A 72,089-nucleotide genomic window follows, 5' to 3' on the forward strand; every position below is an offset into this window, starting at 1 on the left:
TGCTACTTGCTATAAAGAAGACACATTAAGCTGCAGACAGGCACAACTAAAAGGCACTTACACATTAGCTTTCAGTCACAGCCTTCACCACAAAACAAAACACACACAGACATTCATCCCCACAAGTGAGCATACCGCATTCACACATGGCCGCTATCTTGGGCAGCTTGAACTGGGATGCACCTATCACATAGAATGGAAGCAGCAGTCTTTAGAGGGGCAGGAAATATGAAGAGAGAGCAGTGTGCAGGTAGCAGGAAAGAAGAACAGTGTGCAGGTAGCAGGAAAGAAGAACAGTGTGCAGGTAGCAGGAAAGAAGAGCACTGTCAGCAGAGTGTGTAAGGACTACACTCCCAACAGACACAGCACTGGGAAGCTGTGGGGCAGGGAGAGGATGGGGGAAACAGGGAGCGAAAGAGGAGAAGAGTCGGAAAGATGGGTGGGTGGCACAGGCCAGCACACAAAGAGGGTGGGAATCGAAAATAGGGAGGAGGTGATAGGAAGTGAAGACAACTGGGTGGAGAATGTGGGTGCAGTATGCTAAATATAGGCTGAGGCCAGGATAATTTTGGTACTGGAGAATGTTTTGTAAATATCGGTAGGGATTCAGGAGGTGAAGGGGTTGGGATGGTGGAGAGTCTGTGAAGGAAGTGGTTGGTATCTTTGAAGTGGGAGGCTAGGCTATGATCTATTGGCTGATCAGTTAGGGCTCAAATTCTTTCATTGGGGGCACAATAACCAGCCACAGTGGGGCTTCCAGGATTGTTGGGTTTGTGGATTTTGGGGAATATATAAAAGATGGGTGTGTAGGGTGTCATAGGAGTGAAAAAGGAAATGGACACAGGGGGAGAGGTTCTGGGAAGGGCCTAGGCCTTTAAGCAGGGATTGGAGGTTATGTTGAACTTCTATCTTGGGATCACTCTGGGAGAGTTTTTAGGTGGAGGAATCCGATAACTGGCAAAGCCCTTAAACCAGGTACTCACTGTGATTCACAACAACAATGGTGGAACCATTGTCTGAAGCTAGGATGCTTTCAGGATTTGTTTAGAGATTGTTATGGCTATCCTTTCTTCTACTAAAAGGTTGGTGCTCTGAGGAAGAGCCCTGGGGAAGTATGATGAGGCTAAGTTGGAGGGAAGGAATTCCTGGAACGTGAAGGAGGGATACTGCACAGCTTTTTATTCTGATGTGATTAACAACCAGCAGTCCATCAAGATAAATGGTCACCACAGACTGTGGCCAAGACCAAAGTAGACCAGCCTGTGACAAACATGCAGCTGCAAATAACATTTTTCATTTCAATGGCTGCTTCACTACCCGAGCCACCCTGATCCTCCACTCCATCACGATCTTTTCTGACCTGCGCAGATGGGAGTTATTCTTACAATACATTCTCCACTATCAAAATTATTGTGGCTTCAACCTACAGTAACATAGTGTCTCTCTCCACCTAACAGCTTCCACCCCCTGTCCTATCACATCCTCCCTACTCTCATCTCACACCCCCGCCTTTTACTGCCCTCAGCCAATGCACCCACTCATCTTTCACTTCTCCTCACCTTTATCACTCCCTATTTTCCCCTCCCTGCCTCACAGCCTCCTGTGTCTGTACCTGTTGCAGTCTAGTCCCCACACACTCTGCCAGACAGTGTTCTTGTCTCACTCCACCTGTGCACTGCAGTACATTCCCCATCTCCTACAGACTGCTGCTTCCATTCTACACGACGCTGAATTCCAGTATGAACAACTGATAATGGCAGTTGTGTGTGCCAGGTGTGCTTGCTCGAATGAATGAATGAATGAATGGTGTGTTCTCACCTATGCTGCATTTCGGTGGCTACGTCAACAGAAGATGCTAATTACTTACTTCAGTCTTGTTTCATCTGTGTGTCCTTTTCCGTACTTACATTATCATTCTTACTATTTTGTCCTATCAGTAAAATTGTTCTTGTGTATATTATCATCACAGGGTGTATACGGGGACAAGGAAAAAAATTCCCGGATTATTCCCGGATATCCCGTTTAAAAAATATGCTTTTTCCCGGGCGAAAATACACTTTTTCTGTGCTAAGTGACAGATTTTCCGTAGATTTTCCCTCGGGACTGTAAAACTTATCAATTCTTTGAATGGTTAACGTTTTATACAATCGCGTAGAACTTCCCGAAAAAAAAAGAAAAAAAAGACTGGCAGAGAAGTTTTGGAGAGACTTTTAATAAAAAATTTAAAAAAATATAAGGAGAGAAGTGTTGGAAAGACCTTTGATTTGCAGCAACATATACGTTGCATATTTTCTTATTACAAAAGTATAAATTCGAATTGCACCAAACACAGCGCGTTAGTTTGCGGAGCGTTGAAACCGAGGTTGCGATGTCATTTTGTAAGCGAGTCATATCTCAAGCCACGAGATCTCGTCAGCCGATGACAGCAGCTATGCAGAGCATAGGACACGTGTTATAGTCAGCCAATAGCAAGATCACTGGTTAAATAGCGCGAACACGCAAGAGGAAAAGTTAACGGTTTACATTAATGTACACAGTACCGTATATCTACAATAAAAGCTAAGCTTTCACATATAATATTATGTCTCTAAGATTAACACGCTACAACAGAAGCTTAGGTTTCACATGTAATATTGATCTTTTTTGCGTGTGTTATACTTTAAGATACATCACACAAATGTGCCAGTAAATTTAATATTATGACATAAATGTCTCGGCTCGAAATTCTTGTAAGTGGCTGGTCCTCAAACTGTTCAGTTTCGAACGCTCTGTGATTTAGATATCCAACCCACTTTCTCACACGTAACATAATTCATCTTGCGTAAAAAGAAATTTACTTTGAAAGTAAAGCTTTTCTAACCACCGTTCGCAATACTATCCGAAGACTGTTAGAAATAGGTTCGATTTACCAGTTTCCAGAGAGCGCCAGAAAACAGGCATTATTGTGCGTGTGCAACTGCAGTGGTGTAGGAAGCCCTTATGTTCGTGTGTATAAAGCACTAAAAGAGCATAAAAGAAACAGGCCATCAGAGGGTACTCCAAAGAGCATCGGAATTTCGTAAACCATACTAAAATGCATAATTCTGCTTGAAGTGCGAATTGGCTTTTTCCAGATTCACAATGAAGTATGTCCCATCTGATACTAAGCTTTCCAGTGTGGCTTTTGGGATGTAAATTTTCTTGCAGTACCAGTACTCTACGATCTCATTTTTGGTTCTTTACTATGGCATAATGCCATGTATGGCAGAAGATGATAATGTGCATTTGAAATTCAGCGAAAAGTTGGAACTAGCCAATACTGTAGAATGAAACACTCCGTTTCAAATAAAATGATTGCCTCAGCGGAAAGATTAATAAAGCCAAATTTCTTTAGCAAACTTGCAAAAATAACTTCACTGTTCTGCAAGGCAATTAATGCTTGACTGCTACTAACTTGGAAACAAAATAAAATCAGAAAACTGAAATTAATAATATATTTTTGCCCTCCATAATTATGTGAATGTATTTTAATTCACTTGATAGCTCCCCCGCCACAGAAATCCGTTTTGTTTTCATTTGACTTGGGAGCTGTACACGAAGAGAAGCAGCGAAATCACTTAACGTAAACACGCGTCACGTGGAGGTTAACCCCCTGCCCACTACAACTCAGACAACTCTGTGCAAGCGTGAAACTGGCAGCTATGGCGCACGAAAAAAATTTTTCTCGTTTGCATCTGGCTGCTTGCTACTGTTACCGACACAGTTAACAGTCAAACTTCAAGTAGCGGGAGAAGGTACTGCTTATACGCGAGTCAAATGCGCATGCCCAACAGACCGCTGGCAATTGGTCAAACGAACCTAATGTGAACAGTTGTGACGTCATGCTCATAGCAAGCAGTTTATTGTTACGAAGAATTACAGTCTGCGCCCTACGGCCTTTGACATATTTTTGCTATTTGCAAACGCTTGTGCGTGCACGGTTTTTTGTTGTTGTAAATTGCACATTTCCTTTGTCACTAAAGTTTTATTTTTTTCCCCTCTCGTTTATATTTTATTGCTGCAGTATCATTCTCCAGTAGCAGGATACAATAACATTCTTTGCTAGAGAATCAATTCTGCAGCCAAATTAAAAAATTTAACTGAAAGCTAAAACAATGAAAAATTCCCGGAATTCCGAAAAATTCCCGGGTTTTTCCCGGTTTTCTCCCGGATGAAAAAATTCCCGGGTTTTTCCCGGGTCGTATACACCCTGCATCATCATCTAAAATCTTCATAAGAGATTCTCAGAATCACATTGTGTCACATAACCATTTCCTTTTTAATAAATTTAAACTGTGCCTTTATTTATGTTTTCAGTTCATTACATTTATCGTTGTAATAGCTCGCACACCTTATAAGGCCCCTCTAGATTTTACTACTGCATTTTTTCATTTTGTTTCATTGTGTAAAATTATATAATTGATGAATATGTGTAAGCTTACAGCAGCAACAATATATTTTAAATGTGTGTGATGATGCTAAACTGATCTTGTGTCTATTTTTTTGTCATTATGTCTACAATATATTATGCCATGTTTTGAAACAGGTATGCCTCATCGTGTTTTAAGTGCATGTACTTATTATACTTTTCATTATTGCCTAGTTTATTAATTTAAGATGCTTACTGTCTACTATGTGTTTTGGTTTTTCTATGTTCTCTGCAGATCCGAATGTGGTTATTGCTGACCAAAACTGATACTCTAAGAACCAAAAGGTTTTGTGATCATAGGCAGATACCACTTTCTGGACCACTTTTTTTTAAATTCATGAGTATGTCTGTGTTTGTGATAGCAATGTCTAAAGCATGACTAAATTCAGCAACAATACATGAAGTCCAGTTGCTGCTACATAGTATTGGTAACATTTATCCCCATATACAAATCAATATTCTTTCTAGAATCATGTTCTAGAAGAATTTTGTGGAACATAAAAGTAGTGATGCAGAGAACTGACACAATGTATCCTGCAGGACTGTCCATCAGTCCGTAAGATTATGAGGGGGTGGAGATCTCTTCTGAACAACACAGTGCAAGGCATCCCAGATATGCTAAATAACGCTCATGTCCGTGGAGTTTGATACCAAGAAGAAGTATTTTAAACCCTGAAAAGTGTTCCCGGAGCCACTTTGTAGCAATTTTGGAATTGACCAAGTCCATCGTAATGCACAGTGGACATGAATGGATGCAGGTGATCAGACACGATGCTTAAGTACGTGTTACCTGTTTGAATTGCATCTAGATGTATCAGAGATCCCATATCGCTTCAACCACTTTTGCCACACACCATTATAGAGTCTCCACCAGCTTCAACAGTTCCCTGCTGATATGCAGGGTCCTTGGATTCTGGGGTTGCCTCCATACTCATGCACGTCCGTCCACTCGATACAATTTGAATGAGTCTCGTCCAACCATGCAACAAGTTTCCAGTCATCTACAGTCCAATGTCGATGTTGACGGGCCATGCAAAGCGTAAAGCTTTGTGTCTTGCAGTCATCAAGGGTGCACAAATGGGCCTTTAGCTCCAAAAGCTGATGTCAATGATGTTTCGTTGAATGGTTCCCAGGCCGACACTTGTTAATGGCCCAGCATTGAAATCTGCAGCAATTTGCTGAAGGGTTGCACTTCTGTCACTTGAATGAGTCTCTTCAGTCATCATTAGTCCCATTCTTGTAGAACCTTTTTCCAGCTGCAGGAATGTCAGAGATTTAATGTTTTACTGGATTCCTGACATTCACAGTACACTTGTGGAATGGTCGTACGGGGAATGTCCCCACTTCATCGCTATCTCAGAGATTCTGTGTCCCATCGCTTGTACGTCGACTATAACACCACGTTCAGACTCCCTCGAATCTTGATAATCTGCCATTGTAGAAGCAGTAACCAATCTAACAACTGCGCCAGACACTTGTTGTCTTATATAGGCATTGCCGGCCATGGATTGTATTCTATCTGTTTACATACGTCTGTCTTTGAACACACATTCCTATACCAGTTTCTTTGGTGCTTCAGTGTACACATAATACAATAAAAAGACATTTTCACACAACATTTGCAAAAAAGAAAGTGAAATAGATATTACATTTGGGCTTGCATTGTAATCTTGAATCACACATACAAATTTTAACAGTATTTACAAGGGACAAAATCTCTCATCTCAAGAATACTTCATGGTTTTATAAGAAAAGGTTGCTGTACAAAGTTCAAATTTTCTGCTCTTCTAATTTCATATCTGCTCTAGTGTAATAAGAGGAAGTAAGGGCACTCAAATAAAAAAGACACAGATGAAAAAAAAGTGAACTGTTTATCAGTGGCAGCTCTTGAGCATACATTCTGGGTGTTCACAAATCTGTAGATTCAGATAAATTTGGGAGTTGAAATTTACATTATCTGAGGTATAACAGTTATGCTTATCAACAAATTTATACAGCTACAGACACTGCCAATAATAATAATAATAATAATAATAATAATATGCATAACTTATCTGACAAACGAAAGAATTGTTTTGTGGAATTTTCTTGTTTTGTACATAATGAAATGCAGTTTAGGGAAGTAACAAAATAATATGTAAGATTTTGCAACTCTCTGTTTCACATTTTTGCATATGCAACAGTTTTTGTGCTTTTCCATTTTTTCGGACAAATGTACAAGATCCCAATCAGATGTATTAGTTCAAGAATTTACTTTCAGTCTGAAAATGAGATATTCTTACGCTGCACCCATAAAACAACTTGTGCTAACTGTACACGTCCCTTATTAAATGTTCACTTGTAGTCATGCTTATTTGATTTTGTCTCTCACTCAATTAAAGGATCTGTTCTAAGAGGCCTAGTTCCTTTGTGGCTAACTTTTCCTGATAATTTTCTTTTATGTTCCCTGAGTGAGATTTTCACTCTGCAGTGGAGTGTGTGCTGATATGAAACTTCCTGGCAGATTAAAGCTGTTTGCCGGACCACGACTCTAACTCGGGACCATTGCCTCTTGCAAGCGAGTGCTCTACCTACTCAGCTACCCAAGCATGACTCACGACACCTCCTCACAGCTTTACTTTTCTGTTAGCATTTAAAAGACATTTAACACAGTTCATGTTTACACTGGACACACAAGCCGATTCCTGCACAGTAAACTACCAACTCCAAACACAAACAGCCATTTATGGAAATGATTAAACTGAAGTAGTAATGTCTACCAACATTATCACTTGACAAATGATGCACTGAGATCAAAAGGGCCTAAAATACATCACCATTGATACCACGATTAGATGAATATCAGAGAGACCACTGATACACCTGTTTGTGAATTTTCATACGTGCAATATGGACCTACAGCACAGATAAACCTGACTCACCATAAGATCAACAGATTTCAGAAGCATGAACAAATGCCACAATATCACAATTGACAGTGATGTGCTTCAGGACCATATGATTTCTCAGCGCCTCAAATGGAAATCTGTATGTATTTGGCCTGTAAGACAATTACATCACCCAATTTATGCATGTACAAAAGCTCCTTAAAAAATGCACAGCTGAAGGTGTGCTCACTACTCTGATGCCAAGTTTCAATAGCTTGGTAGAGTGAAGTGCCGTATCTTTCAGGTTACAACATCTATGTTACATTAAACAGCATTCAAAGAAAATTAACCAATAAATCCACAAGGTGTCAAAAGTTGTGATGTTCGTGTGCTCTTGCGGTCTTACACAGCAGCCGCCACCGCTGTTTGTTATTTCAAAAGCAGTCATCATAACTGTTAATATTTTTATCCCATTGTGTGACATGATGGTCAGTGCCTGCATGAAGATATGTTTGCTGTTGCCTACAGAACCATGATTTACCCAGGCATTCACCTCTTCATCCAAAGCAACTCGATGGCCATGAATGTCTTTCTTCAGGACACCAAAAATTTAGAAATCACCTGGGCAGAGACTGGGTTTGTATAGAAGATGTGTGAGGCCTTCACAGCGAAACTTTTGCAGTGTAATTAAAACAACCTTGATAGCATGTGCTTTGCCCTATTACTGGCCAGTGATTTGCTTTGGATGAACTGCATGCCAGAGTAAATCACAGTTTTGTACGCAACTGCAATATTTTCCTATGCAGACACTGATTTTCTCTCTTCACAGTGGAATGAATGTATTAATAATAAACAATTGGCTCAGTTTTTTACACATCAGTCTCATTTACTACTGACTGTCTAATATATATTGTCCGATGAATAGTTCATCTCCGACAGAATGTGTATCTTCCAAATATCCTTTCATTGCCATAAGTCATCCCCTCTATTCTGATTATTGCTATTTGCACAGCTTTGAACAGTTATTTTTGTATCTGAAAGAAATTCGATTTATAGGATCTGTAAATGCCGACTCTTTACTGGAGCATTCAAAATCTACCTCAGCCTTAACAGTCCAAGCCATTCCCAAAATTAGTCTTCACTCAGATCTGGTATTACTAGACACACTTGCAAAAATTTTGTTCCCAGTACGAAATGGTTGCAGTTATTGGATTTTCAGAAGTTTACTGTATCTACCAGTGGCTCCCCTGATAGTCATTCTCACTACTGCATTTCAACAGAAACTACTTCATTTATTACTTAAATTTCCAGGTATTTCAGGAAATGGACTACCAGTGTCTACCAAGCAGTTTACCTCCTCAACCATCAAAAGTATCCAGACACCTTGCTGAAAATGACTTACAAGTTCATGATGCCTTCCATCGGTAATGCTGGAATTCAGGGTGGGTTTGGCCCACCCTTAGCCTTGATAACAACTTCCACTCTTGCAGGCTTATGTTCAGTCAGGTGCTGTTTGGTTTCTTGGGGAATGGCAGCCCATTCTTCATGGAGTGCTGCACTGAGAAGAGGTATCCATGTTGGTCGGTGAGGCCTGGCATGAAATCGGCATTCCAAAACATACCAAAGGTGTTCTATAGGATTGCGGTCAGAACTCGGTGCAGGCCAGTCCATTACAGGGATGTTATTGTCACATAACCACTCCGCCACAGACCGTGCATTGTGAACAGGTGCTCGATTGTGTTGAACGATGCAATCACTATCGCTGAATTGCTCTTCAACAGTGGAAGAAAGAAGGTGCTTAAAACATCAACGTAGGCCTGTTCTGTGATAGTACCATGCGAAACAACATGGGGTGTAAGCCCCCTACATGAAAAACACGACCACACCATAACACCACCACCTCCGAATTTTACTGCTGGCACTACACACTCTGGCAGATGACATCCTCCAAGCATTCGCCATACACACACCCTGCCATCGAATCACCATTTTGTGTACCATGATTCATCACTTAACACAACTCTTTTCCACTGTTCAATCGTCCAGTGTTTATGATCGTTACACCAAGTGAGGCGTCGTTTGACATTTACCGGTGTAATGTATGGCATATGATCAGCTGTTCCAACATGATATCCAAGTTTTCTCACCTCCTGCCTAACTACAGTAGTACTTGCAGTGGATCCTGATGCAGTTTGGAATTCCTGTGTGATGGTCTGGACAGATGTCTGCTTATTACACTTTACGACCCTCTTCAACTGTTGGTGGTCTCTGTCAGTCAGCAGACGAGGTCCGCCTGTACGTTTTTGTACTGTACGTGTCCCTTCACGCTTCCACTCCACTATCACATCGGAAACAGTGGACCTAGGGATGTTTAAGAATGTAGAAATCTCACGTACAGACATATGACACAAGTGACACCCAATCACCTGACCATGTTCAAAGTCCGTGAGTTCCTCAGAGTGCCCCATTCTGCTCTCTCATGATGTCTAATGTCTACTGAGTTTGCAGCACAAGTGGCAGCACAATGCACCGAGTATGAAAACCATATGTTTCTGGGTGTGTCTGGATATTTTTGATCACACAGTGTACTCCAGGATTAAAATCGTTCTGAACAAATACAGAATAAAAACAGTAATGAACCACTTCTATTACTGGAAATGCCAAGAGGTATGAGAAAAAGTCATTGTAAAAGAGACATTGTACAAAGGTGAACAGCAATGGGCCTTAGTCATGGAAAACTCATGAGAAAGAGGTGTGAAAGTGTGCAGAATTGGGCAAGTTGCTGAATATGTCCAAAAATCACACTTAGGATGTATACGCAGTCAAGAAAAAAAAAAATCCCAGATTTTTCCCAGATCTCCCGGTAAAAACGCACTTTTCCCCACGTGAAAATACACTTCTTCCAAGGTGAAAATGAACTTTTTCCATGATAACCGACAGTGTACTTTCCCTCGGAGCTGTAAAAATAAAAATCCTTTGAATGGTAAAGGTTCTATAAACCAGCATATCCCGCCACTTTAGAAAACAAAACACGGCAAGGGGGGAAAAAAATGAAAAGAAAGAAACGCATTTTGGAAAGATAATTTAAGTGTAGCAATATGTGCACTCCCCCCCCCATGAACCATGGACCTTGCCGTTGGTGGGGAGGCTTGTGTGCCTCAGTGATACAGATAGCCGTACCATAGGTACAACTACAACGGAGGGGTATCTGTTGAGAGGCCAGACAAACGTGTGGTTCCTGAAGAGGGGCAGCAGCCTTTTCAGTAGTTGCAAGGGCAACAGTCTGGATGATTGACTGATCTGGCCTTGTAACAATAACCAAAATGGCCTTGCTGTGCTGGTACTGCGAACGGCTGAAAGCAAGGGGAAACTACGGCCGTAATTTTTCCCGAGGGCATGCAGCTTTACTGTATGATTAAATGATGATGGCGTTCTCTTGGGTAAAATATTCCGGAGGTAAAATAGTCCCCCATTCGGATCTCCGGGCGGGGGCTACTCAAGAGGATGTCGTTATCAGAAGAAAGAAAACTGGCGTTCTACGGATCGGAGCGTGGAGTGTCAGATCCCTTAATCGGGCAGGTAGGTTAGAAAATTTAAAAAGGGAAATGGATAGGTTAAACTTAGATATAGTGGGAATTAGTGAAGTTCGGTGGCAGAGGAACAAGACTTCTGGTCAGGTGACTACAGGGTTATAAACACAAAGTCAAATAGGGGTAATGCAGGAGTAGGTTTAATAATGAATAGGAAAATAGGAATGCGGGTAAGCTACTACAAACAGCATAGTGAATGTATTATTGTGGCCAAGATAGATACGTAGCCCACACCTACTACAGTAGTACAAGTTTATATGCCAACTAGCTCTGCAGATGACGAAGAAATTGAAGAAATGTATGATGAAATAAAAGAAATTATTCAGATAGTGAAGGGAGACGAAAATTTAATAGTCATGGGTGACTGGAATTCGAGTGTAGGAAAAGGGAGAGAAGGAAACGTAGTAGGTGAATATGGATTGGGGCTAAGAAAAGGAAGAGGAAGCCGCCTGGTAGAATTTTGCACAGAGCACAACTTAATCATAGCTAACACTTGGTTTAAGAATCATGATAGAAGGTTGTATACATGGAAGAACCCTGGAGATACTAAAAGGTATCAGATAGATTATATAATGGTAAGACAGAGATTTAGGAACCAGGTTTTAAATTGTAAGACATTTCCAGGGGCAGATGTGGACTCTGACCACAATCTATTGGTTATGACCTGTAGATTAAAACTGAAGAAACTGCAAAAAGGTGGGAATTTAAGGAGATGGGACCAGGATAAACTGAAAGAACCAGAGGTTATACAGAGTTTCAGGGAGAGCATAAGGGAACAATTGACAGGAATGGGGAAAAGAAATACAGTATAAGAAGAATGGGTAGCTTTGAGGGATGAAGTAGTGAAGGTAGCAGAGGATCAAGTAGGTAAAAAGAAGAGGGCTAGTAGAAATCCTTGGGTAACAGAAGAAATATTGAATTTAATTGATGAAAGGAGAAAATATAAAAATGCAGTAAGTGAAGCAGGCAAAAAGGAATACAAACGTCTCAAAAATGAGATCGACAGGAAGTGCAAAATGGCTAAGCAGGCATGGCTAGAGGACAAATGTAAGGATGTGGAGGCTTATCTCACTAGGGGTAAGATAGACACTGCCTACAGGAAAATTAAACAGACCTTTGGAGAAAAGAGAACCACTTGTATGAATCTCAAGAGCTCAGTTGGAAAACCAGTTCTAAGCAAAGAAGGAAAAGCAGAAAAGTGGAAGGACTAAATAGAGGGTCTATACAAGGGCGATGTTCTTGAGGACAATATGATGGAAATGGAAGAGGATGTAGATGAAGATGAAATGGGAGATACAATACTGCGTGAAGAGTTTGACAGAGCACTGAAAGACCTGAGTCGAAACAAGGCCCCCGGAGTAGACAACATTCCATTGGAACTACTGACGGCCTTGGGAGAGCCAGTCCTGACAAAACTCTACCATCTGGTGAGCAAGATGTATGAAACAGGCGAAATACCCTCAGACTTCAAGAAGAATATAATAATTCCAATCCCAAAGAAAGCAGGTGTGTACAGATGTGAAAATTACCGAACAATCAGTTTAATAAGCCATAGCTGCAAAATACTAACAGGAATTCTTTACAGACGAATGGAAAAACTAGTAGAAGCCGACCTCGGGGAAGATCAGTTTGGATTCCGTAGAAATACTGGAACACGTGAGGCAATACTGACCTTACGATTTATCTTAGAAGAAAGATTAAGGAAAGGCAAACCTACGTTCCTAGCATTTGTAGACTTAGAGAAAGCTTTTGACAATGTTGACTTGAAAACTCTCTTTCAAATTCTAAAGGTGGCAGGGGTAAAATACAGGGAGCGAAAGGCTATTTACAATTTGTAAAGAAACCAGATGGCAGTTATAAGAGTCGAGGGGCATGAAAGAGAAGCAGTGGTTGGGAAGGGAGTAAGACAGGGTTGTAGCCTCTCCCCGATGCTATTCAATCTGTATATTGAGCAAGCAGTAAAGGAAACAAAAGAAAAATTCGGAGTAGGTATTAAAATCCATGGAGAAGAAATCAAAACGTTGAGGTTCGCCGATGGCATTGTAATTCTGTCAGAGACAGCAAAGGACTTGGAAGAGCAGTTGAACGGAATGGATAGTGTCTTGAAGGGAGGATATGAGATGAACATCAACAAAAGCAAAACGAGGATAATGGAATGTAGTCGAATTAAGTCGGGTGATGTTGAGGGTATTAGATTAGGAAATGAGACACTTAAAGTAGTAAAGTAGTTTTGCTATTTGGGGAGAAAAATAACTGATGATGGTCGAAGTAGAGAGGATATAAAATGTAGACTGGCAATGGGAAGTAAAGCGTTTCTGAAGAAGAGAAATTTGTTAACATCAAGTATAGATTTAAGTGTCAGGAAGTCATTTCTGAAAGTATTTGTGTGGAGTGTAGCCATGTATGGAAGTGAAACATGGACGGTAAATAGTTTGGACAAGAAGAGAATAGAAGCTTTCGAAATGTGGTGCTACAGAAGAATGCTGAAAATTAGATGGGTAGATCACATAACTAATGAGGAAGTATTGAATAGGATTGGGGAGAAGAGAAGTTTGTGGCACAACTTGACCAGAAGAAGGGATCGGTTGGTAGGACATGTTCTGAGACATCAAGGGATCACCAATTTAGTATTGGAGGGCAGAGTGGAGGGTAAAAATCGTAGGGGGAGACCAAGAGATGAATACACTAAGCAGATTCAGAAAGATGTAGGTTGCAGTAGGTACTGGGAGATGAAGAAGCTTGCACAGGATAGAGTAGCATGGGGAGCTGCATCAAACCAGTCTCAGGACTGAAGACCACAACAAAACAACAACATATGTGCACTGCATATTTTCATATTACAATACGCTGCATGTTTCCATATTACGAAAGTGTAAATTCGAACTCCATCAAACACTGCACGTTGGTTTTCCAAAGCATTGAAACCGAGATTGGAATGCGCTTTTGTAAGCCAATCATGGCTCATGTCACTTGATCTCACTGGCCAATGACAGCAGATATTAGGAGCACAGACAGGGTGTCTACGTGGACAAGAAAAAATATTCCCGGATTTCCCGGTTAAAAACACAATTTCTCCCGGATGAAATTACGTATAAAGCGGGTGAAAATACATCCGTGTTAAGTATCAGTATACATTCCCTCGGAGCTTTAAAACCTATCAGTCCTTTGAATCGTAAAGGCCTTATACCGGCGGAGGACGTCCCAGCACTCTAGGAAACGAAATCGAGGAAAAACAATGCGTTTGGGAAGTTGTTTGATGCGAGACAATATACACAGACTTTATTTTCGTATTTCGAAAGTATATACACATATTCCACAAATTACAGCACGGTAGCTTCCGAAACTATAAAACAGAGATTGCGTGGAGCGATGCACTTTTGTCATCCAGTCATAGCTCATGTCACGTGATCTCGCTAGCAAATGACGGCAGTTAGAGCACGAGGCCTATGAGAAAGACAGGCCGCGGCGCGTACGTTACGAAGATAGGCTGAGCTCGCTCAACTCAGCAAAGTGCGTTTCTACACCGGTTAACTCTTAAGTAGATGTGTATGTCCGAACGAGAATTGCATCGTTCATTGGCATCCAGTTATTAGTCCTACAATGATAGGAAGTCCATAGGCCTACTAACAGGCTCTAATTTGGCAATTAAAATCGTGCCAAAATGATTATCAGTTGCGTAGAAAAGTCGAGGTGTTCTGGCACGAAGAGACTTGTGACATTGCTTAATAACACATTATGCACATTTTTTTGAAGGTCAATTACACTTTTTGCCATCGATTGCATATTTTTTTTATCTATGAAAGAACAACATTAAATATGAAAACTAACTTGAAGCTCGGTCTTTTTTTAGCGTGTGTTACACGTTAAGTCATATCAAATACAAATGTGCCGGTAAAATTTTAAATACTGGCATAAATGACTTATCTTTTGGGCCCGACATTTCTCAAATGGCTGATCCTCAAAGTGTTAACGTTTTGAATGAGAGTTATAACACCCCGTGATTTAAGAAATTCACTGCACATTCTCACACGTAACATAAATCATCTTGCGTGGAAATTTACTTTGGAAGTAACGCATCTCAAGCCACTATTCGTAATATTTTCTGGTGATCTGTTAGGAATGTAAACAATTGAGACGTCACGCACATTGAATGCACGTTAGTTATTACGGACGTACTGCATATCTTCAACCTAAAGCCTTTGACACTTTTCGGTGTCGGCAAACTGGTCTGTGCATTGTGTAAATTACCCATTTTCTATGCAACTAAACTTTTATTTTGGTGTTCCTCTCTGATTTATGTTTCATTGCTGCAGTATTATTCAGCATTAGTGGACTAAAGTTTATTTGTCAGCGTATCAGATCTTACACGTCAAACCTATAAAACTTTAACTGAAATCTAAAACAATGAAAAATCCCAGAATTCTAAAATATTCCCGGGTTTTTCCCGGATGAAAAAATTCCCGGGTTTTTCCCGGATCTCCCGGGCCGTATACACCCTGACAGAGCACGTGATGTAGTAAGCCAATAGCAACATCACTGGTAAGTAGTGTGAACACACAAATAGGAAAAGTTAATGGTTTAATTTAATGTACATAGTGCAGTTACAAGAAACTTAAGCTTTCATAAATAATATTGATCTTTAAGATTAAAAAGCTACAAGAAAAGCTAGCTTTCACATATAATATTGTTCTTTTTTGTATGTTACACTTTAAGATAGATCACATAAATGAGCCAGTAAATTTTTAAACAATGACAATATCCCGTCTTCTAGGCTGGAAATTATTTGGTCTGGATTTCATTATAATTTCATTCTTCGAGATCTGCAAGATCACCAACAGATACCGTCTTCATATTACTCTAAGTAGCTGGTGCTCGAAGTGCTAGTTTAAAATGACAGCCAAATGCTCTGACATTTAAGGAATTCATTGCACATTCTCACATGTAACATAATTCATCTTATGTAAAAGGGAAATTCCTTTGAAAATAAAGCTTTTCAAAAAACCATTCGCAATATTTTTCCGCAACCTCATAAACATAGGTTCATTTCAGGAGCTGCCAGAGAGCGCTAGAAAACAGGCATTACTAAGCGTCGGTAGCTACGAGACATAGGAAGCTCGTACGTTCGTACACATGTAACGTAGCATTAAGAGATCTTACATGAGGTCATAAAAGATACAGGACATCAGAGGATACTCCAAGAGCACAGGAATATCGTAAACCCATACTAAAAGCATAATTTGGCTTAAAGGACACATTTATATGTCCAGATTTACAAGGAAGCAGGCCCCAACCTGCAAGGATCTGATTCAGGTGAGAAGTAGCTACAGCATGGTGTGCCACAGGAATCGGTAATAGGGCAACTGCTGTTCCTTATATTCATAAATGACATAGGCTCCAATGGGCACACCTTGCAGTTTGCGGACGATACAACCTTGTTCTCAAAAGAAGAGAACGTTGTACAGGCAGTCCAACAAGCAGAAGTCTTGTTCAATGAAGCTAAGGCCTGGTTTATCATGAACAAAATGAAAATTAATGAAGAAAAAACTCAGTGGATGACACACAGCCTCAGCAATACTTGAGCACTGGGTAACGCAGCAGATGTCAAACTTCTAGGCTTTCTCATTGATACCAAATTAACTGGGCAACAGCACACCAAACACGTATGTTCCAAACTTTCACGGGTCCTGTACCTCTTGAGGAAACTGAAAAGTAGGTCCTGTACCTCTAGAGGAAACTGAAAAGTATAGTACCAGAACAGTAGTTGCTAACTGTGTACTATGCATTGTTCCACAGCCACATCAGTTATGGGCTGTTGTTTTGGGGCCATTCTGCATGCTGCAAGAATGTTCTTTTACTGCAAAAGAAAGCAATGAGGACCATTACTTCAAGCAAAAAACAAATCACTGTAAACCAATTTTCACCAGGTTAGTACTTCTGACTGTTTACAGCCAGTACATATCGAACTGCCTCTTCCACATAAAGAGGAACCATGATATCTACAGAAAGAGAAATGAAGTTCACAAATACAGCACTCGCAATAAACACAGTATCGACATGCCAAGGTGTCGATTAGCAAAGACACAAAACAGCTTCCCAATGGCGGCCCTGAAATTCAGTCTTTACCATGGGAGCATGTTAAAACTACTATTTTGTGTAAGCTAAAAGAGCAACCCTTCTACAATAGTTAAGAATTCTTCTCTAGTAATAGCATAGTGTTTACTTGAGCTGCAGCTCAGTTCCACGACTCCAACAACAACCGTTATATTTAATTTCATTATATACTTGTATCAATTTTATTGTTTTGATATTATTGTAATCTACTTTATAACTTAAATATGTCTTGTAGTATTAAATTACTATCATAGTAGAGTTGTATTCATGTATTTTGATAATGTTGTATCTTGACACTGGCTGGTGAATGACATAGAATTGGTAATAAAGGTATTAAGTTTTCCCGTGTGCTTTCTAGGATGCATTTTTTTTTTTGGAGTACCAGTACTGTATTGTTCGTGTTTGATTCTTTATTATGGCATAATGCCATACGTGGCGGAAGATGAAAATGTGCACCTGAAATTCAGTGAACAGTTGAAAGTAGCAAATAGAGTGGAATGAAACACTTCGTTTCTTATAAATTGACTGCATCTGTGGAAATGATTGCTAAAAGCCACATTTATTCAACAAACTGACAAAAATAACTTAATTGTTGTTGACTGCCAAAAAGTGGAAATAAAATAAAATCAGAAAACTGAAACTAGTTAACATATTTTAGCCTTCTGTAATTATGTGAATGCATTTTAATTCACTTGATAGATCCCGCCCAGGCAAAATCCATTTTGTTTCATTTGATGTGTGAACTGTAAACAAAGAGGTAGCAGCAAAATCACTAAACGCCAACACGAGTCACTGTCTCTCTCCCCACTACAGTCCAGATCTTGCTACCGCTGCAGCCACACCTCAAGTAGCGAGAAGCGGAAGGTATTGCTCATATGCAACTCAACTATGCACGCACCCGCTGGCAACTGCTCAAAACGAACTTATGTAAATGGTTATGAGGTCACTCTCATCGGAAGCAGTTTGCTGTTAATGAAGTATTCCATAGTCTTCATCCTAAAGCCTTTGACACATTTTGCTTTTGGCAGGCTCTTGTATGTGCACTGTGTTTTGTTGTTGTAAATGGCTCATTTCCTAGGCGACTTATGTTTTATTTTGGTTTTATTCCCCTTGTTTACTTTTTATTGCTGCAGTGTTATTCTGCAGTAGTGAGATACGGTAAAATTCTTTGTTAGACTATCATTTCTTACCAGTCAAAATTACAAAAATTTAACTGAGACTAAAACAATGAAAAATTCCCAGAATTCTAAAAAACTCTCAGGTTTTTCCAGGATAAAAAAATTCCCGGGTTTTTCCTGGATGTCCCGGAGCATATACACCCTGCATACATTATGATTAGTATGCTCTGCAATACAAATGATTATTACATGTCATATTATAATTGGAATTCTTACCATTTTTGAAGAAAGAGCACCCACATAGGGCAGAAACGCCCTAGATCTGAAGAAATTACTATCTTCTTCCCCATCACATACCTGCTTTTTAGGTTTTGCATCGAATGCTCTACGAATTTGTTGCAGAGAATATCCATTTGATTTAAAAATGCTCTTGAGGTATGTTAGCTCTCCTTGCAAATTGTCTTCATCGGATATACAGTGCGCCCGATGCACTAAGGTCTTAAGGACACCCATGGTCTGTGAAGGGTGATAGCAGCTACTGGCATGGAGATATAGATTTGTGTGCGTTGGTTTCCGATGTACGGCATGTCCTAATGTGCCATCACTTTTACGGCGAACGACAACATCCAAAAAGGGGAGGCAGCTGTCTTTTTCTATAAGGAAGCTAAATATTTGGCAGAAAAATATGTTGATGAACCAATAGTGCTCGTTATAGGTCTCATAGACAAGTCCTCTAGACGCTCATCCTTACCCGTCTTGTGAACTTTAGGAAGACCATAAAATCTCGGTGGTACTGCACCTCATACTTTTAAACTCCTTATGACTTCTTTCGGTAGTGATGAAGCGTTCAGCAAGGCAGCAGTCCTTATTGTCACCTTGTTAGTAGGATCTTTGTTAATCTTCCGGTATGCACCAGAACTAAGTAGACCACATATCTTTTCCTTGTAGACTTCTTTTCTGCCAAATATTTAGCTTCCTTATTAAAACCATTGGTAGGAAAATGTAGTCACCACATTCGTAATTCTATGGATTTTATTCAGAGACTTAGCAATGTCAGGCTAAATAGTATGGATGTGCTTGTTAGTTTTGACGTAGTATCATTATACACCAAGGTACCTTTAAAGGACTCTTTATCTCTTATCAGCCAACATTTTGATAAGAACATTACGGCCTTATCTGAACATGTGCTTTTATCATCTTATTTTCAGTTTGATGGTGAATTTTATGAGCAAATTGACGGTGTTGCCACGGGAAGCCCCCTCTCCCCTCTGGTAGCTAATTTATTCATGGAAGACTCCGAGGACAAGGCACTGGACTCAGCATGTTTTAAACCTACAGTCTTCTGGAGGTATGTGGACGACACATTTGTGGTATGGCCCCATGGTATGGATGCATTACATCGATTTCTTGAGCACTTGAATTCCATCCATGCTAGCATTAAATTTACTATGGAAATAGAAAAAGACGGCTGCCTCCCCTTTTTGGATGTTGTCGTTCGCCGTAAAAGTGATGGCACATTAGGACATGCCGTATATCGGAAACCAATGCACACAAATCTATATATTCATGCCAGTAGCTGCCATCACCCTTCACAGACCATGGGTGTCCTTAAGACCTTAGAGCATCGGGCGCACTGTATATCAGATGAAGACAATTTGCAAGGAGAGCCAACATACTTCAAGAGCATTTTTAAATCGAATGGATACTCTCCGCAACAAATTCGTAGAGCATTCGATGCAAAACCTAAAAAGCAGGTATGTGATGGGGAAGAAGATAGTAATTTCTTCAGATCTAGGGCGTTTCTGCCCTATGTGGGTGCTCTTTCTTCAAAAATAGGCCGTATTCTTGAGAAAGACTGTGTTACGGCCCCCCACGAAGATTGTGGCTTTACTCGGCTCTGTGAAGGACGATTTACTGCTTCGTAAGGCGGGTGTGTACCAGATTCCTTGCGGAAATTGTGAGCAGTCATACATAGGCCAAACAACACGCACCGTTCATGAGAGGTGTGTGGAGCACCGAAGATATACACGCTTATTACAACCAGACAAGTCAGCTGTGGCCGAACATTGTATTGATACGGGTCATTCCATGAATTACAGTGATGTGAAGATTTTAACATCCACCTCTTCTTTTTGGGAATCTGTATTCAAGGAAGCTATAGAAATTCGATTAGCCAACAATTTAATAAACAGAGATAATGGTTTTAATTTGGACAAAGCATGGAATCCGGCTCTTGGAGTAATTAAATTCCAGAGAAGTTGTCATCGTGTCACCGCCGCTGATCAAACATCGATAAGCAAATCAAAAGTCTGTACGCCTTTGCCACAGGCGGCGCATGTGTAAGCGTATGTCTCTGCCGCCGACCAGCATCTGTGACCCGCATGCGCAGTACCGCCACGGTGGAGCATATAAGGCCGCGTTTGGCACCTTGTCGCCAGTCTTGTGACTCGCTCTGAAGATGGCCGGACGATATGCGGTCGAAATATCAGTAGAGGAAATTTTATTTGCACGGCTGCATGCCCGAAATTTAGTGGATTATGTGTACTTACTCTTTAACTGAACTGTATTTTATTTGCATTAGCAGTACATCAGAGATGTTGCAGAATTGTTTGAAATAATGTTCGCAATTGCTAGATAGGGTTTATAGAAACCAGAATGCATCTGAGCTGACATGTCTCTGCTTTTGCTTGTAGTACTCCGTCCTGTGCAGAAATGGTACTAACAGTAAGTACAGCTCATGCACTGTTGTCTTTTCAAGTCTTATATTGGTGCATGTAGCTAATGGGTTAAAAGGTCTGAAATTAAGCAATGTGCAACAACAGTCTGTAGTGTCAGACCACATAAGGCCATAAATATGCTTATTTAATGTAAAAACATTTCATTTCTGCATCTACAGCCATTCTCAGCAAATCACTGAACTGAATGACACACATGGAGTGTGGAAAGAATGACTGTTTTAATGCCTCAGTGCACAATGTAGTTAATTTAATATGGTTCTTGTGATCATTAGGGGAGCAGTACATAGGGTGTTGTAGTATATTCATAGATTCCTTATTTACAGCTGACTTTTGAAACTGTTGAGTCAGTTTTCTCAGGACAGTTTATGTCTACCTTCAAGTGTTTCCCGTTCAGTTTCTTCAGCAGCTCTTTGACACTCTTCCACAGGTCGTGCAAATCTGTGAATGCTGCCCTTCACTGTAAAGATTCAATATCTCCTGTGAGTCTTATTTGACGTGGGTCTCACACACTTTATATTCTAGACAAGATGGGCAAGGTGTTCCACACAATCTTCTTTTGAGACTGATTTTACTTATCTAGCATTCTACCAAAGTCTGCCACCAACTTCACCTGCTAGTCACGAGAACTTTAAAAACATATGTAGGTAAAGTCTCACTAAATGAGCAACTGTTAAGACTCTAGTCATTCTTCAGAAATCTGTAGAATTCTTCCTCATAAATTTCTAGGACTAGCAGTTCAGATAAGGCAAAATGTCACTAAGGCTCATTCTTACAATTTCCAGCAAAGAAAGAGTAAGAATTAACCTCCAGTATGCATTACAGTCAGAGTAAAATTAAAGCAAATTAACTTTGGCTCTTACCATCTAAAGATTAAGTTTCAGTGGCAGTTAATAAATCTTTAAACATTTGTAGCAGTTGGTACAGACTTTCATGGGACAAATATTATCTATCAGTCAGTTTCATTGTTTTGAAAGTTTTTGTGAAGGAAATCCATCTCATATGCTGTTTGATACAATGGCGAATAGTAAACAGAGTTTAAGACAGGGTAATTTTTCTTCTAATGATGATGAAATTATATTTAAAATTATAGAGGAGAAACATCACATCATGGAAAGTATGAAAACCGATTCTGTAACATTAGAACAGAAAAGTAAATGGTCGGATGAAGGAACTGTCTGAACCTCTGACTGGTAGCAAAAGACTTGTAAAAACTTTGAAGATAAGTGTGACAACATGAAGGAAAAAGGATGACGGGCATGGGAAGAAGAGAAGAGGATCTGTAAACAAATCATATCAAACACGGGAAAATCCGGAATGGAGTAACGACAATATTACGAAAAGGACAGATTGCTACTCACCATACATGGGAGATGCTGACTTGCAGACAGGAACAGCAATCTTTTTGTTGCACATGTCCACTAAACAAATAATATATTCTACATTTTAGTTGCACATTATTGCATTTAATTATTTGAATCAAATGTGACAGTACAAATGTAAAACATTTTTTCCTGTTGTAGCAAGATACAATTACATAGTTAGAAGAAAGTCTTCAATCAGGGCAGTTCTTGCTGCAGCTTGTTGAATGTCTTCCACAACATCTGAAGCACAAACTTTGTAAATTTCTAAGGTAGTATTTGGGTCTAGACGAAGCTCATCTTCTCTTTGTTTCTGAGCTATATTGTGTAATACAGCACAAGCAACAACAATAGACACGGTTGTTTACAATTTAACTCTTAAACCTAGTGTAACACTGGAATCCTTTGCTTCTGAATACCGCAACAACTTCTGATTACATTTCTGGTACGAATGTGAGATTCATTATATAGCCTCTCTACTTTCTGACTGGGCCATCATATGGTCTCACTAAATAGGTTTTCCAAGGGATATCTACTGGAGCATAATATCCGTGAGTCTTTAGTCTCCTCTCTCTTAGTGTGCCATAAACCCATTATTCATAATATGCTACTACCAGTTGTTGATACGGGTCACCTGCAACAGTGTCAGTGATAAGTAGCTCTGCACTGACCAGTACTTTTGCATTTACAGAAAATAACCTTTTCTGTTCCTAAACATCCTTGGTGCCACCCACGCATCTTTCCTGAGCGTGTTACAAATGAACCTTCAGGAACTTCAACACTAATTCAGCCTAGCAGCTGCTCTAGCTCCTGAGGGTCAGGTAAGCCCTTAGACACCCTTAGGTGGAGTTTGCCTACCTTCAGGTGCTAGAGCAGCCATGAGACTGAAATGGTATTAAAGTTTCTGACAAGTATCTTTTCAACATGCTCAACGAAGGTGCAAAGATAGCACTGTGGGTGTTGCTGAACTAGGTGAGCTTGGAGGGCCCTTCCGCCATTTTATTCCTGCTTCTGTCATTGCCGAGCCCTCCAAAGATCTTGCCACAAGAAGATGTGAAATAGGAGGGATGAAAAAGCATATAAACTACTTCAGATCACCTTCAAATTTTGTCAAATGTTTTTGAATGGACCCTAGTGGTTCCACCCTGTAAGGGACAGCAAAAACTGCTTCGTCCATATATCTCTGATCTCAGCTTTTTTCTTCCACCCACAGATCCCCATCTTCACAAGGTCAGCCAGCACATTGTCCTTCCATCTAGCTCTTGGTGCGCCCTTCCTTCTGGTGGAATACAGTCTGGCATTCATTATTCGTTTGGGTATCCTGTCTTCCACCATCCTCTCCACATGTCCTAACCAACATATTGTTTGACATTTGATAAAATTCACTGTATCTTTCCCTTGTATAAGCTCTTGTATTTCATGGTTGTATCTCACTCTCCAACCTTCTGCCTCTCTCACAGGCCCACAGATTTTTCATAAGATTTTCCTTTCAAATACCCTTAAGCTGTTACTGTCTGCTTCTGTCATTGTCCACTTTTCTGATCCATATGTGGCAAGAGGCCGCACAAGGGAATAGAATACTCTCAGTTTAGTCTTTCTTGTAATTAGAGTGTTCTTGAGTATCTTTAGGTTTGCATAACAGGCTTTGTTTCCTGCTTGTATCCTTTCTCTTACACATTGTCTCATACTGTTATCATTGGTTAGGAGGGCACCTACATAATGGAAGCATCTAACAGCTCTGAAGCATTTATCAGAGATCGTGAAGTCCTGTGGTGTTCTTCTAGCTTCAGAACTGGACATGACATATTTTGTCTTGCTTTCATTTACAGTAAGTCCAATTCTTGTTACTTCTGCTTCCATTTGTCTATAAATTTCTGTAAGTGATGTTACATCCCTTATCATCTGCATATGCGCATATCTGGGTGGACTTCTTCACTATTGTTCCTCTTTTATGTACCTTTTGTATGATACTATGCAGTGCAAAGTTAAACAGGACTGCAGAGAGGCCATCACCCTGTTTCACTCCATCCTCACTACACTCCAATGGGGGTGAGATTATGTTCAGGAGACTACAGCCCTGCACTGTCCGTAAGAGTGGGGTTGAAACAACAAAGGGTGGCAGTAGTGAGGAACATGTCAAGAATGTTGTCCAGCAACTGATCGCACAGCAAACTGTTGTTTTCAACCGCAAAATGTGTGGGAATCAGTGCCTCAAAGGAAGGAGTGATTTCACTGACACAATTTATGCCCCCTTCCGAGGCCTTTTCTTGTTGATTCTGAGTGGTGGTGTGATCGAAATTTTTTCCTCTGACACCCATAAGAAAGATGTGCAATTTAATGTCAGGCCTCGCAGTTCTCACCTCCATTGCAGAGGCGTCAAAACACAGGGTGAAACGTGGGTAAGAGGGAGTGAGACGAAATTCCCCTCGTGTGACATGTCCACAGTGGCATTAAGAAGAAGTGTGTTAAATTTGATGCCAATGTGACATATTAACCTACCTTACACCTCACATGAAATTCTGAGCTGTGGCCTTTTTCGTCGCATGTGTCAACACCTTGCTGTCTGAAGCATGACGGTGAAGTCTCAGAATGCCATGTGTTTGCACCGTTACGGAGGAACGTTGTTGGCACCCTTGAGCCAAATTTTGAACTTGTGCTTCACAACAGGAGACAATGCCAGGGTTTTGAAAAAGTGATCCTTTAATTTTGTTACGCAGTGTGGTTGGTTCATTGATGATACAACAGTATTCCTGAAATGTAAATGTAATGCACAGCTTTAGATTTATCAAGTATTCATTAAAATTTTAAAGAAACATTATAGAACAACAACAACAAAAAAAGACTAAAATCATAGTACAAAACAAGAATTTACCTTTATGTTTTATGATGAGTTTTGTCACATATATGACCACGGAGTAAGTAAATTATTGGTTTTGTTAGGTGGTATTGTCTACATAATTCTTCATTTTCTAAAGTCTCATGATAGTCTATTATGGTTTTCACCGCATTAGGTCTACTTGTATGTATCCTAATTTGACTATCATTGCTATCTTCAGAGTCAGTTTCAAAAAACAGTATGTAATTCCTTTCTGCATTTGGCACATAGCCTTAAAATATGCCTCCATTAAGAGTTTACTGGAAGATAATGCTGCATAAAATAACTGACGGTTAACAAATAGTTTAAAGACGGATGTCTCATAACTGGATCAAACTGTCGGTACAGTTCCCATAAACAGTTCACTGGACATTATAAGAAGGGACCTAAGTGGGTTAGTGGTAAAAGCAGATGCTACAATGAATTGTTTCAAAGCTGAGTAAATGGTAAATGAGGCTTATTGTTTGATTTGTCATTCAGCTGGTTGACTATAATTGAAGTGCAGCTACTAAAAGATATCTACTTTGAGCTGTTATGTGGCAGCTAAACTACACAGATATTAATGTGTTAACACAGAACCAATTTATCCTAGAAAAAAATTAATTCCAATTTTGGGCACCAAGTGCAAATCTGTCACTGTGAATGCGAGAAAGACAAAGACATATTTCCAAACGTAATGGGTTAAAAATGGGAAGTGGGCAGAGATCACCAAACAAGTGAGAAAAACAATGTTGATTTTATTATTAACCAACACTTAAACAATTAATTCAATATGAACACCAAAACCAATGAATGGGCACCTATAAAACAACATGATCAACTGTTGCTTGCAGGGATTTTGGTGGACTCTGAGCAACATGTTCCTATATACTAACCTTCAGATCACACAGAGACCAGATGTCTCCCTGGTAAATGCATTGTTTTAAAAGAGCCAAAAGTCATATGGATTCAGATAAGGTGACCTTCCAGGCCATGCATCTGGAAAATCTCTGGAGGTTAGACATTTGTGGAAGGTTGCATTAGACAGAGCTTTTACTGGAAGAGCGACAAGAGATGTTACTCCATTTTGCACGAAAAATAGTGGATTGCACACTGTTGCATTCTTCCACAGCAGGGCTCACGTGCTGTACAATGAGGTCTCAATAACATGCAGACATCATAACGCAGCTGACAAGCCACTTGAGTGTATCCTCTTCAAAGAAGAACATACCAAGATTAAAGGTGCTTGTGACTCCACACCACACACTCACATTCGGCAAGTGCAATGGATCTTTGTGCACAACATGTGGTTTAAACCCAAATTTGGCAGTTCTGTGTATTCACTGTATCCTATAGTGTAAAATGTATCCTGTCACTGCACAGAATGTAGTCTGGCCACATGTCATCTAATGTCAGAAATCGGAGAGGAAATTCAGAACATTGTTTCAGATCATGTGGTTTCAGTTGCTGCACTGTCTGGATCTTAAGAAGATACCAGTCCAAAACAGAGCTCAAAAATTTCTGTACAGTTGATCATGGGATGGACAATTCTTGTAACAATGCACAAACACTAACATTACCCAGGGACACATGATGCTTAGTCAGATACAGCAACAGCAAACTTGTCAATAATTTCGGCTGGGATAGGGTGCTTTCCTCTTCCAGGTGCCACACCATTCTCACCTGTACTTTTTAATTTCATTATCATCATCTTTAAACCATTTAATGACATCTGGCCTCTCCTCACACCTTTCAGTTGGTGATACTCTCTCAATGTGGCACTGTAATTGCTGCCGTTAGTTTCACTGACGGCACACAGTCTCTCCTCTCGATAGCAATACTGTTCACTACTGTTATTGCTTGTCGAACGACAGCGTGGATGTAATACACTCATACAAAGAGTGTACAGTACCACATTTGCACCTGGTGGCCAAAATTGGAACTAATTTTTTCCGGTATAAATAGGTTCCGCACTAACACATTAGCATATCTACCAAGTTTCGATACCACATAATTATATCCCACACTGGATCTCTGTGAGTAGCTGCACTTTAATTATACCCACCCAGTTGGAAGCATGATGACTGAAAAAGAACCTTTTAGCTGGCCTCTGATGAGTGTGGAGTTGTTTCTCCAACTATTCAACATATCACATTAAAACACATTATAATGTTGAACTGTACATTTGGAGTATAATGTTTGAGGGAAGAAAAGCATGGTGTATGAGTATGAATTGTACTGCCAGCCAACTAAATGATAGCAGGCCGACCTACCACAAATTCATTTCCATATTGCTATATGTAATAATCTAGCTCAACACAACTAATCACAAAAGTAGACTCACTGTCGTAGATTGAGAGTCCAAGAACAATCACACTACTAATTGTGTATGTCAGTATTTGACTGATTTGAAATTTGAAAGAGAGAGCTGTTATGAGGCAAACAAGTACATCTTCACACACTGCCATGGTTTTGAACAAGGAATCTGCTTTCTTCCTGGTGGATAGCAGTGAGTAAAGTGAGGTGTTTGATGAAAAAGACTGTTACTGTTTGGGGTGCAAATATATTGTCGAAATTTCAATTACTGCAATGAAACAAATGTATTACTTCCAAGTTTAGTGATATGGATACTTATATGTTACTTGCTTTGCAGTTTCCTGCGAATTCATGCTGTAAAAAATTAACAGGTACTTTATTACTTCTTTTTTAACATAATTTTTTTGTGGGTTAAGATTTTATGAAGCATATTCCAACACCACAAGTTTGTAATATTCATATGTAAGTGTGTGAGGTGGGAATAAAGGAAACTTTTGTGGACACTTTGAAGATGTTACTATACAGGAATAAAAAAATAAATAAATTATAAAATCTTGGTTTTATTGTTGAACAAATTATGAAGAACAGTCTATTTAGAGCAATACAACAAGTAAACATTAAATCACCACACCACAATTCTAGTACAATCTGAGACATGTTCTGCAGCATTTGCCCACAAATTTTCAGGCTATACAACATGTGTATCATCTCTAAAGCAAATGATTTATGACATTAGTTTTATGCTTTGTTACATCACCAGTTTACTACATCCAGAACACAAATTAAAAATACTGCATCTCTGTCATAAAATATGGCACATGAAAGCTGAATTTAGTAGTGTGTAAGAAAATATTTTGAACTGTAATTCACTGAAACCATAAACAACAATATCTGTTACACGCATTACAGATTGGTAACTGTCTGCAGACCACATTATTTAAAAATACAGTAATACAATATTTCTGGAAAAAATAATATTGTGACACTAAATTAAAAAAAAGAAACAGTACATACTTGGCTGCTTTTACTTTATTGCAAAGTCAGACTGAATTCTCTCACAGAAAAACAACAGGTAAAATAACTCTTAATATCACTAGCGGTAGTGGAAGATTAAATGCAAGCATATTCAACAAAGATGACTTTACACCAAACCATTCACAATCTATATGAACAGCTACTTAATATCAAACTCCAAGTTTTATCAACACAGAGAGAGAGAGAGAGAGAGAGAGAGAGAGAGAACAAAGTGAAATGGCACAGAGATCACATAACAGATAATTATACAACACATTGTGGTAACAGAGACTAAAAAAAAATCATGTATTCCAATACTCTCTGAAAGGGATAGTACACGAGATTTTTCTACAACTCAGTCCAGTTCCTCCCAGCAACAGGAATGATATGCAAATTTCATTGTGGAAATTTTAAAATAAATGCTTGCCGTTTATATGATGATAACCCAGCAAGTTGACTATGAAAGCAACTACATCATATTGTTTACTTTACTTCACACACTGAAAAGTTCCCCTTCCCTCAACAAAGTAATCTCATGCTTACTGACCTTATTTGCTTCCTGCTTTGTGTTACCATACAGACAAATTTTACAAACACACACACACACACACACACACACACACACACACACACACACACACACACACACACACACACAAAAGCTGTACAAAAAGAAAAAGCACAGAAATGTTATACCTGACATTATCTAGATAATATTTCTAATTATTTATGCCGCAGTCTTTCAATACATGTAGATCTTTCTTTGTTAGAGACAATCCATCAGTCGTGGGTAATGTATTAATGCTGTTAAACAGAACAAAACAGCACCATTTCCTTCACTAGACGACAAAGAACAAAACTGAAAATCTACACTTGCATACGAAGATAACAAATTTATAAAAAGCTGAGGAAATGCATTATTACAAAAAGGAACATTAACTTGTAGGACACTTCTACCGTCAATCAGACTGAAAAATTGAAATACTTTTAATATAACAAGCTGATTTGTATAAATTCTTAAATGTACGTCTGAACTTTCATGCTGCCTGCTGATATGGTATAAAGTGTTCTTAAAGCATTCCAGTAACCCTGGAAGCAGTTGTCTTATCATGGCCACAAAGCTGGTCTCTCAAAAAACCACACACACACACACACACACACACACACACACACACACACACACACACACACAGAAAAGTACAATTAACACGTTGGTAAAAAGTAAGAATGGAGATATCGTATAAAACACAGTAATGTGTCAAAATGTTACTCCTTTACTAAAGTTATAAATGCTACTTCTTACGTAACTATCACAGGTATTGAGATAAGTGGGCCCTCATGTATTTCAAGCATTTCCCCAAATGACATTCAACAATATGCTGAATTTCTGACTGTTTTTGGATGTCAATGCAATTTCACATATTTCTCTGAAACGAAACAAAACTTAATAGAACAGACTTCTACAGTAAGCACTTACCACATACCTCCTCCTCCCCCAAGCTGTGAGTAATAGCTTATATATCAATAGGCAAAAATTACACCAGTCTTTCAACACTATTAAAAAAATTCTGCATGACATGTTTCAGTTGCATTTCTTTGTCATATCAGTTCATCCTTTGGTTTATCTCATTTTACAAAATAGGTGATGTGAGCAAATTGAGTACAGCACGCGTACCAGGGTGTACCATCATTGTTAAGTCACATATCCGTTATATGTGCAGCAGCACTGTTATCAAGAATCCAGTAAAGCTTCCCATCTGTTGGCTTCACTCTAGCAGCTGGCAGAGGCTCTTCGTCTTTCAGGACACGCTACAAAATAAAGATTATATATTGAATCCAGAAGATTAAAAACAAGTAATTTACTTCAGTGATTTCTCAACAGTAAGCTTAATGAATCAATACTCCTTTCAGAGTATCAGAATTAGATTTATTCACACAACTCCATTATGATACACAATTACTGCATACTATAACCAACAGTAGTAATTTTATTACTTGGGTCCTGAAGATATATTGATTGTATGAAGGCTTCTTGATGTTGTTGTTTAAAATTATTCGTGATTGATGGTGATGATAGTGGTGGTCGTAATAATAATAATAATAATAATAATAATAATAATAATAATAATCTGATGTCACTCAACGGCCTAGTTCAACTGGGTGCCACTCTGCCAAGTTGGTTGTCCCTAGCCTACCCCAGTAAGCCTAATGAAAGGGAACCTATAGTTAAATGTGGAAAATGAATCATGTGTCATGTCTGCTGAATCTTTACCTCACTGAGAAGTGATGGCTACGCTAAATTAATAAATTGTAAAATACCACCAACTAAAATGTCTGAACTTCTTTCATATAAGAGTAAAAAATGTTTTTCATTACCCCATGTTCTTTAGCTTTAATATACTGCATGATAGTGGGAAACTATCAATTTTGGAACTAGTGGATCAGTGAAATCTGGCAGCTAGTTTAAAGAATAAATTAGTCTGCCTGGGAATACTCTTAGAAGACACCTCTCTGACTTGATACTTTACAGTACTGTAAGTCTTGTTGATAACCTCACAAAGTACACTTTTGTGCCCTTAATGTGGTCTCCCAGCCCCCTACCACGGCTGAAACACAGACTGATTTATTTATTTATTACTAGAGACCAAAAAAAGGTTCAAATGGATCTGAGAACTATGGGACTAACTTCTGAGGTCAGCAGTCCCCTAGAACTACTTAAACCTAACTAACCTAAGGACATCACACACACCCATGCCCGAGGCAGGATTCAAACCTACGACCGTAGCGATCGCGCGGTTCCAGACTGTAGCACCTAGAACCGCTCGGCCACCCCGGCCGGCTTACTAGAGACCAGATTCCATGCATTTGCATATGCTTTGGCAAAAATGGTTCCTTTTCACAGGTTATTGAATATTTTAACTAAAAACTAGTGACTATAATTATTTTCGCTCTATGTCACAATATTTTACAAATTTAGACGGGCGGTCTCTGACTCTATCGAGTTTTGATGTCTCACAGATACACCGTGACACAGAACTGCGTGCAATCACAAACCGAGAAGCAACTGCCTAGCGAAATCATCACAGAAAAGGAACAGGAACAGGCAGAGTCAATGCTCCTGCACCAGTGCTGTATTTATCAAACTTGACAAAGATTCCAACACTTAAGCTGTAGTCAAGAGTATGTTACAAAACTACCTTTAATGTCACCTTGTCTTCTATTGATAAATCTGAGCACTGCAGTTGTTCTCCCTACAGCTGATCCAATATGTTGATCCTACTTCCCATCACCTCATGAAGTTGTCACTTAAAAAAAAAAAAAAAAAAAAAAATCCACTAGCTTTCAAGAACAGGAGCAGCAGGTTTCTATGCTGCCTCTATCGTCCTGACTGTTCTATGTATGTATTTTATCCAGCATTTATTCACACACTAAGTCACTGCCACTCGTTACACCAAGAAAGCAATTTGTTTGTGTTTTCTTCCCAGTTTCATTCTTGGCTGCACCTGTCAGTTTTTTGTGTGTAAGAGCTTCTGTCAAACTTCTAAGGAATTTTTGTGGGCTCCTAGATGTTTTTTGACTTATTCAACCCAGGTTATAGCTTTTGGTCATTGTGTGCATGTAAAAATTTCCTGGAAAAGACTGGGGATATGTCCTGGGAGACTGTGGACATGTCCATAAAATGTTAATAGTCTGTTTTTGGATATCTGCCATGAAGTCAAATAATTTTCTGTTGTTTTCCAAGGCTTTAATGTGTGACCATCTTCTGTTCTGTCTTGAGCTTAGAATCTTCCCCATAATTTTGCATTCCTCTCTGAAGGTGTTCTCCATGCTGCCTTTATGTACCAAGTCATCCTGTAGGCCCTCTTGATATTTCTAGCTATATTCTCTTTGCTATTGAGGGAGTAGGGTGCTACCAGCTCAGATTGTGGCACCCATTCGAACAAGTGATGCCTGTTGCCTGGGCTTCTTAGTTATTCTCGGGTCATTCCAGTGACTGGCAGGGAAGGCTGAGAAGACCAGCCTTGCACATGGAGTTTCAACAAAGCTCACAATCTGTAACATTGTTCCCAGTACTGTTGTCAACATTTGGTTCGGAGTTGAGTGGAAGGACTGAACCAGAGACTCCGAAGGTTCTGTGTCAAGCTAGGCTCAGACTTCCTTGATTTGTGCCATGGGCTTGAGTACTGTAGGGTCTCCCAAATGTGTCTGCTGTGCACTACACATCAGAGGCTGTTACCCAGATGGCTGACTGAGTCTGGGATGCACACAAGGTTTTTAAGATTAGGAGGCACTACATCCAATCCAGATAATGGTAGCTGAAGGAAACCCAGAATTACCAGTGGGAGAATGTTAAAATCCTATCAGTAAACTGCCGAAGCATTTGTAACTAAGTACCAGTATTTGAAGGGCTCTTGAAAAGCAGTAAAGCTCACATAATACTACGTACAGAAAGCTGGTTTGAACCTGAAATTGATAGTAGTGAGATTCTTGGGGAAAATTTAAGTGTATGTGGGAAAGGTAAGCAAATGGAGGTGGTGTATTTATCGCAGCAAACGAGAAACTCATACTTCTTGGCAACACTGCCACGGGCGACTCGTACTTTGAAATGTTGGAAATGATAACTTCTGGTCTTACTGTTGTGTTTGGAAATGAAGATTATTACTTTCAACACGATGGGGCACCACCTCACTTTCAGCTGGATGTGAGGGCTTTTCTCAATCTTACACTCCCTGCCAGATGGATAGGACGAAGAGGGAGTGTGGAGTATCCTGTTCGATTTCTAGACTCAACTCCTCTAGACTACTGTCTGTGAGGTACTCTCAAGAACACAGTTTATGCCGAGAGACCACACACACTGGATGACCTTAGAGAGCAAATGGAGCAAGCCTGTGATGCTATTCCGTTGGGAACAATAAAGTTGGCATGTCGCTCAGTTGTAAGTCGTCATCAACGCTGCATTGCTATGGATGGACACCAGTTTGAACATTTACCACCTTCAGTCAGACCATGAGGCGCCTAACAACACTAAAATTGTATTTCTGACCCCTTTCATTAAAGAGATGTTCAGTTTCAAAGAGCGTATACATTATTTTGGGACACCCTGTATTACAACAAAAGTAATTGTTGATTAGTTTTACAGTAATTTTTAATTTTTATGAAAAATGATTTTCATTCCAATAATTTAAGCTGCATAAATCTAAAGTAAAAAGACTATAAAGCAAAATTGTTTCATATAAACAAGAGTCTGTTTTAAAAGAAATTTCAAATTTTTTTTTACCTTCAAATTTTAGCAGTCAAACTAATTACCTTGCTTGAACACACATTTGACCTCCTCTGAGTAGAATTTAACTGGAAATATTTTCTGCCATAGAGATAACTTCGTTAAATGAAATGTTTTTCGTAAAGCTTGAAAAAGTGAAAAAATCACATTAAAGGGTGGGGGAGGGAGAAGCTCCCCAATAGGGGAGGGAACTTTTCTGTTTTTACTTCTACATCCCTTAGAGTGTTTTCCCAAAGTTTCAAAACTTTATCAATTTCTGCCCCATTTTTCTTAATTTGCCTGGGTTATAGGCGAAATGTTGATTCATCACTGAAGACGACACAATTCAGAAAAATCTTCATTGTCGTGCAGCAACATTTTGTTTGCAAAAAGTTGGCACATAAAATGAAGTTTGCAGGCTTTATAGCTTGTAACAACTGCAAATGATAAGGACTTAGTGCAAGCATTTTAAAGTCTCTATAATGGAAATGCTAAGTCACGAATAGCCTTCTAAGCTGATTTCTTGGGGCTATGCGTGAAAGACTCACCTGTTCAAAATGTGCTTCAGTCACTCTTGGTCATTTCATACTCTTCCATTTGCACCAAGTATACAAACAAAACTGTTTGAGTTGATCTTTCATTTGGTCTATTATTTATAATTTGAATGTAATAAGTGCTACAAAGCATTAAAACCCATATATTCATTTTGAAAAAAATCTGTATACATATCAAAGCTATGGGCCAGAAATGTGTGTGTAGTGTCAATATTGACATAGAAAACCAGATATTTCATGTGTAACAATGCAGTAAGTTTTATTTCCAAGCAGTAACATGGAATTAATGTCAATCTAGTACTAATTGTTCATGAATGTGTAGCAATCTCCAGTACACTCTCCTGGCTATGAAGGGCCTGCATTTATAAGGCTAAGATTGATTATGGGCAATGTCTTGCAAAATGTTTTAGCATAACAAGTTTAATATGAAATAGTGTACCTAAGCAAACACAAGGAAAGTGGAAAGAACAGCCAACAAATATTCTTAGCAATTAATCAGCAAGAGGCTGACCACCTCTGGGACACACTGAAGATATGGGAAATCCATAGGTTCTTGAGGGTATAGCATGATGAGTGGGGCTGAGGTGACACCTGAGGGGCCAAGCTAACCTCCAGGATACTGCCAGGAAAAAAGCTGGCAAGATGGAAACCAGTACTCTTTGCAGAAATACATCTGTAGTGCCTGTCATCAGTTTGCCGGTTACACAAAAAAATAGTTTTTTTTTTTTGAGTCTGCCCTATGAAGCAAAGTACATACTTATTACTTGTGGTTAACAAACTTTTGTAGACTTTCCATTTAATTCTTTGTAGTTTGTTATCTGGACCAAAAAACTACTTCTAAGAAATACAATTCTAAATAGCACCCACTACAGTGGACAGCTGTTAATGGTCACTTCTTTGGTGTTTTCAGCCAGTTCTGAGGCTGTAAATGCACAGAATTCATTGCAAGGGGCACTCCCTTTGGTCTTGTGCCCTGCGTGTGTTTGCAACCTCATGACTGACTGAAATAGTCCATTAAAAACTGTCTACTGCAATGAACTTCATGCACCACAAGAGTAAAGGCAGATAGAAATTTTTCTGTGGCTCGACCACAATCCTGTCTCGTAACTTCCGTTTCCAGTAATGCAACTTACTACTTGACCACCAAGCCCAACACAGACTTTAAGAAACTAGTATATGGATGTAATGTACTGAGGTAAACTTGGTAAGTCCGCGTACAACAACAATACCATTCAGCAATTAGGTGAGAACTTTGAAATCCTACAGGTTATAGTGACATGACAGAAGATTTACGAATTCCTACAGTTAATTTCTTGATAATGGAAATAAACTCTTAGAACAGGTCTCTAATCATTATTAATAATTAGTTATTTATAGCAATATTTCTAACATGTTTCAACTACTGCCACATCAGATCTGAATTTGTAACTCCTGAAACTTGGGTGAAGGTTGTATTTAATCATAAAGCAATGTAGACATTATTTTTGCAATTTTTTAAGCTTCATTTCTTACTGAACTCACCCTTAAAACCATTGGTCCCTGTGCTCTGTAGATGGCAAACAAACACACCTGTCGAACTCTCCTCATTTATCAGTACTTACGAGTACTGATAATGAGGGTATTTCATTACATCAACAAACTTTTTATAATCTGTTTTGGGCCTAAATTAGAATACTGAATCATTACCAATTTGGGCATGGGTGTCCAAAGTCTGTACATCCTTGCCCTGCACATTATATTAACCTTGGTTGTTTCTTAAACAATGGAAAATCCAGGATGGAATGTAACAATATTATGAAAATGAAAGTTGCTACTCATCCATATAGCGGAGATGCTGAGTCGCAGATAGGCACAAAAAAAAAAAAAAACCACACCCCTCACAATTAAAGCTTTCAGCCATTAAGGCCTTAGTCAACACCCCCCCCCCCCCCCCACACACACACACGTGAAGCCTTAATGGCCAAAAGCTTAAATTGTGGGAGTCTTTATGTTGTGCCCATATACGACTCAGCATCTCTGTTATATGGTGAGTAGCAACTTTTCTTTTCATAATACTGTTGGCAGTTTCTTAATTGCATGATGTGTCACCCAATTTCTACTAACAATGTACCATTAGGTTAGCCACCTCCTGTGGGTTATATGCAAATAGCAGTTAAATGCTAGAGAAACAGAATGAAAACTTTTGATGTTGCAACTGAAGCATGCTCAGTTTGGCAAATAATATATATTATTTGTATACCAGTGGTCCTCCCAACTTTCTTCCTCTGCCCATCCCCCCCCCCCCCCCCCGACTATTTTATTTATGAAAATATTAATTTCTTATATTTTCTTTGCCTTATTCTCTGTTTTGCCAAATTCAATTTAGAAGGATTTTACACAACAAAAACTACACGGATTATGATGATGAAAATATGGACTAAATGGTTTATTACATTTTTATTTATTCAAGAACTATGAAATGAACAATATCTACAAGTCAGTAAACCAAGATCACGAGAGCATTAAAAATTTAAATTACAAAGTCCAGTGTGCTAGATGAGCTTGCTTTTGAAAACAAAGTTTCTTAAGATGTTGTGTAATAGCAGAAACAGCCACTCGAAGTTCTTTGCTTACATTTAGCTTCAAATGTAAGTTTGGCTTCATGCCTGCTACAGCTGAAAAGCTAGTCCTGCACAGGTATGTTGTGGCAAAAGGAATCACGATCTTCACTGTATTCTGGCTCAGTTTTGGGAATTCCTTGCTAATATGTATCCAAAGCTCCAACAAAAACACTTCATTACATTTACTCTTCAGTGAAGTATCACAAGTGCAATCAGTAACTTGTTCTTGTTCTTTTATATTTAGACAGGATGGTCCAGGAGTCTGCAGCTCGTGGTCTAGTGGCTAGTCTTTCAGCATCTGGATCATGGGGGGGGGGGGGGGGGGGGGGGTTGATTCCCAGCCAGGTTGGGGATTTTCTCTGCCCGGGGACTGGGTGTTTATGTTGTCATCATTTCACCACCACCACCACCATTCGCGACAGTGGCTAGATTGGACTGTGTCAAAATTGGGACTTTATACGGGTGCCGATGACCGTGCAGTAGAGCGCCCAACAAACCAACTCACCATCATCATGGTCCAGGAGCTTTTTTGAATGGATTGTTAAACCAATAAAATTTAACAAAATCATCTCTGAAATACTTTTCGAAGTGAACTTTTACTGCTGCAAGATGATGATGATGAAGGTGAGTTTCTATCTTCATTTGATTACCAGTGTCCTCTAACAGTGACTAAGGCAGAGAACAAATTTAGCATGCCACTTTCCATTGGGCTTTGTCATAGCTCTAATTTATTTATGGATGCCCTCAACTTTCCATTCCAAGATAATAAAGTTGCCTGATTACCTTGAAGTGAGGTGTTAAGAATACTTACTTTTGCAAAGATGTCAGTAAGTCAAGCGAAGTAATAATAATCCATCTCCTCACACAGTACTTTAAAAAGCCTTGAATTTATAGATTTTGCCTTAATAAGATTAACTGTTCCTATAACCATTTGCTGCATTTCATGAATGGGTGGGATAAGTTATTTACTGGCTCAATGCACCTATTTCACGATATCCCGTTTTGATAAAAGAAACTACTGATCATGTCAAATTCATCAATGAAAGTAACATAAGAACTAAATGAGCACCTTTGTGAATGTCAGTAGCTTAGTCACTTCAAGAGTAAGTTTGTTTATTGATCACCTACTCAAGTAAATAATCAGAAATTCCTGAAATTCGTCTATGCACTGTGTCACTAGACATATGAATACCTTTCAACTGTTGACCAAATGAGTCACCAAACTTTGTTGATACTATATAAATTGCTGCCGCTAACATTAGAGTCTCCGTACCTCTGTATGGTTTTCCACAATTTGTATTCCCATGCAGAATCTGGTAAAAGGCAAAAAGGGCTTTAGAAGTCACATTCGTCATCTTGGTAAAGTTCTTCTGCGTAGACAATAAAACATTTAGTTTCCCCACAAAAATTTCTTTTGGTTTGGTTCCACTAATTCACAATGTTTTGTTTAAAGATGTCTCTGTAACTTGTTAGGCTTAATTCTATCAGCAGCTAAGACTGTTAAACAAATTACACACTGTGGTCATTTTTCACCACTGGCTGGAGTTTTCAGGAAGCCGAGAAACAAACAGTTCACATCATACCTACTAATTTTTGCTTCTGTATTATCTCCCACCCCTCCGCCAGTTGATGGACTATAGGTATCTTCATATCTATCACTAACCAGGAAACAATTTTATGTTGCAGTGAAGTCTTCCTTGTAACATCTGAAAGACTGTAAGAAGGCGTCGAGATGCACAAGCCAAAGCTCTCACTGTGCGCATTAGCTAGGAATTCGGTCACAGTGCAGCCGATGTGTGCAATTCTGTGGCTGCCTGATGTGATCCAGCTCTTCTGATCATTTAAAACAATGCTAAAAATATAACCACGGTTTCATGATCGTTAGTGGTGCCTGGAATAACACTGACATTGGGTGGAATTCAGTTCAGTCTTTATTTGAAGAAAAAGATAAACATAATTGTTTGTAACTAATAAATGTTTATTTACTACACAGCGGCCTCCCTTGCATGCCATTCACATCCCCTAGGGGGTTGCTTCCCACAATTTGAGAACCACTGCCATGCACTGATCTAGGTATAAGGTGAAAACCATATGGCAGAGCAGCCGAAGTGTCAGAAAGAAACAGAACTGAAATTCTTTTGTGTTTTTTTTCCCCATGTTTAACTGACACCAACATGCATTCACCCAATCGCAAAAGTGTGTTACTTGCTCAGTTGAAGCAATGTGTACCGAACAAACACTGACCACTTACAGGGCTTATGAGGCAACATAGTGCTTGCTTCAGCTGCTCATATTTGAGAATGGAGGTGTGGCTTCCAAGATATCAGAATTCTGTCAACTGAGGCCTACAGCAAAATCGCAATTGTGGAGGAAAGATGCGAACAGGTTCCTCATTTGCCCCTCTAACAACAGTTTAACAATAACAGAAAATGGTACTTTTCTTACCATTATTCAAATAACGTTTCATCCACACTATTAAATACACACACACACACACACACACACACACACACACACACACACACACACACAGAACAGTTTTATTACAATTTTTTTTTTCAAATTCTAAGTTCGATTGTTGTTGTCTTCAGTCCTGAGACTGGTTTGATGCAGCTCTCCATGCTACTCTATCCTGTGCAAGCTTCTTCATCTCCCAGTACTTACTGCAACCTACATCCTTCCGAGTCTGCTTAGTGTATTCATCTCTTGGTCTCCCTCTATGATTTTTACCCTCCACGCTGCCCTCCAATGCTAAATTGGTGATCCCTTGATACCTCAGAACATGTCCTACCAGCCGATCCCTTCTTCTGGTCAAGTTGTGCCACAAACTCCTCTTCTCCCCAATTCTATGCAATACCTCCTCATTAGTTATGTGATTTACCCATCTAATTTTCAGCATTCTTCTGTAGCACCACATTTCGAAAGCTTCTATTCTCTTCTTGTTCAAACTATTTATCGTCCATGTTTCACTTCCATACATGGCTACACTCCATACAAATAATTTCAGAAATGACTTCCTGACACTTAAATCTATACTCGATGTTAACAAATTTCTCTTCTTCAGAAACGCTTTCCTTGCCATTGCCAGTCTACATTTTATATCCTCTCTACTTCGACCATCATCAGTTATTTTGCTCCCCAAATAGCAAAACTCCTTTACTACTTTAAGTGTCTCATTTCCTAATCTAATTCCCTCAGCATCACCCAAGTTAATTCGACTACATTCCATTATCCTCGTTTTGCTTTTGTTGATGTTCATCTTATATCCTCCTTTCAAGACACTGTCCATTCTGTTCAACAGCTCTTCCAAGTCCTTTGCTGTCTCTGACAGAATTACAATGCATTGGCGAACCTCAACGTTTTTATTTCTTCCCCATGGACTTTAATACCTACTCCGAATTTTTCTTTTGTTTCCTTTACTGCTTGCTCAGTATACAGATTAAATAACATCGGGGAGAGGCTACAACCCTGTCTCACTCCCTTCCCAACCACTGCTTCCCTTTCGTGTCCCTCGACTCTTATAACTGCCATCTGGTTTCTGTACAAATTGTAAATAGGTTTTCGCTCCCTGTATTTAACCCCTGCCACCTTTAGAATTTGAAAGAGAGTATTCCAGTCAACATTGTCAAAAGCTTTCTCTAAGTCTACAAATGCCAGAAATGTAGGTTTGCCTTTCCTTAATCTATTTTCTAAGATAAGTTCGATTAATATTTTTAAAAATACTAAAAAAAATGAAGAGCTGAGTGAGAAGTCGTCATACCTTGACAATGTCTGCTTTACCAGCACCAGTAAGGGCAAAAATGCAGCACTCTGCATTGTTCACCACAGGAAATGTTAAAGTAATTCTTGAGGCTGGTGGTTTAGGTGAATTAGTTATGGGTGCCACCCACACTGAGGTTTCCTCCAGAAGTCTGTGATCAGGAAAAAGTGAGCATGTGTGCCCATCTGGTCCCATTCCAAGCAACAACAAATGAAACCTAGGTAGTGAATCTGGAGGAAAATGCACTGCCATTTTTTGAATGTAGTCTTTTGCTGCTTCCTCAGCTGGATGGGAAACGAGAAGAAAGCTTCTATAAATTCCAAGTACACAAATACTTCAGAACATGAATTATCCTTGGTATTTTTAAACCACATAAAATACTAATCAATACACATACAAATAATCATCCAGCAAGTCTGGAACAGAGAAAAACTGATGTCTTTGGTAAAGTTATTTTAGAACACTACAAGATCAAGTTGCCCATAGAACACTTAAGAATACTAAAGAACTGCAGTTTTGTTACCAAATTCTATACGGCAAAAAGTAAGCCTTAAACAGAGTCTCGTGTAGTGTTGTGCAAAGGTTCTGCTCAATTAAGTTAAGTGCCCAGAGTGAAATACAAAGGTTGAATGGAAAGTAATGCCTTCACCTTCATTAATTGGGTTTGGATGGGAATATTTTAATAAATCAAATGCAGAAATAATCCTTAGAATGTGATCTTTAATTACCAATATGCACTTTTCCACATAATTCCCAGCCCATTGGATACCTTTCTGCCAACGATGAACAAGTTGTCTGAAGCCATCACGGAAGAAGTCGATACTCTGTTTCCGCAACCACAGTTTCACAGAACTCTCAACGTCTTCATCAGAAGCATAATGATGTCCCATGATTGAATATAGAAAGGTGTCACCTTCACTTTTAACGCAAGAGGAGTTCCTGGCAAGTTTCAAGTCTGTGTACGGTCATTTCAGGAGTCAGCATCCAGGGTGCATTGTGCACAGATCTTCTGATAGCCAAGCAAAGTAATAACGTGACCCACACGTTCTTGTGAAATGCCGATTGTGCTTGCAATTTCTCTCTGGGTGATACGACAATCATCCTGGATCAATCTGTCAACATTTTGCTTGTGAAACTCGGTGGTTGCTGTCACAGGACGTCCAACTTTGTTTGTCACTCAGGTCAGATGTTCCCACCTCAACATCTTTAAACTTACTCGCCCAACGATGCACACTACTCACATCAACACAATCACCATAAACTGCTCTCATTCTCTGATATATCTCCTTTAGGGTGACATCATCTGCTGTCAAGAATTCAATGACTGCACATTGCTCAAGTCACATTGACTGCACAGGGTTTCATACGTTACACTGTAACAACACAACCATTCAGTGCTATGGCTTCCCACCAACTGGAGATGTAGAGAAGAGGCTACAGAACAAGCCAGTACCGGCTGCATATCAATGCTGCGAACTGTTGAAGAGTTATGAAGGCGGGGGCATTACTTATCAACCCTCGCATAAATGGGCAAAACTTCAGTGCCTGTTGATTATATTTACCAAAAGAGCAGCAACACAAACTTTTAAATGGAATCAAAAGCACCATGGACTGTTTACTGAGGCACTAATACTAACAGATGTAAAACAATAATTAAGATCTACAAATAACTGATCCCCATACATCAACTAACTCTTCAAATAATTGCTTATTGTTTCTCTATCATTCCATGGCTAGGCTGGCAATGTGACAGAAAAGTACACTGGAAATTCATGTAATTTTGTTAGTAGTATCATCTACTGTAATACAAATACAGGACTAACAAAACAGATGAATCTGTCTATTGTACAGACATTTTCAAACAGCAAGTTTATGTGTGTGTGTGTGAGAGAGAGAGAGAGAGAGAGAGAGAGAGAGAGAGAGAGAGAGAGAGGGGGGGGGGGGGGGGAGTAGTGAGAGCAGGCAATGCATGATCTGGACAGAGAGGGAGTGGTGCAGATACAGAACAGAACAGGGAAATGATAAGGTGACTAAGGTGACACAGCGGAAACAGGTCAGCAGAGGTTTAGGCCAGGGGGATTGTGGGCCGGGTATAGGGAACAGCTGTTTAGGTCATTTGTGTTGTGGCATGCAGCATTTTCAGCAATTGGATTGTCAAGTTTTAAGTTTGCCACATTCTGGTGGTGGCCATTCATGTGAGCAGAGTTGGTTATTTGTCATGCCCACACAGAATGCTGTACATTAGTTGCAGGATAACTGCTATATGACATGGCTGCTTTCACACATGGACTTGCTTTTATTGGGTAGGAAATGCCTGTGACGACTGCAATAGGAAGTGGTGGGTAAGCCTATGGGACAGGTCTTGCACTTGCACTGACCACAAGGTAAATGACCCATGAAGTGCAGGTTTGAGAATAGGATTGGACAGGGATGGACAAGGATATTCTGTAGGTTGGGTGAGCGACAGACCATTACTAAAGGAGATGTGGATAGGATGTCACTCATCTTGAGGCACAATGAGAGGTAATCAAAGCCCTGGTGGAGAATGTAGTTGAGCTTTCAAGGCCATGGTGATACTGGATCATCAGAGTAGTGCTGGTCGGTGGCTGGTTAACAGATTTACTGGTGTTTGAGGAGCACATGCCACGAGAGATTTGTTTATGGTTGAGCTGGAGAGGAAATTGTCTAATGGCAAAGACTCTGGTAAGGTTATTGGTATATTTTGACAAGTTCTGCTGTTCCACTGCACTTGTAGCATCCATGGATGGCTAGGCAGAAAGGAAGAGAATTTTTGACATGGAATGGATGGCACCTGTCAAAGTAGAGGCACCACTAGAACTTTGTGCGTTCAATGCGGACGGACATGTTTACGGAGCCATTTGAGAGGTAGAGATTGATATCAAGGAAGGTGGCTCGATTAGTTGAGAGGAACCAGGTGAAGCAGATTTGGTAATAGGTGTTGAGGTTATGGAGAAACGAGCACAGGTCGCCCTTCGTCAAGACTGTGCGCATTTGGAGATACATCACTTAAATGTAAGTATTAATTGGATAAATATAATACAGTTATTTTGTTTGACATTCCCATGCAAATTTATTATTATTAACAACATGAATTTAACTTAATAATCTTTCAGCTTTTATTCAAATCTGATTCTCAGAGAAAGCATAATAATGAAAACAAACTTAGTTTGACAACAAAAAGAAAGTGTTACAATGAACAAGACTGAAGGAGAATAGAATATTGCAAGGGGAAGTGTTCACAAAACTTGGTGGAGAGAAAGCACAGAAAGCTATCTACAACTTTTAATCATTTAACTGGCGCACCTACAGTGAAGTTAGAAAGGGTCCTCTCTTGATTGCATCCCACAAGCCAATTCTAACACTCAATGTCATCTATTAAAAGGAAGGTTACATGAGCCAAGTTATAATGTTGTATTGTTAACACACAATTTGATGTATTCAAATAAAGTAATTGCAGAATAGTGTTTACTGAGAGTCATGAGGAGACATTTTACAAACTGGCCTACAGATTGCAATACAATGCAGTGTTATCTGATGAATTCAGGTTCAACAAACTCTTCTGATGGAAAATCATACCTAAAAATACTGCTCAAACAAACAACTCCACATTCACTTTAAGGAATGTGAAACTAGTGGTACTTTTTTTTCACTGTTCCAAATGTGAGAGCTGCAAACATATTTTGTGGTACAGTATTAGGCAAATACCTCACAATTTATGCATGTGAACTTTTAAATTTTTAGATGAATACCGCAACACGCTTTTGATACAACACATTCAACGTGAGATGAACCTAGCATGGATATTGCACGTAAATATTTCATAGAGAAGGAAGGTATTTGTCAAAGCTTATGGTATGCCGTTTCCCGTTGTACACTTTATTGTACATGACTGTGTGCTTAACATACACAAAAATATCTGAATGCTTCTCTGTTATGTAATACAGAGTTTCTAAATTCATCTTGTGATTATAGTTGTTTGTAAAGAAGTGTATTAAATATGAAGCTGACAATGACTGATTCCATCACAAATAAGAAACTGCAGGAAATAAGCAGAAAAGTGGCTCATTGTACAGTACAGCCACTGTAATGTAGCAATTTTAGGTGAGGGGCATTTTATACTTGGGATCCACAAGATAATGGTAGAGGTTTGACATGTATTACTTCGGTGAAGGTCCTCTCAACCTTACTAAGCAATTTTAGAAACCAATTGCCGAATGATTTGTATACCATGCTTTGCTTTATTTCATGCATTGATTGTTTTCTTATTCTGAAATGAGTGAAAAGGCTACTACAGGTTCATCACACATTCCCACCCCGAGTCTCACTATTCCAAATTGTTCAGCAATTGTTATTACAATGTAATAGTTCTCGTTTTGTAGAGTCTCTACAGTCATGATTGTGTGCTGTCACCTTGTGAGAGGGAGGTGGAGTTCGTTCTCCGAATTTCCTCTCTGCTCTCTCAATGGTGGTTTACGTATTGATTTACTTACTATTGTGGCTGGCTGTCATGTTAATGAGTATGCACTATAGTTGTAATGGTGCATATTAAATATTGACAAAACAATGCAATGACTGTCCAAGGCTACATTACAGTTTAATCCTCCTCCAAAACCAAGATTTTGGGGAGGGGAGGGCTGGAGCTGTATTATTACAATCAAGCCGATACTCCTGAATTGGTCACTATGTGCCAAGCTGAATAATAGGGTCATCCTGACAACATAGCACTTGTGTCAAACATAGTAAACTGTCAATTTGCCTACGTTGCACTGTTATTTTTCACGAGGAATGCATTTTCATAAATAAATAAAAAACATTTCCGTCAATGCTGATAAACTTTTCTACAATGGGCTAGTAAAAGACTTACCATGAATATTTGTTATTACTCAGTAACATTAGTGGCACAGTTTTTCTTTAACTACATTTTGTCTATTATCAATCATTATAGGCCTAGCAGGAAATACTTGTATACATATATACTCCATAAGACACCACATAGGGCATGGCAGAAAGTAGCCTACCTTACGTACAATTACCAGTCATTTCCCCTCCTGTTCTCGTAACTGGAATGAGAGAAAAATGACTGTCTAAATAATTTACAAATAAAGTAAAATTTCGATTTGTGTACCTCCCAATGAAATGGTTGTTTAGGACAGACCATTTATTTACTTTTGAAACACTTCTGAAACTGTGAACAATGCATTTGCTATTATTCCAAACTGAAAAAGTGACTTGTGAAGAGTTACCATATTCATCAAAGTAACAATTTGTAGGCCAACATCTTTGATTTTGGTTCACTTTCGCTATCCTGAACAGAACGTAATTTTCCAACAAACATACACACAAGAAACGAACATTTTTGTATGCAAAGGAGGCCTCTCCAGTTCTTTCATATTCTTTTATTGTAATCTCTACCTTAGGACCTACACTGAGAAATCGCGCAAAGGGACTTAATTGTGCTAATGTTTTGGTTATACAGTACACTAAGCAAAACAAAATATTACGAATAAACACAACTTGAGGGTCACATTTTGATAATTAACCATGGAAAAAAAAACAAAAAAAACTACGGTATGGGATCAAGCCTTTCTAAGAGTTTACCGGGAACTAACATAAGCCTATTGTGCTTGTGTCCTAAGTTACTACATAAGGGCCTTAACAGCGAATTATTGTAGAGCAACAAGTCTGCATGGATAAGTGCGTTTCAAATTCCTTGAAGTTGCTCCTGTGTACCGACTATAATTTAGGAGAAATAGGGACGGAAAAAAATCACGGCAGGACATAGAAAAAAATAAAACGGGTTATTAAAATTTTTTAGTTTATCGTACCTATTACTTTTTTAACAGCAGCAGCTTAAATAAATGTTGTAGGCAGTGTAGATTACTGTAAAACTGGCTATATCGAACAATACAGCTATTACTTACTAGAGAAACTATTCATCATATTAATTAGCACATTGATTGATCGCGGCACTGACGTAATCAAAATCAAAAGGTTACCTGTTAAGTGTGGATCGATTTTGATGAACTGCTCCTCGGTAAGAGGTACGGTCCCAATTAGAGAACTCTTGTAAACCCCATAAGTTGAATCCGCGCTCTCAACAGGCACAACCCTCTCGTCACAAAAAAATAGTCTCCACTTCGCCCAATCTGTTTCAATTTTCGGGAGACCAACCGTAAGGAATTTTGTAAGAGATCCACCTAGATACACAAAACAAACTTCATTACGTGTTTTCATGTGATTCGTCTGACGAAGCATGGAATCTTGTATGTAATATATTCCTAAATTTTGTCTGATCATAACCTGACAATCCAACTTTGAAAACATCGTCTCGCTGTATCGCCGTTCTGGCAATGTCTTGAATTAATTCACAGAGTGTTTTGATTACTTCTTCTTCACTTGGGACTATTTTTACTTCTTTCGGTGACATTTTAATAATCACGCGACTTTAAGTACACTTCATCAACTTTCACAGACAAATCTGCAACACTTCACTGACGTTAGAATCCAACCGCCCTGCGTTACGCCACTTCTCTGCCGGCACAGACCAGACGACACTATCACTACTGCCGCAATCAGCAGAGAGCTTATAAGTCATTGACATGGATGACCTTTAAACTACATAAGATTAAAAAAATTCTTAAGTCCTAACTGTCCATTAATGGTAATCAGTCTTTAAACATAAATCCAATAAAAATACATGTAATGATTTTGTGCCGTCCATTAAATTTGCCATTCCCGTTACTAGTAATCGTGTAGGGGCAGAGATCACAAACAAGCGTGGGAATGAAGCAAGTTGAATGTGTGAAGCAGTTCTTCGTAACACGGTTCAGTATTGGAAAATTTAAAGAGCTCTGAAAAAATAGACGTCCTATGCATAACCGAGCACTATACACCCACAGGGTTAGAGGTGTACGAAAGATTACATTGTAGCATCTTACTCATGTAGAACTAACATTGTTACACACACGAAGACAAAACACAAATTCAAAAACATTGAAACAAACAGATTAGTATATTGTATCATAATGTATGCGGATTAAAAAACAAAGTAGATGAGCTTTTTGTTTGTTTGGAAGATTTAAAAACTGAAAATGTAATAGATATACTATTCCTGTCTGAACATCACACAGTCACAGATATGGAGAAGGTAAATGTAAGTACCTAAGTGGATATAATCTTCCAGCACGTGTAAGTAAAGACAATATCGCTAAGGAAGGAGTTGTCATATATGTTAAAAATTATCACAGTGTGGAAAATTCATAAACTAAAAAGTTTTGTGTGGAGCAACATGTAGGGGGTGCACCTGTGAGCTTAAACTAAATAATTTTAACTGTTGATAAGGCTTCACTGGGAAATTTTCAGCTACATCTGAACAAGCTTGGATTCTTTGTTTTGCTATCTGCCACACAGTGGGAAGCAAATTATTGTCTATCGGAATTTCAGTATAGATTTTCTGAGAGTCTGAAAGGAAAAATGATCTTGAAGTATTACTTGGTTCTTTCTAACTGGCGTCAGTTATTGATTTTTTTCTACTTGGGTAATACAGGAAAGCAGCACACTGATAGATAATATTTTCATATACCAAGACAAATTTAACCAAATACATATTTATTCTATTCAGAATGGTCTGTCTGGTCATCATGCACAGTTAGTTACTGTCTACGACATAGCTCCATACAGTAATGCAAACCTGTTCACCAAAATTGGGCATTCAGTTGGTGATTTAACGACCGCAAAATTTAGACTGGGTTCAGGTGTACTGGGAACCTGATGGTACTTTAAAATATAACTTATTTTACAACATGTTTGAGAGTATATTTGAAAACAGTTTCCATAAGAAAACAGTGAAATATAATTGTAAGAAACCATGTAAAAAACAATAGCTTACTAAAGGGATAAAAATATCTTATAACCAGAAAAGGAAAAGTATGTAATACCAAGAAAGAGTAATGAACCAGAAACAGTCAAATATTATAAAAACTACTGTACTATAGTAAGGAAAGTGATTAAAACGTTCAGATATATGTATATAGTGTATGTTATTAGAACCTATGATAAAAAATTAAAAAAATGGAATATTGTTGAAAAGGAAACAGGTAATAGTGGTACAAGTGGGGCAGTGCACAAACAGTTTAATTCAGATTTAACTGGAAGAATGCAGAAGGTTGAAATAAACAATGCTCATAATGCACAAAAATCAGCAGATTCCTCAGACTGAGAAGATATCAAGAATGGGTCCTCTTTTTTCTTAATATGTATTAATAATTTGCCACTTTATATTCATGAAGGTGAAAAGCTAGTTCTTTTTGCTGACGATACAACTACATCAAACACTCCCAACAAACAAGAAATAGCTGACAAAATTACAAATAATGCTTTTTGGCAAATTATTAAGAGGTTCTCTGCAAATGGACACTCATTAAATTTTGGTAAAATGCAGTACATACGGTTCTGAATAGAAAATGGCATAACACCATTAATAAATAAGGGCTTCAGCAGAAGTGTGTAGTCAAGGAAGAATAGTCAAAACTTTTGGCTGTCTGAACTAATGAGAGATTGATATGGAAGAAGTATACTAATGATTTGCTGAAACATTTGAGTTCAGATACTTATACTATTAGGATTATCGCAAATTTTGGTGATAAACATATCAGCAGATCAGCTTACTATGCCTATTTTCATCCACAGTTTTCATATGACATCATATTTTGGAGTAAATCGTCACTATATAAAAAAATATTCATGGAACAAAAGTGTGTAATCAAAATAATAGCTAGAGCCCAGCCAAGATCATGTTGCAGACATTTATTTAAAGAACTACAAGTATTCACAGTAGCTACACAATACAGACACACACATACATTATATCTATTGTGTTGTCTAGGAAGCCTGCTCACTCAGTTTGCTAGACAAACATTCAAACACATTATAGTAATGGGTTTTATTACAATAAGAGAAGATAACAATACTTAATTTTTGGAATTACACAGATATGTTAGAAGCAAAGGGCGACAAATAAAATAGTCAAGCTTCTTCAGTACAAAGAACATAGAAAGGAACAGAGTTGACACCACTATACAAGTTACTAGTCTTGAACCTGCTATTGAACTGGGCTGTCACCAGTCAGTCGTGATGCTTATGCCTGTTGCATTGTCATCCTGGAGAGAGGTTGGCTGGCATGCGATTGGCTGATGTCTTCTCACAGTCATCTCTTCTCTATCTTTCCCGACTGGCGTCCTGGCGCTGACTTTATATATATATATATATATATTCATTTATGAAATTTGTTATTAATAACTCATCCCAATTCAAAAGCAAAATGCATTTAAAAAATGGTTCAAATGGCTCTGAGCACTATGGGACTCAACTCCTGAGGTCATCAGTCCCCTAGAACTTAGAACTACTTAAACCTAACTAACCTAAAGACATCACACACATCCATGCCTGAGGCAGGATTCGAACCTGCGATCGTAGCGGTCACACGGTTCCAGACTGTAGCGCTTAGAACCGCTTGGCCACCCAAGCCGGCGCAAAATGCATAGCTACAGAAATAGGAGAAAGGTTCAACTTCACTATTTTGGGTTAAATCTAGCACTTGCACAAAAAGAGTTGAATTATGCTGCCACAAAAGTCTTTGGTCTCTTACCAAATACCATCAAAAGTCTGACAGATAATCAATCAGCTTTTAAAAACAATTTTGTGAATGACAACTCCTTCTACTCAGTAGATGAAGTTTCAGATATAAATTAGTATGAAAAATATGATAATGTGTTCGATGCAGAAAAAGTACTAAAAGTTGTATCTTATTCATGCCATTTATTCAAAGAAAATTATACATACAGTATGATATACTTTATTAGTAGTGATACATATCTAACCCTTTTTTACTAGGAACCTATCTATAGTCATTTGTTTCTGCAACTCTTAGCGAAAATGCCACATACCATTTTCATCAAATAAATTTATAGTGTGTGTAGTCACTGCTTTATTTCAATGTACAATGCAACTGGTTCCCATGTTTTCAGCATTTCTTTTATTCCTCCAGAAGATTGCTGCTTTACTGTTACCACCTCCTCTTCCTCCTCTGAAGGAGTCTTCTCCACAACTTCCTGCTGTCACACACTGCTACTCTATAAGCTCTTCGTTGGTCATTTGTTGGCTGTGATTTTCCACAAGCTCATTGATCTCATTGTTATCCATTTCTAGTACCATGCGCTTGGCCAAAGATACAGTCTCATTAACTACTGGCTCCACAGATACTGACGCAAAAGCCTTACTATCATATTCAACAATACACTTCACCCAAAGTTCCTTCCAAGCAGAAGTGAGAGTTCTCTTGGTGATCCCTTCCCATGTCTTTTCAGTTATCCTGATGCACATGACGATGCTGAAGTAAAATTTCCAAAACTCTCTGAGAGTGAGATTGGTAACTACAGTCAACTCAAAGCAATGCTCGAAGAGTGCTTTAGTGTAGAGCTTCTCAGAATTACAAATAATCTGCTGGTCCATAGGATGGAGTAATGGAGTGGCATTGGGAGACAGAAATTGGATCTTGATTAATTGAAGTTCTTCAAGGAGGTGTTCTAGTAAGGGCAGGAGGGTTGCCCATAACAAGTAAGACATGGAGTAGCATATTCATCTCAAGCAAATATTTTTTCACAGAAGCACCAAACCCTTCATCGATCCAATCACAAAAAAGGTCACATGTCAGCCTAGACCTGTTGTTGGAGCTTCACATCACATTTAATCTGCACTTCTGGACTTTACACTTCTTGAAGGCTTGTGGATTTCCTGAACGGTAATTTTCAAATCGCCACTTGAATTGGCACAGAACTGCAGTGTGAGATGGTCTTCATTGGCATGTGACAGGACAACACATTTTCCTCTGCCATTATAAAGGTCCGCTTTGGCATCTTTATCCTTTAGAGACACATTTCGTCACAATTAAAAATCTGTTGCGGCAGATAACCCTCAGAATCTACGAGCATTTTGAAGTTGCTGATGAAGTTCTCCTCTGCTTATGTGTTGGAGCTGACTGCTTCGCCTTGCCGCACAATGCTGTGGATGCCAGTTCTTCTCTTCAACATCCCGAACCACCCATGGCTCCCTTAAACACTTCTTCAGCCACTGCTGATCCTGGCGTCTTTTAACGAGGTTGGCGAAAATCATTCTCACCTTCTCACAAGTGCCGCTCTCATTAATAGTGGCGCCTTGCAATTATGAAAATAATGAAACCATTATTTACATACTATTTTAACTCCCTTTGAAGCATCCATTTCTTTAATCTTATCCTTGTTTTTGGGGACAGTGCAAATAATTGATGTAGACCGATTGTATGTCACCTAATGTTCGCGTTCTTCAATGATGTTACGTTTCATTTCTAAGGTTATTTTCCTTTCTTTATGTTCGTCTTCTTGCGGGTTTTCTTCAGGGACATTTCTACGAAGGTTATTAAAATTTGCACATAATAAACACTGTGTGTATATAAGTTTAGAAAAATGTGTGATCACAAGCTGCATTAAGATGGTAGCAGAAAGAGTGTTAAACCCAGAATGGAGTACATGCTAAAGACATTGTTGATATTCTGCTGCCAGCAATGAAAGGTGCTCATATTACTCAATGGCTCCCTTGCCGCCTACGAACGACTAGTGACATCACACTAAATCGTCGTCGTTCATTATGCGAAATGTTGCTTGTTAAGTGAGTCACTTTTTTAAAATTTGTTTTGCTTGTTATGCGAATTGCGCGTTATGAGAGTTGCTCATTAACCAAGTTTACACTGTAATTTTAGAAGTATTGAAAATAATTGAATTTCATCATCTAAAGAAACCTTCTGTTAAACTGACATGTTTCACATCATTACAGACAGTCATTCATGCTCTATGTAACAAGTACTAACCTAATGTAATCAAAGTTGATCTTTGTAGCGATCAGCACATAGAAGTGTGTGATTGTGAATTAATTCTGGAAAGAAGTTCACTTTTAATTGTAACTGTATACAGATCTGCACTGGGAAATTTTTTTAACTGTTTATAAGGAATATGGCTGCCCTACTACGCTATCTGTCAAATAGCAGCAAGCAGTTAATACTCTGCAGTGATTTAAATGTAAATTTTCTAAAAGATTCAGATAAGAAAATGATCTGTAATCCTTATTTGCATCCTACAATTTGAACTCAATAATTAATTTTCGAAGAACGGTGGACAAATACAGTGAGACTGCAACTAATAATTTTTTCCTTTGATAATACTCAAAGCAAGAAAGTAACTGTACTCACAGTAACAAATGCTCTCCAATTATGGTGCACAGTTAGTTAGGATAAATGAGGTAGTGTTTTACAATAAAGATACTCGTCAGCGGAAATTAGTTAGAATAATAAATGATTCCAGGACAATATTTTTTAAGAACAGTTCGCATGAAATAACCTGGCATGAAATTGACAATGAACCAACTGCTGACAATAATAATTTTAATCATCTCCATAATAAATTCGAATAGTTATTTGAAAATCAGAAAGGACATTAACCAGCTATGTAGAAAGCATGGATCACTAGTGAGATTAAACTATCTTTTAGAATGGAAATGGAATTGCATCTGTTGGCAACAACAAGTAAAGAGTCTGAAACAGCTGAACACTACAAAAACTACTCAAAATTACTGAGAAAGGTTTGTAGAAAATCTAGAAACATGCACATTATGTCAGAAATCAGTAATTCTTACACAACAAACCACAGAACAGGATAACATCAACATTAATTTAAATAGAAGAATAGAAGAACTGTAAATGGTCAGTCACAGATAGCAGTTGTGTTGAATAATAATTTCTTAAATGTTGTAAAAATATAAAGATCAACAGTTCAGAAGAAAAATAAAAACAATATGTTGAACAACCAACTTATATAAAATTCAATCATATAGACATCTCATCCTCACCTACTGAAATTAAGGAAAAAATAAAAGTTCACCTCTGTTTGCTAGTGTCCAATACAGTGATACAAACTTGTTTCCACATAATAAGCTTGTCTTTTCTGAAATATGTAGTCCATCACTAACTCAGGACACTTTTCAAGAGAGATCGAAATATGCCACTCTTAAGATCCTCTATAAGAAAGATGTCAGAAAAGACGCCAGTAACTACTGTTTCACATGTAACACCATTTTCCAAAATGTTTGGCAAGGTCATGTATTTTAAAATAGTATTGCACCTGAGCAACAAATACTTCCTCAGTAAATCCCAGTTTGGATTTCAGGCAAGCTGCTCAACTGAGAATGTCATTTTGCACATTCACTTACCAAATTTTACAAATAATAAGTAACAAAACAGCACCAGTTAGATTATCTGTGACATATGTAAGGCATTTGACTTCATGACTCACAGTATTCTCCTGGATAAACTGAGGTTTTATGAACTAATGATATTGAAAACCAGTGGATAATGTCATATCTAACTAAAAGACTGAAGAAAGGTGTACTTAACAATTCAAATAGTTGCAAGCATGGCAAATTCTTCAGACTGGAGGGAAAAAAAAATCACTTATGGGATCCCACAAGGCTCAGTCACAATTGTTCCTCATATATGTAAATGCCTTTCTGTCTGCTATACAACAAGCAGATTTTTTTAAATAGTTAACGCTAGTAATGAAATTAATCTAAATGTACATAAAGCAATGGAAGAAATCGTAGATAATGTTCTTAAAAGTCAATATTTTGAACATGGCTGTGCTTCAGCAACCGTGCATGAAAGAGCTCTAGTGCATTTGAAATAACACCTAACCAGTTGCAAAACACAAGTTTATTAAACCTTGGCCACGGTTTCAATAGTTCTTCAGAGGATGTAGGCTGTAAACTCACATTATGTATAGTCAAAGAGGGAGACATTGACTCTAGTAAATATAATCCACTTAATCACATTGTAAATACATAATGTAAAAGTAGTAGCCATCTGCTGCAGAGATTTGTCATAATTTTTTTTAAATGTGAGATATTTCTCTTAAAACTTTTAAAATAAACAACAATCACATATTTGATGGAGGATACACAATATACAGTATGCCACTTGAAAGATTAGTATGAAACTGATATTGAAATACAAAGTGTGGTATCAGATCTTAAAGAGCATCAATACGTCACGTTCAGTGCTACTGACATGCACTGACTCATAAATCTGCATTTTGTAATTGGTTGGCTGTTATTTCTAATGCAATGAAGTTCTTGAAAGTATTATTGAGTGGTTTTCTGTGAATGGTCTCACTCTCAATTAAAAAAAAAACATATTCAGTTTGTATATCTAGAGAAACTACATAAAGATAATCATAACACATGGTGATAAAATAATAACTAGGGTGCGAATGTCAAAACTTTTAGATGTCCACAAAGATGAGATCTTAATCTACTGAAAATAAGGTCAAAACTCTTAAACCAACTGAGTTCAGCCACTGTTTCACTATAAGTCATTGCAATGTAGACCAGATGTGGCTCGAATTCAAAGATATAGTAACAACAGTAATTGAGAGATTCATACCTCATAAATTGGTAAGAGATGGAACTGGTCCCCCAAGGTACACAAAACAGGTCCGAACGCTGTTGCAGAGGCAACGGAAAAGGCATGCAAAGTTCAGAAGAACGCGAAATCCTGAAGATTGGCTAAAATTTACAGACGCGCGAAATTTGGCATGATCTTCAATGCGAGATGCCTTTAATAGGTTCCACAACGAAACACTCTCGAAATTTGGTACAAAATCCGAAGAAATTCTGGTCATATGTAAAGTACACAAGCAGCAAGACGCAGTCAATATCTTCGCTGCGCAGTGCCGGTGGTACTGTTACCGACGACTGTGCCGCTAAAGCGGAGTTATTGAACGCAGTTTTCCGAAATTCCTTCACCAGGGAAGACGAATGGAATATTCCAGAATTTGAAACACGAACAGGTGCTAGCATGAGTTTTTTTAGAAGTAGATACCTTAGGGGTTGCGAAGCAACTCAAATCACTTGATACGGGGAAGTCTTTAGGTCCAGATTTGCAGTAGGGTTTTGGAGAATATATTGTGTTCAAACATTATGACTCACCTCGAAGGGAACGATCTATTGATACATAATCAGCATGGTTTCAGAAAACATCGTTCTTGTGCAACACAGCTAGCTCTTTATTCGCACGAAGTAACGGCCGCTATCGACAGGGGATCTCAAGTTGATTCTGTATTTCTAGATTTCCGGAAGGCTTTTGACACCATTCCTCACAAGCGACTTCTATTCAAGCTGCGGGCCTATGGGGTATCATCTCAATTGTGTGACTGGATTCGTGATTTCCTGTCATGAAGGTCGCAGTTCGTAGTAATAGACAGCAAATCATCGAGTAAAATTGAAGTGATATCAAGTGTTCCCCAGGGAAGCGTCCTGGGACCTCTTGTGTTCCTGATCTATATAAATGACCTGGGTGACAATCTGAGCAGTGCTCTTTGGTTGTTCGCAGATGATGCTGTAATTTACCGTCTAGTAAGGTCATCTGAAGATCAGTATCAGATGCAAAGCGATTTAGAAAAGATTGCTGTATGGTGTGGCAGGTGGCAGTTGACGCTAAATAACGATAAGTGTGAGGTGATCCACATGAGTTCCATAAGAAATGCGTTGGAAATCGATTACTCGATAAATAGTACAATTCTCAAGGCTGTCAATTCAACTAAGTACCTGGGTGTTAAAATTACGAACAACTTCAGTTGGAAAGACCACATAGATAATATTGTGGGGAAGGCGAGCCAAAGGTTGTGTTTCATTGGCAGGACACTTAGAAGATGCAACAAGTCCACTAAAGAGACAGCTTACACTAGTTCGTCCTCTGTTAGAATATTGCTGTGCGGTGTGGGATCCTTACCGGGTGGGATTGATGGAGAACATCGAAAGGGTGCAAGAAATGGCAGCTCGTTTTGTATTATCACGTAATAGGGGAGAGAGTGTGGCAGATATGATATGCGAGTTGGGATGGAAGTCATTAAAGCAAAGACGTTTTTCGTCGTGTTAAGATCTATTTACGAAATTTCAGTCACCAACTTTCTCTTCCGAATGCGAAAATATTTTGTTGAGCCCAACCTACATAAGTAGGAATGATCATCAAAATAAAATAAGAGAAATCAGAGCTCGAACAGAAAGGTTTAGGTGTTCATTTTTCCCGCGCGCTGTTTGGGAGTGGAATGGTAGAGATAGTATGATTGTGGTTCGATGAACCCTCTGCCATGCACTTCAATGTGAATTGCAGAGTAATCATGTAGATGTAGATGTAGATGAAATCTTGGGAGAGACAAATCAGTAAATTATCATATTTAGTGTATTCTTATTAAGTTGCGTCTTATGGTGTAAGGTTCTGTGGAAATCTAATATGGTTTTTTAATTATTCTTTTATTTGGTTTTGAAATTATTAATTTTATATTATTCTGATTTTGGCTAATTGAATCTTCAATTAAATCAAGAAAAATTACATACTTGAAAAATCAGGTAAAAATATTTTTTAAATATTGAAATTGCAATTTAATTACCACCATCACGATTCATACTTTTTTTAGCTTTGCTCCTCTACTAGGATTATCTGTTGGCCAATACAATTTTGGGACGTGATTTGCGCCTAAAAGCTATTGGACTTCGTTTTGTGAAAAGTGAAACTTTAGATGCACGTTCTATTCTGAAAGCAAACCAAACATATTGCACTGATTGGTGCCATTAATACGCGATCATTCACTAACAGACATCCCTCACAAAGTAAGCCACACTTAATTACCGAATTCATGAAAAAAGTTGAGGGAAGAAGGTATGATTAGCCGTAATAACAAACACAATGAAATTAAACAGTTATTATTATGCAAAATGACCACAAACAACAAAATCTCTACGTAACACAAACCACATAATCGTTTTATGACTGTACCAGACAATGGCTGACCAGGAAGTGAGAGAGCAAAAGGTTGCGAGTCCTTGTTCGCTAAAATAACATAGATAATACTATTACAGAGATATTAATTTCATTGTAATGGCATTGTCTATAATCAACGATGAAATGTTCTCAGCAACACTGCGCTAACACACACAGTCACGAAATCCACGAATACTTGGGAAACGTTACGCAGCCCCCTACATTTTTAAAAGTTTATCAAGTGTTTGTAAAAAGTTTTAAAAATTTAGATCACTTCATTTTCCTTTTTTCATAATTTTGTTCGTTTGAGCTGGAGACTGTTTTAGCTTCGCCAGGAATGTAATCTGCCTTCCCTTTCAGTTGGGATCCTGCCAGAACCTGGCGAAATGACAGGAAACCCATTGGCATACCAGTTCCTTTTTCTGCATGCAATCTTTTCTCATTACACACTGACAAAATCAGATCATTTAGTACAATTAATCAGGATGAACAAATTATATCGTTAGAAAAAAACGTTAAGATAGGAAATTAGCACTTTTGACAGTTATTTGTCCTTGTGAATTTAGATTGAGTTTTGAAATGTCCATATTAAACATTTAGGAATCATCATATGGGTTTTGTTACAGAAATACGTGTGGTTTTTGAAACAGTTTACAATAATCATTCAGTTGCACATTAATCGTTCTTGTTCAACGGTTGTAAAAGCAATGCATGGTAGGCGAAGTCAGTCGTGCTGCAGCATTCGCTGTTGTTGCGTTGTAGAGCGGTCAGGCGACGTGCTCGTGATGTTGACAAGTCTGCGTACGTGTGAGACATGATGATATGCGTTGTCTGCGATGGAGCAAGAAGACTGCTGGATTTTGGGCCATTTGTGCCTGATGGGATCCACTCAGCTCAGGGTACAGGGATTACATAAAACATTCATAGATTGGGGCCAGTAACACAATTCTTAATACACATTCCCTAAAAAGAATTTTAATTAGCAGGAAGTTGTAATCATTTGCAACACCAGTTTACATCACTTTGTTCGGTGATAGCTGTGGTTTACATAGTATACATGTTTGCGTTATGATACAAAAGCTCTAATGTATGGTTTTTGTTCATGCACTTTACTGTCAGTTGTCATCAACAGCGTTACTGCATGAACACGTTCATGTTAGTTTCATTTTCCGCACATTCATAAGTATACTCAGGATATGGTAAATTACACATGTTTGAGAAGTGTTTATCAAAGTTTTTGTTTCTTAAGCACATAGCTTCGCGTCAGCGTCTAATAGTCACGTGTGCTGTCACATGAATAAAGTACCAGTGCTACAGTCTGTTCCACAGTTTATGTGCAATACACACTAACAGAGTTGCAAATAACGACACTTCACTGTGTTCCAATTCAGCGGATCATCAGATCACTTCATTGCTCTGAATTAAGTTCACTTGCCACTAAAAGTGCCATCCAATTGCGACATTAGTGCAAAGTGTTAGTATTTACTTCACCCAGCGGAATTGAAGTATCATGTGTATAACGTCTCTTGATAACACATATTTCTCTTTGCTCTTGTATAAAGAGTCCTCCCATTAAATGCAAAATTGTGTGCACTACTTCACCAATGACAGTTCTGTTTGCCATCGGTAACTTATGACGCAGCCTCTGTTGCTACATGTCATGTTACTTACAAATGTGCTCAAAGAAAAATCCCACAGCTTATCTACTCTGTTGTAGGTACTGAGTGTATGATTTACACAGTGTTTATGTTCTATAACAATTCTTCGCAACATTAAATTTAGTTGTGCGGCTACTTGCGGCAGTGAGGCCTAGCTTTACAGTGTTTTTTTTTTCAGTATGTAATGCAAGTTTAGTTGTTACTACTGGAGCTAAGGACATCACTGACTGTTTTTACCTCACACAACCTGGCATGTACTGTTGAAATTAGTCACGGGAATTAGTGCAGAATACGATTCTGCTTATGGCACCATGTTGCCATTTCACTACTATCGTACTAAAATCACAATAGTTTTATCACTTCACTTTAAAAACACGATCCACAGAAGCTTTCTGTTTATGTTTGCAAACTGCATGCTAGGCATAAACAGCAAATTATTATATACTACAAATCATTGCATTTGTACAAAACTTAAAATCCAGTGACAGAAAAACTTTATCATCTGTATGGCTTCTGCCTTACTTTCTTTAATTAGAAATGCATAGAAAAAGAAATGGATTAATTGCATCCATGAAAATGTTAGTAAGATTACATCAAAATAAGTTTCTTGTTACTTTCCTCTTCATAATATTAATGAAATGATTTTACTTAAAAGGTTATTCCTGAAGTTCTACTGCTAATTTGAAAGATAGTTGTTGAACAAAAGGTTTACTTATGATCTACTTACGCACATGAAAAACACTAAGCACACTGTGAAATGTGTTGCATACTAACACATTTACAAATTCTCATAATATTTACATAGGTACATCCACTCTCTGAAATGTTCACTCAGTAAAATATTTCTTCATATCGTGTTGTAACATGTGACAGATTTCATTCGATACAGCTTCTCTGTGGCTCACGGGCCAGAACAGGTAGAGTGGCAAAATGTTTCGTGCAGCTTTACTTACATTGTATTCACATATCCTTTAATTATACTGGGCTTTTCATCAAAAACAGATATATATTAGTTTGAAAGGTCAATCAGTTCATTTTGTTGTATAGTGTTCAAATAAACTGATTCATAAAGTTTGCTTTGTATTTCTTGTCTGCAAGACTGTACATCAAACTGCTGTTGACTGGGCTGTGTTTGATCTAGCAACATAGGAAACTGATTGTTACATAAAATTACCTCTGGTTTTTTGTATTTGATTGGGACTCCTTGACATAACTCACTGTGAATCAGCTTGCTTTTAATGAGTGGTAGGGCTATCTCCTTCTCATTCACTTTTAATACACATTTGCCACAAGAAAGGTCAATTACTGCATCTATTTCTTGTAAGAAATCTTCTCCCCATATGCAGCTCACCGCTAAACCTTCACAAACCAGGAATGCGCTCTCTATAGCTCCATTTCCTGGCTCAACTAATAAATGAGTTTCCATACGTACTCCCTTTGATTTATTTCCAAACACACCAATGATACAAGCAGCGAATGTGGTGTTTGAAGTTCACAAATATTATTATAGAATTCTAAAGGCACACAATTTGTAGCCACGCCCATGTCAACAGTAACTGTGATTGGTATCCCACCTACCACTGTGTGAAATGAAGCTTGGATTGTTTCCTTTTCTGTTAATTTACACATATGGTTTTCTTCGCAAAGTCCATCACTCAGATTTTTGCCCTGATTATATCTCATTAAATACACCCTCTCACAACAACTGCCCCCCCCCCCCTGTTTCTTTCGCAACCGCCATATGAGGGCTGTATGAGGTCGCATTTAGTTTAATGTCTCTGAAGTGCTGGGTATAGTGTTGCCCACCACTTCTATAAATCTTAGTGGTGGCTGTCACCTCTAGTTTTGTCGAGAACTATTGTATTCAGTGGCATTGTTCGGTGGCGCAGAAGCACCAGCTGATTGGGTATTGGTTCCTGTATTAGGATGCCAATTACTGTTTGAATGCTGTGGTATTGGTTGCCAGCGGTTGGGCTGATTATTGTTATTACTATTGTAATTACTGTACCCTGGATGATATCTGTTGTCTTGCCTAAGACTCTCATTAAAAGGAGGAGAATTTCTTCCATCCCTTTGTCCTAAGTTGTTATTACCATTGTAAGATTGAGGTGAACTATTCCAATTTTTGTTACGATTACCGTTTTATTGTGATATTGGTAATAGTTATTACTGTTGTTATTCGATACTTGAGAATTACTGCCCCCTTTCAATTTCGCTTCTTCATGCAACATGTCAATGGAATCAAGTGTTGACTTGAAGAGTTCAATGTCTGAATCTGATACATGAAGTATTTTTTTCTTTTATTGAGACTGCTAATTTTGATGTTAACAGCCATATGACTTCTTGTTTTGGCACTGGTTCATCCCAATACTCAAAATATTTATGCAATGTACCTGCTTTGCTACTGTACATCACAGGATTATACACCTCACACCTTAAACGTCCTTGTGTTTTTGCTGACCAGTACTTATTTAGAAGAGCTTTCTCGAATTCCTTATAAGTATGGCAATAATCTATTACTTCACTTGCCCATAAGGCTCCATCACCTTGAGTATGGGTAGTGACAAACGATATTTTCTGTTTATCATTCCATGATTTTGGTAGTATACCACAGAATGTTTTGATAAAAATAACAGGGTGTGGTATTTTGTGTTCTTGTGTAAAATTTTGGAATTGCCTGTATGTTAGTAAACTCTCTTCCACAATTATGTTAGCAAGAGAACTGGCCACCCCCTGTTCACAAGCTATGTGAACGGGTTGCAGATTGGGCATTGCTGCCGAACAGCTGATTGGTGCTGCTGCTCAAGATGTTACAGTCTGTGTCACTGGCAAGTTATTGACATGTAAATCCGACTCGCCTGCTGCGTTTTTTATCGCTGCCAGTTCGCTTTTTAACGTGTCTACTTCTTATGTAAGTGTCTGTTTCCACTCAAAAACCCGTTTGGTGTTTTCACCTAGCATGTTTGCTACAGACAAAGCTTTATTTATTGCTTTCTTTACGGTTACAGGCAGTTCGTTCAGTAAATATTCTTGAAATTTGTTGTCTCGATAACGAGTGACTCTACCCATGTAACTAATTGCTCCACAGAATTTTCTAGTGTACTTCGTTCTGCATTAACTAGCGTGACCTGCTTGGTTACATCATTGACAGCTTTGGGCAAATGCTTTTATGTTTTTCGCATTTCATCAAATTCATCACTAGTATTTTTGAAGTTAGTTTCAATTTTACTGAATTTTCTACCAAGGTCGTTACGAATATGTGTGGCACCTTTCTCTTGTATCTGATGGGCTATTGCTTTCAAATTTTCGTTTACTAATATGGTTATATTCTTTTGATCAAATTTTCGTTTACTAATGTGGGTATATTATTTTGAATTTCAGTGGCTGCAGTTTGAAGTTTTATATTCAAACTGTCAGTCACATTTTGAAGTTTTGCATCTAAACTAACAGTTGTACTAATTTTAATTTCAGTGGCTGCAGTTAGAGTTTTGCATCTAAATTGTGTCACATTCATAGCTTTGCCTCGAAATTATCAGACACATTTTATAGTTTTGCATCTAAACTGTCTGTTACGTTTTTCTGAACTTCTATAAAGCATGCATTTTATTCATAAACGGCGAGATGTAAATCTTGCATCTGTTCTTTGAAAAATGTGAGCAGTTCCGCGAAATTAATAGGTGCTATTTCACTCTGGGTGGGTTCTTCAGGATGTTCGGCCGTAGGTGCATTTTCACCCGCCAGTAGTTCATTACTTTGAGTTTCGTGACTCTCCATATTTTGCTTGTCACTGTCTACGTCTGACTCTACTCGGAGCAGTGTAGCCATTTTAATGTTTCTACCAACTTTGTACATGAATTTAAAAAAAATACACCTCACTGAATTTAATAAAATTGACCGTTAATTCTCCTCAAGTTACATGTGGCAAATGTTATTTAATAGGAATTGCTGTTAATATATAGCGATTTACGATAAAACACTCTAGAGACGATTCTCAGTCGTTCAAGAAAGCGGCCATCTTGTCAACATTATGTTGCAAAATTCGCCAAAAAAATTTGCAAGCTATTGTGAGCAACTCTTTTTTTTTAATTTAACACTCCCTAACTGACTTTTACACACCAGGACAACGGAAAACACTAATGTCCTTACCTCCTTTCTTACTGCACTTCAGCAACATCTAGAATCATGTTTTTTTTTCTTTTAAGGATCATGCCCCATGTCTCGTATTACTCAGCTTGTTGAAATTGTCTTGTATCCATTACAGTGGTTTTTCATGTACCAGAAATATACACTTTTTTTAGATACAAAAAATACAGTAATGCATATACATACATATGTACATACACAAATAGGTCCTGTATTAAGAGAGCCAATTCTAATGGTGGTTTTTCAATTATTTTTTATTTGATTTTGAAATTATTATTTAATTTTATATTGTTCTGGCTTTGGCAAATTGTTGTTGTGATCTTCAGTCCTGAGATTGGTTTGATGCAGCTCTCCATGCTACTCTATCCTGTGCAAGCTTCTTTATCTCCCAGTACCTACTGCATGTTTCACTTCCATACATGGCTATACTCCATACAAATACTTTCAGAAACGACTTCCTGACATTTAAATCTATACTCGATGTTAACAAATTTTTCTTCTTCAGAAACACTTTCCTTGCCATTGCCAGTCTACATTTTATATCCTCTCTACTTCGACCATCGTCAGTTATTTTGCTCCCCAAATAGCAAAACTCCTTTACTACTTTAAGTGTCTCATTTCCTAATCTAATTCCCTCAGCATCACCCGACTTAATTCCATTATCCTCGTTTTGCTTTTGTTGATGTTCATCTTATATCCTCCTTTCAAGACACTGTCCATTCTGTTCAACTGCTTTTCCAAGTCCTTTGCTGTCCCTGACAGAATTACAATGTCATCGGCGAACCTCAAAGTTTTTATTTCTTCTCTATGGATTTTAATACCTACTCCGAACTTTTCTTGTTTACTTTATTGCTTGCTCAATATACAGATTGAATAACATCGGGGATAGGCTACAACCCTGTCTCACTCCCTTCCCAACCAGTGCTTCCCTTTCATACCCCTTGACTCTTAAACTGCCATATGATTTCTGTACAAATTGTAAATAGCCTTTCGCTCCCTGTCTTTTACCCCTGCCACCTTCAGAATTTGAAAGAGAGTATTCCAATCAACATTGTCAAAAGCTTTCTCTAAGTCTACAAATGCTAGAAATGTAGGTTTGCCTTTTCTTAATCTTTCTTCTAAGATAAGTCGTAGGGTCAGTCAGTATTGCCTCACGTGTTCCCACATTTCTATGGAATCCAAACTGATCTTCCCCGAGGTCAGCTTCAACCAGTTTTTCAATTGGTCTGTAAAGAATTCGCGTTAGTATTTTGCAGCTGTGACTTATTAAACTGATAGTTCGGTAATTTTCACATCTGTCTACACTTGCTTTCTTTGGGATTGGAATTATTATATTCTTCTTGAAGTCTGAGGGTATTTCACCTGTCTCGTACATCTTGCTCAGCAGATGGTAGAGTTTTGTCAGGACTGGCTCTTCCAAGGTCATCAGTAGTTCTAATGGAATGTAGTCTACTCCCGGGGCCTTGTTTCGACTCAGGTCTTTCAGTGCTCTGTCAAACTCTTCACGCAGTATCGTATCTCCCATTTCATCTTCATCTACATCCTATTTCATTTCCATAATATTGTCCTCAAGTATATCGCTCTTGTATAGGCCCTCTATATACACCTTCTACCTTTCTGCTTTCCCTTCTTTGCTTAGAACTGGTTTTCCAACTGAGCTCTTGATATTCATACAAGTGGCTCTCTTTTCTCCAAAGGTCTCTTTAATTTTCCTGTAGGCAGTATCTATCTTACCCGGAGTGAGATAAGTCTCTACATCCTTACATTTGTCCTCTAGCCATCCCTGCTTAGCCATTTTGCACTTCCTGTCGATCTCATTTTTGAGACGTTTGTATTCCTTTTTGCCTGCTTCATTTACTGCATTTTTATACTTTCTCCTTTCATCAATTAAATTCAATATTTCTTCTGTTACCCAAGGGTTTCTACTAGCCCTCGTCTTTTTACCCATTTGATCCTCTGCTGCCTTCACTATTTCATCCCTCAAAGCTTCCCATTCTTCTTCTACTGTATTTCTTTCCCCCATTCCAGTCAATTGTTCCCTTATGCTCTCCCTGAAACTCTGTACAACCTCTGGTTCTTTCACTTTATTCAGGTCCCACCACCTCAATTGCCCACCTTTTTGCAGTTTCTTCAGTTTTAGTTTACAGTTCATAACCAATAGATTGTGGTCAGAGTCCACATCTGCCCCTGGAAATGTCTTACAATTTAAAACCTGGTTCCTAAACCTCTGTCTTACCATTATATAATCTATCTCATACCTTTTCAGTATCTCCAGGGTTCTTCCATGTATACAACCTTCTTTCATGGTTCTTAAACCAAGTGTTAGCTATGATTAAGTTGTGCTCTGCGCAGAATTCTACCAGGCGGCTTCCTCTTTCATTTCTTAGCCCCAATCCATATTCACCTACTATGTTTCCTTCTCTACCTTTTTCTATTCTTCCATTCCTGTCACCCATGACTATTAAATTTTCGTCTCTCTTCACTACCTGAATAATATCTTTCACCTCGTCATACATTACATCAATTTCTTTGTCATCTGCAGAGCTAGTTGGCATATAAACTTGCACTACTGTAGTAGGTGTGGGCTTCGTGTATATCTTGGCCACAATAATGCGTTCACTATGCTGTTTGTGGTAGCTTACCCGCACTCCTATTTTTTTTATTCATTATTAAACCTACTCCTGCATTACCCCTGTTTGATTTTGTATTTATAACCCTGTATTCACCTGACCAAAAGTCTTGTTCCTCCTACCATCGAACTTCACTAATTCCCACTATATCTAACTAACCTATCCAGTTCCCTTTTTAAATTTTCTAATCCACCTGGCTGATTAAGGGATCTGACATTCCATGCTCCGATCCGTAGAACACCAGCTTTCTTTCTCCTGATAACAATGTCCTCCTGAGTAGTCCCGCCTGGAGATCCGAATGGGGGACTATTTTACCTCCGGAATATTTTACCCAAGAGAACGCCATCATCATTGAATCATACAGTAAAGCTGCATGCCCTTGGGAAACATTACGGCTGTAGTTTCCCCTTGCTTTCAGCCATTCACAGTACCAGAACAGCAAGGACATTTTGGTTAATGTTACAAGGCCAGATCAGTCAATCATCCAGACTGTTGCCCCTGCAACTACTGAAAAGGTTGCTGCCCCTCCTTAGGAAGCACACGTTTCTCTGGCCGCTCAACAGACACCCCTCCGTTGTGGTTGCACCTACGGTACGGCTATCTGTATCGTTGAGGCACGCAAGCCTCCCCACCAACGGCAAGGTCCATGGTTCATGGGGAGGGGGGGGGGGAAATCTTCAATTACATAAAGAAATATTACATACTTGAAAAATCATGTAAAATATTTTTTAGATATTGAAATTGGAATTTAATTACCATCAACATGATTTATATATATTTTTTTCAGCTAGGCCCCTCTACCGGGATTGCCTGTTGGCCAATATAATTTTGGGAAGTGATTTACGCCTAAAAGCTATCAGACTTTGTTTTGTGAAAAGTGACTCTTTAGACGCACGTTCTATTCTGAAAGCAAACCAAACATATTGCACTGCTTGGTGCCATAAATAAGCGATCATTCACTAACAGACATCCCCATACAAAGTAAGCCACACTTAATTATCAGATTCATGAAAAAAGCTGAAGAAAAAAGTTATTATTAGTCGTAATACCAAACACATTAAAATTAAACGGTTATTATTATTCAAAATGAGCACAAACAAAAAAATCCCTATGTAACATAAATCATACAATCTTTAAGTCTTTACCAGACAATGTCTGACCAGGAAGAGAGAGAACAAAAGGTTGTGAGTCCTTGTTCGATTAAAATTACATAGATAATACAGTTAGAGAGATATTAATTTCATTGTAAATGCAGTGTCTATTAAGCAGTGATGAAGTGTTCTCAGCGCTACTGCGCGAAAACACAGTCACGAAATCCGCTAACACTTGGGGAACATTAGAGTAACTCAACTTTAAGAAATAAAGTGTTCATATGTTCAAAAGTGTGCCATAAGAACGAAGTGTGTGGCGCTCACAATAATCTTTTAGACATCTGTTTAAGGGGCTAGGCATTATGACTACTACCTCACAGTACATTTATTCCATCTTGGAGTTTGTTGTGCATAATCCACTGCAGTTGAAAACGAACAATGATGTATATAATTACAAAACCAGAAGAAAAAAGACATTTATTACTTCACATTAAGGTCGTCTTCAGCATGAAAAGAGGTGCACAATGCTGCCATCAAAAGTTTTGATCACTTACAGAAAGTTCCTGGCAGATTAAAACTGTGTGCCCGACCGAGACTCGAACTCAGGACCTTTGCCTTTTGCGGGCAAGTGCTCTACCATCTGAGCTACCAAAGCACGACTGACGCCCGGTACTCACAGCTTTACTTCTGCCAGTATCTCGTCTCCTACCTTCTAAACTTTACAGAAGCTCTCCTGCGAACCTTGCAGGACTAGCACTCCTGAAAGAAAGGATATTGCGGAGACATGGCTTAGCCACAGCCTGGGGGAGGTTTCCAGAATGAGATTTTCACTCTACAGCGGAGTGTGCGCTGATGTGAAACTTCCTGCCAGATTAAAACTGTGTGCCCGACCGAGACTCGAACTCGGGACCTTTGCCTTTCGCGGGCAAGTGCTCTACCATCTGAGCAACCGAAGCACGACTCACGCCCAGTACTCACAGCTTCTGTAAAGTTCGGAGGGTAGGAGACGAGATACTGGCAGAAGTAAAGTTGTGAGTACCGGGCGTGAGTCGTGCTTCGGTAGCTCAGATGGTAGAGCACTTGCCCACGAAAGGCAAAGGTCCCGAGTTCGAGTCTCGGTCGGGCACACAGTTTTAATCTGCCAGGAAGTTTCATATCAGCGCACACTCCGCTGCAGAGTGAAAATCTCATTCTATTTACAGAAAGGTATAAAATGTCTGACAGACAACAAAGTTAAATGTTGGAATAACCTGAAAACGTTTCTGCATGAAAACTCATTTTATTGCATAGAAGAATTTCTAATTTTGTAACGTGTAAAATGTGATGGTTGGCAATTATTATCTCACTGTAATATTAAAAATGTAGATGATAAGTATATAGCCATATTTACATATGAAAGTGCAATGTTAATGGAAGATTACTCATTCCTCATCAATATGATTAACTGAGCTAATGATCCACAGAATGTGAAAGTAACTAACTACCTAATTTTTGCTAATGTAATTTGCGACTCGCTCTTTGTAAAAGTTGGAAGAGGTGCAGGGCGCTGTTGTCAGCATAGCAGAGGAAACTAATAGGAGAAACAAAGGTAGAGTTCTGTTTATGAAAGCTTGCCACACAAAATATGACTGGGAGATGGTTACACTTCAGGTGGATAAAAAAGAAAATCAGAATGGAGAAGAGCTTGCTGCAAGTCAATAAACAGCCTCCACAGAAGAAGGTACATTGGAGGAATAGTAACCATTTACTAAACAGTTATTGAGTTAATTGCACAAATATACAACAAACTGTGGAACATGTAATTTGTATAACACTTACACGCATTTGATTAAATATGATAGTAATTATGGTTAGTCACAGACAGGTTACCCTGAATATCTGTTTCATGCACAAATAATAGTAGTTTATATTTTCAAATTATCACACATATGCCATACTATTTTCAAGGAGTTAGTATTCCAAGATGTCCAGATGAGAGACAAGTAGAAATGGAATCACAGTTTGATGAAGTGTGTAAAAACTAATTTGAGATTAGCTTTGAGCTTCCTAATTTTGTTACTTGCATGACAATGCATTCCTATATATTTTGACATTATTTGGTGGCACGTGGGACTTTTTTTGATATAATATAGTAAGACTCAATGATGTATTTCTTATGCAAAAGTAAGTAGTAAGAATATGGAGACCATGAAAAATATTGTGTAAAATTGGTAAAATTTTTTTTAATGATATCCATCGAAAATTGAACTGAAAGTGATGGCATAAACACGAGATCCATTTTATAGACGAAAGTATGGTGCAAAAATCTCTAAAAGTTTAGTTTTTTGGCATATTTCATGAATCATATTTGTGACTACTCTACATAGTGTGGAGCATTTCAGTAGGCTATAAGTCATTTACAAAAATTGGAAAAACTGATACTTCACTTTAATTATAGTCCACAACATAACTTGATAAATTTAAATCTTACCACATATACACTGTCTAAAAAATTACTTACACTAATCCTTCCATGCAACATAAATATGTAGAAACTAATGATTAAAGGAAGAACTTCCAACCAATAAAATATTTATTGATTCAAATATGTATTCACACAAAATGTATGGTATTTTGATTTGCTGCCCAATGAAAACAAAACCATACTGGATCCATGGTAAGTATTGGAAAAGAAGTGCTGTCAACTGTTATACAACCTTCCTCCATAAACTAGAGATTCTACTAGAGCATATTATCTCTTTAAATTTGCTTACGGCAAACTAAAAAAATACACAGAAAAGAGATACTCACTACTAAATAAATTTTGGAAAACCTTTTTAGACACATAAATATAACACTAGTAGTTACTAACTAACTTACTTGCTAATTATGAAAAGGCAAGCATGCTGTTCAAGGAACTAAACGTGCACTTAAAAAATTTTCAGTGAAAAACTGCTTGCCCTCCTCACAGATATAACAAATATTCTCACGAAACTGAGCAACTAGGGACAGAATATCCACACTCATAATTTCTCCAACACTATCCTTAAAAAGATAGTAGGTACGGTCTGTCACCTAGTGAGTTTCCTTATAAAATGAAGTTTTAAACAGGGCATTACTCCAGATTGCTCAAAGTTAACCATAGTCCAGCCTCTATATACAAAGGAGGTGGGGATTAAGCTGAAAACTATGCGGTACTCCTACTGAATATGTGCCTCTAATATGAAAATTTATTGAATCCATAGTGAAAAACTAGCTAACTAAACTACTACTTAAAAATTTGTTTTTCCCATGTGTGATCGAAAATGGAAAGATCGAGAAATAGTCTGATAGTGTTTTCCTGAAAGTGCTTCTATGAACCCTCTGCCAAACACATAATAGTGAATTACATAGTCATCATTTAGATGAAGATGTACATAGTAGAAAGTATTCAGACTGCTAAAGATTTCACCTTTGGGTCTTGTGTAGTACATGATTCATTATACAAGTTGAAACACAGACCCCAAATTTTAGATCTTCCAGTACTTGTTTTTCACAAGAAGTACAAAGTAAACGAAATAGGAAAACACATAGTGCAAAATATGATAATACATACCCAGCCATCCATTATGGCACTTAACATGAAACAGCCAGACATGGAGATTTTTAGACTTTTAATAGTTGCCATAGGCAGTATGTTGTACTACAGTGGAAAGAACTTATTTGAGAACTTACATAAAGTGCCCTGGAACAGGAGTATATCGATACTGAAGGTTTAATGTAGGTGAGTTGCGTTTCTAGCATTAAAATGAGAGGAATACTGAAAATAAGGTTATCCGAAGTTTGTTTACAAAGGTATGAACAGGAAATAGAGATATATTCTGTCACACACTCTACAGTCACAAATATTTGTCTATTTCTATGTCTTAAGTGTTATTTGGAAAAGTGAAAAGCCAACTGTAAATTGTTACACTAGACAATTATCAAGCTTAAAACTAGTTTAAATATCTAGTAACTTGTTCTGTAGTGGTAATTAAAGCTTGTCTGCAGCTGTACATTGTTTGTACTTGTTTTGATGTTCTGCGATACTGATATTTTGACTCATTCTTTCTGATGCTTGATATGCTTAGGATCTGTACCCTGCAGTAACATAAAATCGTTTTTCGATTCAAAATATTTTCGTACTATACTACACCCCCTGAAACAAGAACTGACCCACCTTCATGTTTTTAAGTTGGAAATAGATGTTTTAGATATTGATCTGATTTCTTTGTGTGTTGAACCGTTTGAAACCTCATTGTAACTAAAAACATTAAGCTTGTTTTCGTAAATAGTGACTCTTTTGCAGAAATCTCACATTTCATTTTGATGAAAATGATGACTGCTAAGTATACCTTGCAAAGTACCTCAAGAATGAACTCCATCGCTAACTGCCCTTGATAATCGTCTGATTTAGCCACACTTCTTACTGTACTTACTAATGTCATCTTCTTCTTTTGAGTAGATCAGTTAATTTTGGTATCTTTTTGATGAGTGATAGACTAAACAGTTTATATCTATTTGTGAGACACACCTGTGTTGTTGAATTTTCTGTTACTGAATAGCGTTGTATTAATGTATAGCTTAGTGTATAATCTGTCTTATACACTGCAGCAGATGAATATTTAGTAATAGGTCTTCAATCAATACTTTTTCATACTGTATGGGGTATAACTCGTTGATTGACTTACACCTCTCGCCACATGTCTTGCAGATTTGTTATGTATTTGATTAACATTAAACATGAAAGCAGAGGAGAAAATGTCAGAGTTCTTTTGTACTTTTCTGTACCTGTTTTCGTAAAATCATTTAGATTTACCAGCCTAATATGTATTTTGATGTTGGCAAAATATTTCAGTCATAGAATATCTGTAACTCTCAAAATATTTTTGATTTGTGATATATAACTAATATATTCACATATTTTAGTAAAAATGAAAAAAATAGTTACCTGAACACCTTCTTGTTATGTTACCAGTTAACTGTTTTGTGGTTACCACACTGTAAGTAGCACCACATGATCTAAGTGAAGTATCAATAGCCACCAAAAAAGTACAAATCATTG

At 38.3% G+C, this 72,089-nt stretch overlaps 1 protein-coding gene across 1 annotated transcript; it reads right to left on the bottom strand.

The window, feature by feature from the left end:
• Window positions 1–27,939: 27,939 nt before the first annotated feature.
• Window positions 27,940–47,177, bottom strand: LOC126171011 (6-phosphogluconolactonase). The gene is made up of 4 exons (XM_049920766.1): window positions 46,909–47,177; window positions 46,605–46,805; window positions 40,588–40,871; window positions 27,940–30,222 (listed from the first exon to the last, which is right to left on the bottom strand). The coding sequence occupies exons 1-4, from the start codon at window positions 47,033–47,035 to the stop codon at window positions 30,112–30,114; spliced, it is 723 nt and encodes a 240-aa protein (XP_049776723.1). The 5' UTR covers window positions 47,036–47,177; the 3' UTR covers window positions 27,940–30,111.
• Window positions 47,178–72,089: the final 24,912 nt, after the last annotated feature.

Source organism: Schistocerca cancellata, chromosome 1 (genome assembly GCF_023864275.1).
Source record: "Schistocerca cancellata isolate TAMUIC-IGC-003103 chromosome 1, iqSchCanc2.1, whole genome shotgun sequence".
Classification (NCBI taxonomy): Eukaryota; Metazoa; Arthropoda; class Insecta; order Orthoptera; family Acrididae; genus Schistocerca; species Schistocerca cancellata.

What these genes read in the sequence shown, in the direction of transcription:
- LOC126171011 (XM_049920766.1), bottom strand. Translation starts at nt 47,035, where the DNA reads ATGTCACCGAAAGAAGTAAAAATAGTCCCAAGTGAAGAAGAAGTAATC. An exon ending in AATCGATCCACACTTAACAG is followed by an intron (nt 40,872 to 46,604) that starts GTAACCTTTTGA and finishes TTTCCCATCCAG; the next exon opens with CTGAGGAAGCAGCAAAAGAC. An exon ending in GTAAAGCAGACATTGTCAAG is followed by an intron (nt 30,223 to 40,587) that starts GTATGACGACTT and finishes TTTATTTTGTAG; the next exon opens with CGTGTCCTGAAAGACGAAGA.